Source organism: Capricornis sumatraensis, chromosome 1 (genome assembly GCF_032405125.1).
Source record: "Capricornis sumatraensis isolate serow.1 chromosome 1, serow.2, whole genome shotgun sequence".
In the NCBI taxonomy this organism is placed as follows: Eukaryota; Metazoa; Chordata; class Mammalia; order Artiodactyla; family Bovidae; genus Capricornis; species Capricornis sumatraensis.
Genome location: NC_091069.1, coordinates 154,312,893 through 154,384,981, shown reverse-complemented (window position 1 = coordinate 154,384,981; position 72,089 = coordinate 154,312,893).

Sequence of the window (72,089 nt, the reverse complement as noted above, 5' to 3'; positions counted from 1 at the left end):
AAAATATGTACCACTCTGGTGGGACATATTGATCGTGGTGGAAGAGGTGGGTATGTGGGGCTCTCTGTATTTTATGTGCATCTCACTGTGAACTTATAATTGCTCTAAAAATGTTTAGCTGAAAAGAAAAATGATACAAAATTAAATTTGAAGTGATGAAAGAAAATAATAAATATGAAGCAAAATTAATAAATCAGAAAACAAGTATTTAATAGAGAAAGGAAAGACAAAAATGTGTTCTTCAAAAAAAAAAAAAATTAACCCAAGGTATGACTCACTGGGAGATATTGGGGACAGGAGGAGAAGGGGACAACAGAAGATGATATGGCTGGATGGCATCACCAACTCAATGGACATGAGTTTGAGTGAACTCCAGGAGTTGGTGATGGACAGGGAGGCCTGGCGTGCTGCAATTCATGGGGTTGCAAGGAGTCAGACACGACTGAGCGACTGATCTGAACTGAACTGGTGACTCACTAAAATATAGCAAAAATACAAAATATCAGTTTAATGAATGCTACACTGTCAAAGAGCCAATGTACATATAAGAATGTTATGAGCCATTTAACATGGATAAACTGAAAAAATTAGCTGTAATGGATAATCTCTGAAGAAACAGTTTAGAAGATTTATATCATAATAAAGAGATAATTTAAAAATCCTATTCTTTGAAGGAAATATAGTCCATAATTAAAGCTTTTCTTCAAAGAAATTTCTAGCCCCTATACTTTTCTATCAAGATAATATTGCTCAAAATTTTCCAGAGAATGGAAAAGAAATAACTATATTCTATTTGTTTTGTGAAATTAATGTAACTATGATATAAAAACCTGATCAAAGGTATCGCAATAAAAGAAAAAAATCATGAGATAATCTTCTTGTACTCTTGAATATAGTTGTAAAATATTGTAAAACAAACTTAGGTCTAACTACATGTCCTATGGATGAGTCTTTTAGCCATGCAAAGAAATCCAGTCAGTCCTCTAACAGGTGAGCTTTCAGTTCAGCTCAGTCACTCAGTAGTGTTGAACTCTTCGGGACCCCATGGACTGGAGCATGTCAGGCTTCCCTGTCCATCACCAACTTCTGAGGCTACTCAAACTCACATCTATTGAGTCAGTGATGCCATCCAACCATCTCATCCTCTGTTATCCCCTTCTCCTCTGGCTTTCAATCGTTCCCAGCATCAGGGTCTTTTTCAAAGATTCAGTTCTTTGCATCAGGTAGTCAAAGTATAGGAGTTTTAGGTTCAGCATCAGTACTTTCAATAACATTCAGACTGATTTCCTGTAGGATGGACAGGTTGGATCTCCTTGCAGTCCAGGAACTCTAAAGAGTCTTCTCCAACATCACAGTTCAAAAGCATAATTCTTCACAGCTCAAGTTTCTTTATAGTCCAACTCTTATATCCATACACGACTACTGAAAAACCATAATTTGACTTGTTGACAAAGTAATGTCTCTGCTTTTGAATATGCTGTCTAGGTTGGTTATAACTTTTCATCCAAGGAAAAAGTAACTTTTAACTTCATGGCTGCAGTCACCAACTGCAGTGACTTTGGAGCACAAAAAAAATAAAGTCTCACTGTTTCCACTGTTTCCCCATCTATTTGCCATGAAGTGATGGGACTGGCTGCCCTGATCTTAGTTTCCTGAATGTTGAGTTTTAAGCCAAGTTTTTCACTCTCCTCTTTTCTTTCATCAAGAGGATATTGAATTTTTCTTTGCTTTCTAACATAAGGGTGGTGTCATCTGTTTATTTGAGGTTATTGATATTTCTCTCAGCAATCTTGATTCCAGCTTGTGCCTCATCCAGCCCAGAATTTCACATGATGTACTCTGCATATAGGTTAAATAAGCAGGGGGAAAATATACAGCCTTGACCTACTCATTTCCTGATTAGGAATCAGTCTGTTTTCTCCATATCCAGTTCTAAATCTGTCTTCTTGACCTGCATACAGATTTTTCATGAGCCAGGTCAGGTGGTCTGGTATTCCCATCTCTTTAAGAACTTTCCACAGTTAGTTGTGATCCACACAGTCAAAAAGACTTTGGCATAGACAATAAAGCGGAAATAGATATTTTTCTGGAACTCTCTCACTTTTTTGATTATCCAATGGATGGCAATTTGATCTCTGTTCCTCTGCCTTTTCTAAATGCAGCTTGAACATCTGGAAGTTCATGGCTCATGTACCATTGAAGACTGGCTTGGAGAATTTTGAGCATTACTTTGCCAGCGTGTGAGAGGAGTGCAGTTGTGTGATAGTTTCAGCATTCTTTGGCATTGCCTTTCTTTGGGATTGGAATGAAACACATTTTCCAATCCTGTCGCCATTGTTGAGTTTTCAAAATATGCTACCATATTGAGTGCAACACTTTCACAGCATCATCTTTTAGGATTTGAAATAGCTCAACGGTAATTCCATCACCTCCACTGGCATTGTTCATAATGATTCCTCCCAAGGCCCACTTGACTATGCATTCCAGTATGCCTGCCTCTAGGTGAGTGATCATACCATTGTGATTATCTGGGTAATGAAGATCTTTTTTGCATATTTCTTCTGTATATTCTTGCTACCTCTTCTTAATATCTTCTTCTGTTAGCTCCATACTTTCTCTGTCCTTTATTGTGCCCATCTTTGCATGAAATGTTCCCTTGGTAGCTCTAATTTTCTTTTTTTAATATAAATTTATTTAAAAGGAGGCTAATTATTTTACAATATTATATTCATATTGCCATTAATTGACATGAATCAGCCATGGGTGTACATGTGTTTCCATCCTGAACCCCCTTCCCACCTCCCTCCCCATCCCATCACTCTGGGTCATCCTGGTGAACCAGCCTCGAGCACCCTGTATCATGCATAGAACCTGGACTGGCGATTCGTTTCTAATTTTCTTGAAGAGATCTATGCTATTGTTTTCCTCTATTTCTTTGCACTGATCCCTGAGGAAGGCTTTCTTACCTCTCCTTGCAGTTCTTTGGAACCCTGCATTCAATGGATATATCTTTCCTTTTCTCCTTTGCATTTACCTTCTCTTCTTTTCTCACTATTTGTGAGGTCTCCTCAGACAAGCACTTTGCCTTTTTGCATTTCTTTTTCTTGGGTTGGTTTTGATCACGGCCTCCTGTACAATGACACGAATTTCCATCCATAGTACATCAAGCACTTTGTCTATCATATCTAATCCCTTGAATCTATTTGTCACTTCCACTGTATAATCTTAAGGGATTTGATTTAGGTCATATTTTAGTAGTCTAGTGGTTTTCCCTACTTTCAATATAAATCTGAATTTTGCAATAAGGAGTTCGTGACTGAGCCACAGTCAGCTTCTGGTCTAGATTTTGCTGATGGTATAGAGGTTTTCCAACTTTGGCTGCAAAGAATACAATCAATCTGATTTCAGTATTGACCATCTGGTGATGTCCATGTGTAGAGTCTTATTTTGTGTTGTTGGAAGAGGATGTTTGCTATTACCAGTGCATTCATTTGGCAAAACTCTGTTAGCCTTTGACCTGTTTCTTTTTGTACTCCAAGAACAATTTTGCCTGTTACTCCAGGTAGCTCTTGACTTCATACTTTTGCATTCCAGTCCCCTTTAATGAAGAGGACAGCTTCTAGGGATGTTAGTTCTAGAAGTTTTTGTAGGTCTTCATGGAACTGTTCAACTTCAGCTTCTTCAGTATTGCTGGTCAGGGCATAGACTTGGATTACTGTGATATTGAATGGTTTGCCTTGGACACAAAAAGAGATCATTCCGTCATTTTTCATATTGCATCCAAGTACTGCATTTGGGACTCTTTTATTGACTATGATGACTACTCCACTTCTTCTAAGAGATTCTTGCCTACAGTATTAGATATAGTGGTAATCTTACGTAAATTCAACCATTCCAGTACATTTTAGTTCACTGATTCCTAAAATTATGGATGTTAACTCTTACCATCTCCTATTTGACCATGTCCAACTTGTCAATTTGAAGCCAAAGGCAAAGGAGAAAAGGAAAGGTATTCCCATTTGAATGCAGAGTTCCAAAGAATAGAAAGGACAGATAAGAAAGCCTTCCTCAGAGATCAGTGCAAAGAAATAGAGGAAAACAATAGAATGGGAAAGACTAGAAATCTCTTCAATAAAATTAAAGATACCAAGGGAACATTTCATGCAAAGATGGGCACAATAAAGGACAGCAATGGTATGGACCTAGCAGAAAAATAAGACGTTAAGAAGAGGCGGCAAGAATACCTAGAACTGTACAAAAAAGATCTTCACAACCCAGATAATCCTGATGGTGTGATCACTCTCCTAGAGGCAGGCATACTGGAATGCATAGTCAAGAGGGCTTTGGGAGGAATCATTATGAACAAACCTAGTGGAGGTAATAGGATTCAAGTTGAGCTATTTGAAATCTGAAAAGATGAAGCTGTGAAAGTGCTGCACTCAATATGCCAGCAAATTTGGAAAACTCAACAGTGGCCAAAGGACTGGAAAATGTCAATTTTCATTCCAGTCCCAAAGAAAGGCAATGCCAAAGAATGCTGAAACTACCACACAACTGTACTCCTCTCACACACTAGCAAAGTAATTCTCAAAATTCTCCAAGCCAGTCTTCAACAGTACATGAACCATGAACTTCCAGATGTTTAAGCTGAATTTAGAAAAGGCAGAGGAACCAAAAATCAAATTGCCAACATCCACTGGAAAATCAAAAAAGTGAGAGAGTTCCGTAAAAGCATCTACTTCACAGACGGAGGTGCCTGGTGGGCTGCAGTCCATGGGGTCGCTAAGAGTCGGACACGACTGAGCAACTTCACTTTCACTTTTCATTTTCATGCATTGGAGAAGGCAATGGCACCCCAGTCCAGTACTCTTGCCTGGAGAATCCTGTGCACAGGGGAGCCTGGTGGGCTGCAGTCCATGGGGTCGCTAAGAGTCGGACACGACTGAGCGACTTCACTTTCACTTTCACTTTCTGCTCTATTGACTATGCCAAAGCTTTTGACGGTGTGGATAACAACTAACTGTGGAAAGTTCTTAAAGAGATGGGAATACCAGACCACCTGACCTGCCTCATGAGAAATCTGTATGCCGGTCAAGAAGCAAGAGTTAGAACTAAACATGGAAAAACAGACTGGTCCCAAATTGGGAAAGGAGTATGTCAAGGCTGCATATTGTTCCCCTGCTTATTTAACCTGTATGCTGAGTACATCATGCGAAATGCCAGGCCAGATGAAGCACAAGCTGGAATCAAGATTGCCAGGAGAAATATCAATAACCTCAGATATGCAGATGACAGCACATTTATGGTAGAGACCAAAGAAGAACTAAATATCCTCTTGATGTGAATGAAATAGGAGAGTGAAAAAGCTGGCTTAAAACTCAACATTCAGGGGGTGGTCCTAAGATGGCAGAGGAATAGGATTGGGAGACCACTTTCTCCCTCAAAAATTCATCAAAAGAACATTTCAACGCTGAGTAAATTCCACAAAACAACTTCTGAGTGCTGGCAGAGGACATCAGCCATCCAGAAAAGCAGATCATTTTTTTCAAAAACAGGTAGGAAAAAATATAAAAGATAAAAAAAGAGACAAAGGAGGTAGGGAGGGAGCTCCATCCTGGGAAGGGAGTCCTGTCCCAGGAAGGGAGTCTTAAAAAGAGAGAAGTTTCCAAACACCAAGAAACACTCTTGCTGCTGAGTCTGTGGCAAGCCTTGGAAGCATAGAGGGCAACATAACAGGGAATAAAAATAAATAAATAATTAAAACCAACAGATTATGAGCCCAATGCTAACTCCCCCAGTGGAGAAGCAGCGCAGATGCCTGCATCCGCCACTAGCAAGTGGGGGCTGGTCAGGGAGGTGTGGGCTGCAGTGCTTTTTAAGAATTGGGCCGGAATGCCCTGAGTGTAACCAGAGAAAACTAACTTGGGCTAGCATACCAGACTGTGGGATAGCTACCACGCGAGAAGCTCTAACATAAGACACCGCCAGGACCGCGCACAGAACAAAGGATGGAACAGAAATAGCCGGCTGCAGACCATCCCCTCCGGTGACAGGCAGCCAGAGCCGTAAGGGCTGGAAAGGGGCAATCACAGCCCCAGAGAGACATTACCTACCAAACTGCAAGCAGGCTTCTTTGCTTAGACTTCATGGGGTTCTGGACAGTCACCATCTGCCTGAGACAGGGAGCCAGTGGTACCCCCAGAAAACTGAGCAGCAGGAAAGGGAAAGGCGATAAGTCGCAGAGACCGCACTTGCCAAACACCTGAACTACTCGGACCTGGGAAGGGCACAAAACACAGGCCTAACCTAATCTATGCTTCTGAGGGCTACCTGAGAGCCGAACCTGAGCGGCTTAGACCAGGGAGGTGCATGCAGCCTAGGGCCAGCCTCAGAAGGTTCCCGGCAGAGCAACGTAGAGCCTGAATGGTGTGTGCCATGATCAGGGGCAGATCCAGCATGGCTGAGACACTGTGAGCACATGCTGGTGTTATTTGTTTGCAGCATCCCTCCCTTCCCACAGCGTGACTGAACAAGTGAGCCTGAAAAAGAAAAAAAAGTCCTCCACTGGCCCCCTTGTGTTAGGGCAGAAATCAGACATTGAAGAGACCAGCAAACAGAAGAGGCTAAACAGAGGGAACTGCCTTGGAAGTGACCCCACACTGCCCACAACACCAGAGAAAGTACCAGATGTATCTTTACTATTTTTCTGAGCATTCTTTTTGTTTGTTTGTTTTGTTTTGTTGACGTTGTTGTTTGATGGTTTTTTCTTCTTTTCTTTTTCTTCTTTTTTTTTAACTTTTTAGAATTTTTAAGTCCTCTATTTCTCCTTTAATTTTTATTTTTATCACCTACTATTACTTTTCAAAAAACAAAAAAACCTATTTTTAAAGCAAACACCATATATATATATTTTGTGGTTGTGGTTGTTGTTGTTTAATAATTCTTGTAACTTTTTTTTTTCTCTCTCTCTCTTCTTCTTTTCTGTAATATTGTATTTCTGAAAATCCAAACTCTACTCTAGATTTTCAATCTTTGCTTTTTGGTATTTGTTGTCAATTTTGTACATTTAAAAACCCAATCTTCAGTACCCAAATTTACCTGAGAGCGAGATTACTGGCTTGACCACTCTCTCCTCCATTGGATCCTCCATTTTCTCCACCAGGTTGTCTCTGCCTCCTCCAACTCCCTTCTCTTCTCTACCCAACTCTGTGAATCTCTGTGAGTTCCAAACGATGGAGAACACTTAGGGAACTGGTTACTGGCTGAAACTGTCTCTCTCCTTTTCTTTTCCCTCTTTTATCCTTCTGGCCACCTCTGTCTATTTCTCCCCTCTCCTCTTCCCTGTATAACTCCGTGAACATCTCTGAGCAGTCCAGACTGTGGAGCGCATATAAGGAAGTGATTACTGGCTAGCTTGTTCTCTCCTCTTTTGATCCCACCTCATCTTATTCCAGTCACCTCTAACTACCCCCTCCGTCTTTTGTTCTCCATGTAATTCAGTGAACCTCTCTGGGAGTCCCTAAATGTGAAGAAGCTTTTCATCTTTAACCTAGATGTTTTATCATCGGTGCTGTATAGATGGAGAAGTCTTGAGGCTACTGTAAAAATAAAATGGTAAACCAGAAGCAGGAGGCTTAAGTCCAAATCCTGAGAACATCAGAGAACTCCTGAATCCAGGGAACATTAATCAATAGGAGCTCATCAAATGCCTCCATACCTACACTGAAACCAAGCACCAGCCAAGGGCCAACAAGTTCCAGAGCAAGACATACCATGCAAATTCTCCAGCAACACAGGAACACAGCCCTGAGCTTCAATATACAGGCAGCTCAAAGTTACTCCAAAACCATTGACATCTCATAACTCATTACTGGACACTTCATTGCACTCCAGAGAGAAGAAATCCAGCTCTACCCACCAGAGCTCCGACACAAGCTTCCCTAACCAATAAACCTTGACAAGCCACTGATACAACCCCACCCACAGCAAGGAAACTCTATAATAAAGAGAACTCCACAAATTCCCAGATTACAGAAAGGCCACCCCAAATGCAGCAATATAACCAAGTTGAAGAGACAGAGGAATACCCAGCAGGTAAAGTAACAGGAGAAGTGCCCAACAAAACAAAAATAGAGGAAGAGATAGGGAATCTACCTGAGAAAGAATTCCAAATAATGATAGTGAAAATGATCCAAAATCTTGAAATGAAAATGGAATCACAGATAAATAGCCTGGAGACAGGATTGAGAAGATGCAAGAAAGGTTTAACAAGGACCTAGAAGAAATAAAAGAGTCAATATATAATGAATAATGCAATGAATGAGATCAGAAACTCTCTGGAGGCAACAAATAGTAGAATAATGGAGGCAGAAGATAGGATTAGTGAAATAGAAGATAGAATGGTAGAAATAAATGAATCAGAGAGGAAAAAGAAAAATGAATTAAAAGAAATGAGGACAATCTTAGAGACCTCCAGGACAATATGAAACGCTCCAACATTCAAATTATAGGAATCCCAGAAGAAGAAGACAAAAAGAAAGACCATGAGAAAATTCTTGAGGAGATAATAGTTGAAAACTTCCCTAAAATGGAGAAGGAAATAATCACTCAAGTCCAAGAAACCCAGAGAGTTCCAAACAGGATAAACCCAAGATGAAACACCCCAAGACACATATTAATCAAATTAACAAAGATCAAACACAAAGAACAAATATTAAAAGCATCAAGGGAAAAACAACAAACAACACACAAGGGGATTCCCATAAGGATAACTGCAGATCTTTCAATAGAAACTCTTCAGGCCACGAGTGAATGGCAAGACATACTTAAAGTGATGAAAGAAAATAACCTACAGCCCAGGTTATTGTACCCAGCAAGGATCTCATTCAATTATGAAGGATAAATCAAAAGCTTTACAGACAAGCAAAAGCTGAGAGAATTCAGCACCACCAAACCAGCTCTCCATCAAATGCTAAAGGATATTCTCTAGACAGGAAACACAAAAAGCATAAACTTGAACCCAAAACATTAAGTAAATGGCAACGGGATCATACTTATCAATAATTACCTTAAACGTAAATGAGTTGAATGCCCCAACCAAAAGGCAAAGACTGACTGAATGTTTACAAAAACAAGACCCCTATATATGCTGCCTACAAGAGATGCGCCTCAAAGCAAGGGATACATACAGACTGGAAGTGAAGGGCTGGGAAAAGATATTCCATGCAAACTGAGACCAAAAGAAAGCAGGAATAGCAATACTCATATCTGATAAAATAGACTTTAAAATAAAGACTGTGAAAAGAGACAAAGAAGGCCACTACATAATGATCAAACGATCAATCCAAGAAGAAGATATAACAATTATAAATATATATGCACCCAACATAGGAGCACCGCAATATGTAACACAAATGCTAACAAGTATGAAAGGGTAAATTAACAATAACACAATAATAGTGGGAGACTTTAATACCCCACTCACACCTATGGACAGATCAACTAAACACAAAATTAACAAAGAAACACAAACTTTAAATGTTACAATAGACCAGGTAGACCTAATTGATCTCAATAGGATATTTCACCCCAAAACAATGAATTTCACCTTTTTCTCAAGTGCTCACGGAAACTTCTCCAGGATAGATTGCATCCTGGGCCATAAATCTAACCTTGATAATTTCAAAAATATTGAAATCATTTCAAGTATATTTTCTGATCATAATACATTAAGATTAGATCTCAATTACAGGAGAAAAACTATTAAAAATTCCAACATATGGAGGCTGAACAAGACGCTGCTGAATAACCAACAAAACACAGAAGAAATCAAAAAAGAAATCAAAATATGCATAGAAACTAATGAAAATGAAAACACAACAACCCAGAACCAGTGGGACACTGTAAAAGCAGTGCTAAGAGGAAAGTTCATAGCAATACAGGCATACTTCAAGAAACAAGAAAAAAGTCAAATAAATAACCTAACTCTACACCTAAAGCAACTAGAAAGGGAAGAAATGGAGAACCCCAGAGTTAGTAGAAGGAAAGAAATCTTAAAAATTAGGGCAGAAATAAATGCAAAGAAACAAAGAGACCATAGCAAAAATCAACAAAACCAAAAGCTGGTTCTTTGAAAGGATAAATAAAATTGACATACCTTTAGCCAGACTCATCAAGAAAAAAGGGAGAAAAATCAAATCCATAAAATTAGAAAAGAAAATGGAGAGATCACAACAGACAACACAGAAATCCAAAGGATCATAACAGACTACTATCAGCAATTATATACCAGTAAAATTGACAACGTGGAAGAAATGGACAAATTCTTAGAAAAGTACAACTTTCCAGACTGAACCAGGAAGATATAGAAAATCTTAACAGACCCATCACAAGCACGGAAATTAAAACTTAATCAGAAATCTTCCAGCAAACAAAAGCTGAGGTCCAGATGGCCTCACAGCTGAATTCTACCAAAAATGTAGAGAAGAGCTAACACCTATCCTACTCAAACTTTTCCAGAAAATTGCAGAGGAAGGTAAACTTCAAAACTCATTCTATGAGGCCACCATCACCCTAATACCAAAACCTGACAAAGATGCCACAAAAAAAGAAAACTACACGCCAATAGCACTGATGAACATAGATGCAAAAATCCTTAAAAAAAATTCTAGCAATCAAAATCCAACAACACATTAAAAAGATCATACACCATGACCAAGTGGGCTTTATCCCAGGGATGCAAGGATTCTTTAGTATCCACAAATCAATCAATGTAATTCACCACATCAATAAATTGAAAAATAAAAGCCATGTGATTATCTCAATAGATGCAGAGAAGGCCTTTGACAAAATTCAACATCAATTATGATAAAAACTCTCCAGAAAGCAGGAATGGAAGGAACATACCTCAACATAATAAAAGCTATATATGACAAACCCACAGCAAACATCCTCAATAGTGAAAAATTGAAAGCATTTCCCCTAAAGTCAGGAACAAGGCAAGGGTGCCCACTTTTACTGCTATTATTCAACATAGTTCTGGAAGTCTTGGCCACAGCAATCAGAGCAGAAAAAGAAATAAAATAAATCCAAACTGGAAAAGAAGAAGCAAAATTCTCACTGTTTGCAGATGACATGATCTTCTACATAGAAAACCCTAAAGACTCCACTAGAAAATTACTACAGCTAATCAATGAATATAGTAAAGTTGCAGGATATAAAATCAACACACAGAAATCCCTTGCATTCCTATACACTAATAATGAGAAAGCATAAAAAGAAATTAAGGAAAAAATTCCATTCACCATTGCAACGAAAAGGATAAAATACTTAGGAATATAGCTACCTATTATAAGCAAGGTGAAAAGACAGCCTTCTGAATGGGAGAAAATAATAGCAAATGAAGCAACTGACAAACAGCTAATCTCAAAAATATACAAGCAACTCCTGCAGCTCAATTCCAGAAAAATAAACTACCCAATCAAAAAATGCGCCAAAGAACTAAATAGACATTTCTCCAAAGAAGACATACGGATGGCTAACAAACACATGAAAAGATGCTCAACATCACTCATTATCAGAGAAATGCAAATCAAAACCACAATAAGGTACCACTTCACACCAGTCAGAATGGCTGCGATTCAAAAATCTGCAAGCAATAAATGCTGGAGAGGGTGTGGAGAAAAGGGAACCCTCCTACACTGTTGGTGGGAATGCAAACTAGTACAGCCACTATGGAGAACAGTGTGGAGATTTCTTAAAAAATTGCAAATAGAACTACCTTACGACCCAGCAATCCCACTGCTGGGCATACACACCGAGGAAACCAGAATTGAAAGAGACACATGTACCCCAATGTTCATCGCAGCACTGTTTATAATAGCCAGGACATGGAAACAACCTAGATGTCCATCAGTAGATGAATGGATAAGAAAGCTTTGGTACATATACACAATGGAGTATTACTCAGCCATTAAAAAGAATTCATTTGAATCAGTTCTGATGAGATGGATGAAACTGGAGCCGATTATACAGAGTGAAGTAAGCCAGAAAGAAAAACACCAATACAGTATACTAACACATATATATGGAATTTAGAAAGATGGCAATGACGACCCTGTATGCAAGACAGGAAAAAAGACACAGCTGTGTATAACGGACTTTTGGACTCAGAGGGAGAGGGAGAGGGTGGGATGATTTGGGAGAATGGCATTCTATCATGTATACTATCATGTAAGAATTGAATCGCCAGTCTATGTCTGACGCAGGATACAGCATGCTTGGGGCTGGTGCATGGGGATGACCCACAGAGATGTTATGGGGAGGGAGGTGGGAGGGGGGTTCATGTTTGGGAACACATGTAAGAATTAAAGATTTTAAAAGTTAAAAAAATAAATTAAAAAAAAGGAAAAAAAAAAAAAAAAAACTAAAGACCTATATATCAAAAACTATAAAACACTGATGAAAGAAATCAAAGAGGACACTAATAGATAGATGGAGAAATATACCATGTTCATGGATCAGAAGAATCAATATAGTGAACATGAGTATACGACCCATAGCAATCTACAGATTCAATGCAATCCCTATCAAGCTACCAGCGGCATTCTTCACAGAGCTAGAACAAATAATTTCACAATTTGTATGGAAATACAAAAAAAAAAAAAAAAAAAAAAACCCTCGAATAGCCAAAGCAATCTTGAGAAAGAAGAATGGAACTGGAGGAATCAACCTGCCTGACTTCAGGCTCTACTACAAAGCCACAGTCATCAAGACAGTATGGTACTGGCACAAAGACAGAAATATAGATCAATGGAATAAAATAGAAAGCACAGAGATAAATCCACACACCTATGGACACCTTATCTTCGACAAAGGAGGCAAGAATATACAATGGAGTAAAGACAATCTCTTTAACAAGTGGTTCTGGGAAAACTGGTCAACCACTTGTAAAAAACTGAAACTAGAGCACTTTCTAACACCACACGCAAAAATAAACACAAAATGGATTAAAGATCTAAACATAAGACCAGAAAGTTTAAATCTTCTAGAGGAGAACATAGGCAAAACACTCTCTGACATAAATCACGGCAGGATTCTATATGCTCCACCTCCCAGAATACTGGAAATAAAAACAAAAATAAACAAATGGGATCTAATTAAAATTAAAAACTTCTGCACAACAAAGGAAACTATAAGCAAGGTGAAAAGACAGCCGTCTGAATGGGAGAAAATAACAGCAAATGAAGCAACTGACAAACAACTAATCTTAAAAATATACAAGCAACTTATGCAGCTCAATTCCAGAAACATAAGCGACCCAATCAAAAAATGGGCCAAAGAACTAAATAGACATTTCTCCAAAGAAGACATACAGATGGCTAACAAACACATGAAAAAATGATCAACATCACTCCTTATCAGAGAAATGCAAATCAAAACCACAATGAGGTACCATTTCACACCAGTCAGAATGGCTGTGATCCAAAAGTCTACAAGCAATAAATGCTTGGGAGGGTGTGGAGAAAAGGGAACCCTCTTACACTGTTGGTGGGAATGAAAACTAGTACAGCCACTATGGAGAACAGTGTGGAGATTCCTTAAAAAGCTGGAAATAGAACTGCCTTATGACCCAGCAATCCCACTGCTGGGCATATGCACCAAGGAAACCAGAATTGAAAGAGATGCGTGTACCCCAATGTTATTCACAGCACTGTCTATAATAGCCAGGACATTGAAGCAACCTAGATGTCCATCAGCAGATGAATGGATAAGAAAGTCGTGTTACATATACACAATGGAGTATTACTCAGCCATTAAAAAGAATACATTTGAATCAGTTCTAATGAGGTGGATGAAACTGGAGCCTATTATACAGAGTGAAGCCAGAAAGAAAAACACCAATACAATATACTAATACATATATATGGAATTTAGAAATATGGTAACGATAACCCTGTATGCAAGACAGCAAAAGAGACACAGATAAATAGAACAGACTTTGGGATTCTGTGGGAGAGGGAGAGGGTGAGATGATTTGGAAGAATGGCATTGAAACATGTAAACTACCATGTAAGAAACGAATTGCCAGTCTATGTTCGATACAGGATACAGGATGCTTGGGGCTGGTGCATGGGGAAGATCCAGAGAGATGATATGGGGTGGGAGGTGGGAGGGGGCTTCAGGAATGGGAACTCATGTACACCCGTGGCAGCTTCATGTCAATGTATGGCAAAACCAACACAGTATTGTAAAGCAAAATAAAATAAAAATTAAAATAAAAAATTTACAAAACTAAGATCATGGCATCCAGTCCCATCACTTTATGGCAAATAGATGGGGAAACTGTGGAAACAGTGAGAGACTGAAGCTATGAAATTAAAAGTCACTTGCCCCTTGGAAGAAAAGTTTGGACCAACATAAACAGCATATTAAAAAGCAGAGACATTACTTTGCCAACAATGGTCCATCTTGTCAAAGCTTTGGTTTCTCCAGTAGTCATTTATGGATGTAAGAGCTGGACTGTAAAGAAAGCTGAGCACTAAAAAATTGATGCTTTTGAACTATGGTGCTGGAGAAGACTCTTGAGAGTCCCATGGACTGCAAGGAGATCCAATCAGTCCATCCTAAAGGAGATCAGTCCTGGGAGATGGTTGGATTGTATCATCGACTCAGTGGACATGAATTTGAGTAAGCTCTGGGAGTTGGTAATGGACAGGGTGGCCTGGCATGCTGTGGTCCATGGGGTTGCAAAGAGTTGAAAATGACTGAGAGACTAAGCTAATCTGAATTTGCCTTGATTCACGGAACTAACATTCCAGGTTTCTATGTAGTATTGCTCTTTATGTCATTGGACTTTACTTCATTCACCCATCACATCCACAACAGGGTTTTTTTGTTTGTTTGTTTCCTTGGCTCCATTTCTTCATTCTTTCTCCACTGATCTCCAGTAGTATATTGGGCATCTACTGACTTGGGGAGTTCATCTTTGATGTCATACCTTTTTGCCTTTTCACACTGTTCATGGCATTCTCAAGGCAAGTATACAAAAGGTGTTCACCGTTCCCTTCACCAGTGAACCACTTTTTATCAGAACTCTCCACCATGACCCATCATGGCTGTACATGCTATGGCCCATAGTTTCATTGAGTTAGACAAGACTGTGGTCCATGTGATCAGATTGGTTACTTCTCTGTGTTTGTGGTTTTCATTCTGTCTACTCTCTAGCTGAGAAGGATAAGAGGCTTATGGAAGCTCTTTTCCTTATGGAAGAGACTGACTGAGGGGAAAACAGTCTGTTCTGATGGGTGGTGCCATGTTCAGCACCTACAGCAGGCCAGTGCTGACCTATATCTCCACCAGAGACTCCTGGACACTCATGGGTATGTCTGGGTCAAGTTCTTATGGGGGTCACTGCTCCTTTCTCCAAGGTCCTGGTGCACACAAGGTTTTGTCTGTGCCCTCCAAGAGCCTGTTTCCTCAGTCCTGTTTAAGTTCTGGTGGTTTTATGGTGGGGTTAATGGCCATCTCCTCCAAGAAGGCTTATGCCATACCAAGGTCTGCTGCAACCAGAGCCCCTGTGTCAGGCCACTGCTGACCCGTACCTCCAGAGGAGACTCTCAGACACAGTTATGGCTCAGTCTCTGTGGGTGGGGCATATGTTTTATGCTCTTCCCATGTCTGAGCAGCTCAGGTAACCAGGTGCTTGGCGAGCACACTGTGCCAGGTGGACCATGTGTCTTAATCACCTTCCTAGTCCTGAATGCTTGGTTTCCAGGGTGCACCATGGGAGTACCATCTCAGGTGTGCAGTATGTCTCCTCTAGTGAGCTGATTTCAGGCTGTGACCCTCTTGGCAGATGTCAGCTATCCAGGATCTCAGGAAGATATGGTTAGCAGCTGGGAGTCTGCTCACAGTTTGGTGGAAGATGGTGTTTTGGGGGCTGAGATTGTAGCAGCCCCTTGTCTTCCAGCTCTGGATATCCCAAGCCTGCTTCTCAGCCTCAAGGCGGGGAGGGGCTTGTATGCAGCAGGCAAGCTCTCCTTTGGTTTTTGCTCAATCCTTTGTTCTCTGAGAGGGCCAGGTTAAGTTGTTAGGTTAGAGCCTATGTAGTTTTGGTTGTTTGTTTTCTTTCCCTCCTGGTTTTGTTCCCTTCTCAGATCCCCAAACTCCCCACACACTCGCCTGCAAGAAGTTTTCCTACTGCATGGAAACTTCTCCTCCTTCAAGACTCCCTCCCCAGGATAGCTCTCCATCTCTAACTCTTTTGTCTCAGTTTTTGTCTTTTATATTTTGCCTTACCTCCTTTCTAAGAGAATGCTCTGCTTTTCTGGGCCCCAGGTGTTCTCCACAAGTGTTCAGAAGTTGTTTTGTGGAAGCTGCTTAGCATTAGCTGGGTAGCTGAAAGATAAAAAGGGAAATCAAAGGTGTTTCAAAGGTAGCAACTACAGGAAGCAGATATCACTCCTAGGAACAGGGAAAGCAAAGGTGAGCTTTAGAGGGTTTTAAGAAAAGAAGATGTTTGAGTCTGTATAAACTATAGGATAAAATAGTAAAAACATATTTCTTAATATGATTCCTCCACTCAGTATTTTGGACTTCCCTGGTGGTTCATGTGGTAAAGAATCTGCCTGCCAATGCAGGAGACCCAAGTTCAATCCTTGGTTCAGGAAGATCCCCTGCAGAAGGAAATGGCAACCCACTCCAGGATGCTTTCCTAGAGAACTACATGGACAGAGGAGCCTGGCAGACTACAATCTATAGTTTTGCAAAGAGTCGGACATGACTGAGGGACTGACACACACAAAGAAGCTATTGCTCATAAAAGAAAACACTTGAAATAGCAATATAAAGTAAGCCAGACTACTAGATTATGGGAATTTATTAAAGAAACATTCCATGTAGAATTTAGAAAATGGAGAATACTTGGTGAATGGGAGAAGAGGAAATGAACTTTACTGTACATAACCATCAGTTCAGTTCAGTTCAGTCACTCCATGGTGTTTATTTGTGATCCCATGAACCGCAGAACACCAGGCCTCCCTGTCCATCACCAACACCTGGAGTCCACCCAAATCAATTTCCATTGAGTTGACGATTACATCCAACCGTCTCATCCTCTGTCATCCCCTTCTCTTCCTGCCCTCAATCTTTCCCAGCATCAGGGTCTTTTCAAATGAGTCAGCTGTTCGCATCAGGTGGCCAAAATATTGGTGTTTCAGCTTCAACATCAGTCCTTCCAATGAACACCAAGGACTGATTCATTTTGGATGGACTGGTTGGATCTCCTTGAAGTCCAAGGGACTCTCAAGAGTCTTCTCCAACACCCCACTTCAAAAGCATCAGTTATTCAGTGCTCAGCTTTCTTTATAGTCCAACTCTCAAATCCATACATGACCACTGGGAAAACCAGAGCCTTGACTAGAAGGACCTTTGTGGGCAAAGTAATGTCTCTGCTTTTTATTATGCTGCCTAGGTTGGTCATAACTTTCCTTCCAAGGAGTAAGCATCTTTTAATTTCATGGCTGCAATCACCATCTTCAGTGATTTTGGAGCCCAGAAAAATAAAGCCAGCCACTGTTTCCACTGTTACCCCATCTATTTCCCATGAAGTGATGGGATCGGATGCTATGATCTTAGTTTTCTGGAGGATGAACTTTAAGCCAACTTGTTGATTCTCCCCTTTCAATTTCATCAAGAGCCTCCTTAGTTCTTCCTCACTTTCTGCCATAAGGGTGGTGTTATCTGCAAATCTGAGATTATTGATATTTCTCCCAGAAATCTTGATTCCAGCTTGTGCTTCTTCCAGCCCAGCATTTCTCATGATGTATTCTGCATATAAGTTAAATAAGCAGGGTGACAATATACAGCCTTGACATACTTCTTTTCCTATTTGGAACCAGTCTGTTGTTCCATGTCCAGTTCTACCTGTTGCTTCCTGACCTGCATACAGGTTTCTCAAGAGGAAGGTCAGATGGTCTGTTATGCCCATTCGTTTCAGAATTTGACACAATGTATCGTGATCCACACAGTCAAAGGCTTTGACATAGTCAATAAAGCAGAAATAGATGTTTTTCTGGAACTCTCTTGCTTTTTTGATGATCCAGCGAATGTTAGCAATTTGATCTCTGGTTTGTCTGCCTTTTCTAAAACCATCAAGAACATCTGGAAGTTTCAGGTTCATGTATTGCTGAAGCCTAGCTTGGAGAATTTAAGCATTACTTTACTAGTGTGTGAGATGAGTGCATTTGTGCAGTAGTTTGAGCATTTTGGGCATTGCCTTTCTTTGGGATTGGAATGAAAAGTGAACTTTTCCAGTCCTGTGGCCACTGCTGAGTTTTCCAAATTTCCTGACATATTGAATGCAGCACATTCTCAGCATCGTCTTTCAGGATTTAAAATAGCTCAACTGGAATTCCATCACCTCCACTAGCTTTGTTCGTTTTGATACTTCTGGATGGATGTGAGAGTTGGACTGTGAAATAAGCTGAGCACTGAAGAATTGATGCTTTTCAGCTGTGGTGTTGGAGAAGACTCTTGAGAGTCCCTTGGACTGCAAGGATATCCAACCAGTCCATTCTAAAGGAGGTCAGTCCTGGGTGTTCTTTGGAAGGACTGATGCAAAAGCTGAAATTCCAGTACCTTGTCCACCTCATGCGAAGAGTTGACTCATTGGAAAGGACTCTGATGCTGGGAGGGGTTGGGGACTGGAGGAGAAGGGGACGACAGAGGATGAGATGGCTGGATGGCATTACCAACTCGATGGACATGAGTTTGAGTGAGCTCTGGGAGTTGGTGATGGACAGGAAGGCCTGGCATGCTGCAATTCATGGGGGTCACAAAGAGTCAGACACAACTGAATGACTGAACTGAACTGAACTGAGCTGAAAGATATCCTCTTGTAGAAATTATTTTCATGGGAATTTGGTTTTCAGTTTAACCCGTGGTCCCAGAAAATGAAGTTTGTGTGGTTTCCAGGAGGCTGATCCTAGGACATTATTGCCTTCCATGGCATCCGGTCCCATCACTTCATGGCAAATAGATGGGGAAACAGTGGAAACGGTGGCTATTTTTCTGGGCTCCAAAATCACTGAAGAGGGTTATTGCAGCCATGAAATTAAAGGACTTTTACTCCTTGTAAGGAAAGTTATGACCAACCTAGACTGCATATTGAAAAGAAGAGACACTACTTTATCAACAAAGGTCTGTCTAGTCAAGGTCATGGTTTTTCCAGTAGTAATGTATGGATGTGAAAGTTCTATAAAGAAAGCTGAGCACTGAAGAATTGATGCTTTTGAACTGTAGTGTTGGAGAAGACTCTTGAGAGTCCCCTGTACTGTGAGGAGATCCAACCAGTCCATTCTAAAGGCGATCAGTCCTGGGTGTTTATTGGAAGGACTGACGCTAAAGCTGAAGCTCCAATACTTTGGTCACCTGATGTAAAGAACTCACTCGTTGGAAAAAACCCTGATGGGAGGAAAGATTGAGGGCAGGAGGAGAAGGGAATGACAGGGGATGAGATTGTTGGATGGCACCACAGAATCAATGGACATGGATTTCTGTGGACTCCAGGAGTAGGTAATGGACAGGGAGGCCTGGCGTGGTGCAGTTCATGGAGTCGCAAAGAGTCAGACACGACTGAGCAACTGAACTGTATTGAACTGAAGGCCCACTTGACTTCACATTGCAGGATGTCTGGCTCTACGTGAGTGATCACATCATCATGATTTTCTGGGTTGTGAAGATCTTTTTTGTACAGTTCTGTGTATTCTTGCTACCTCTTCTTAATATCTTCTGCTTCTGTTTGGTTCCGCAATGGTGCACGATTGCAACCGAGAGGAGCTACCCTGGGCTGCAGGTCAGGGGCAGTGGCAGAGAGGAGCTACCCCCATGTCCGAGGAAAGGAGCAGCAGCTGCACTTTGCTGAAGCAGCCATGAAGAGAGACCCAACGTCCAAGGTAAGTGAAACCCAAATAAGACGGTAGACACTAAGAGAGGGGATCAGAGCACAGACAGACTGAAATGACAATCACAGACAACTAGCCAATCTGATCACATGGACCACAGCCTTGCCTAACTCAATAAAACTAAGCCATGCCATATGGGGCCACCCAAGATAGACAGGTCATACTGGAGAGGTCTGACAGAATGTGGTCCACTGGAGAAGGGAATTGCAAACCACTTCAGTATTCTTGCCTTGAGAACACCATGAATGGTATGAAAAGGCAAAATGATAGGATACTGAAAGAGGAACTCCATAGGTTAGTAAGTGCCCAATATGCTACTGGAGATCAGTGGAGGGATAACTCCAAAAAGAATGAAGGGATGGAGCCAAAGCAAAAACAATACCCAGTTGTGGATGTGACTGGTGATAGAAGCAAGGTCCAATGCTGTAAAGAGCAATATTGCATAGGAACCTGGAATGTTAGGTCCATGAATCAAGGTAAATTGAAAATGGTCAAACAGGAGATGGCAAGAGTGAACATCGACATTCTAAAAATCAGTGAACTAAAATGGACTGGAATGGGTGAATTTAACTCAGATGACCATTATATCTACTCGTGTGGGCAGGAATCCCTCAGAAGAAACGGAGTAGCCATCATGGTCAACAAAAGAGTCCGAAATGCAGTACTTGGATGCAATCTCAAAAACGACAGAATGATCTCTGTTCATTTTCTGTTTTCTCTCTCTTTATTTTATTTCTTTATTTTTTACTTTACAATACTGTATTGGTTTTGCCATACACTGTTCATTTTCAAGGCAAACCATTCAATATCACAATAATGCAAGTCTATGCCCTGACAGTAAGGCTGAAGAAGCTGAAGTTGAAAAATTTTGTGAAGATCTACAAGACCTTCTAGAACTAATACCCAAAAAAGATCCCCTTTTCATTATAGGGGACTGGAATGCAAAAGCAGGAAGTCAAGAAACACCGGGAGTAACAGACAAATTTGGCCTTGGAGTATGGAATGAAGCAGGGCAAAGTCTAATAGAGTTTTGCCAAGAAAATGCACTGGTCATAGCAAACACCCTCTTCCAACAACACAAGAGAAGACTCTATACATGGACATCACCAGATGGTCAACACCAAAATCAGATTGATTATATTCTTTGCAGCCAAAAATGGAGAAGCTCTATACAGTCAGTAAAAACAAGACTGGGACCTGACTGTGGCTCAGATCATGAACTCCTTATTGCCAAATTCAGACTTAAACTGAAAAAAGTAGGGAAAACCACTAGACTATTCAGGTATGACTTAAATCAAATCCCTTATGATTATACAGTGGAAGTGAGAAATAGATTTAAGGGACTAGATCTGATAGACAGAGTGCCTAATGAACTATGGACGGAGGTTTGTGACATTGTACAGGAGACAGGGATCAAGACCAACCCCGTGGGAAAGAAATGCACAAAAGCAAAATGGCTGTCTGAGGAGGCATTCCAAATAGCTATGAAAAGAAGGGAACCTAAAAGCAAAGGAGAAAAGGAAAGATATACTCATCTGAATGCAGAATTCCAAAGAATAGCAAGGAGAGATAAGAAAGCCTTCCTCAGAGATCAATCCAAAGAAATAGAGGAAAACTATGGAATGGGAAAGACTAGAGATCTTTTCAAGAAAATTAGAAATACCAAGGGAATATTTTATGCAAAGATGGACTCAAAAAAGTACATAACCTTAGACAATATCAGGTTGGAAAGCAGCCTACCAGTCATAAGAAGGAGTCTTGAAACCCATTTCTGAGATGTGCTCATGCTCATTATTATTTCTTTTCTTCTACTCACTTTGGATTTCATGTGTTCTTTTTTCAATTTTCTAAGTTGGATACTTAGATCTTTCTTCTTTTCTAATATATGCTATACATTTTCCCCTATGCAGTTTTCACTGCCTCCCATGGATCTTTATAGTTGTTTTCATTTTTATTTTGTTGAAAATAAATTTTTCTTCTTCCTTGACCCATATCATAGAAATTCATTGTTTATATATATATATATATATATATATATATATATATATATATATATATATATATATGGATTTTCCAGTTACCTGTCCTCTACTGATTTCCAGTTTAATTATTTGTGGGCTGACAGCAGACATTGAATGATTTATATATGTTTAAGTTTGCTAAGGTACTATTTATGGTCCATAATGTGGCCTGTCCTGGTAAATATTCCATACGAACTTGACAGAAATGTGTATTATGCTGTTGTTGTAGGAAGTAGTCTATGCTGCTGCTGCTGCTGCTGCTAAGTTGCTTCAGCCGTGTCCGACTCTGTGCGACCCCAGAGATGGCAGCCCACCAGGCTCCCCCCTCCCTGGCATTCTCCAGGCAAGAATACCGGAGTGGGTTGCCATTTCCTTCTCCAATGCATGAAAGTGAAAAGTGACAGTGAAGTCTCTCAGTCGTGTCCAACTCTTCACGCCCCATGAACTGCAGCCTACCAGGCTCCTCCGTCCATGGGATTTTTCAGGCAAGAGTACTGGAGTGTATTGCCATTGCCTTCTCTGGAAGTAATCTGTAGATGTCCATAATGTCCAGTTGATTGTTAGGTTCAACTATATCCTTACTACTGTTTTGTCTGTTTAAACTCTCCTTTTCTGATACAGGGGTGTTGAAGACTTTGACTATAATAGTGGATTCATCTATGTTTTCTCTTTGCATTTCTATACGTTTTTACATCATATATTTTGATACTCTGTGGTTAGGTGCTGGAGAAGGCAGTGGCACCCCACTCCAGTACTCTTGCCTGGAAAATCCCATGGACAAAGCAGCCTGGTAGACTGCAGTCCATGGGGTCGCTAGGAGTCGGGCACGACTGAGCAACCTCACTTTTACTTTTCACTTTCGTGCATTGGAGAAGGAAATGGCAACCCACTCCAGTGTTCTTGCCTGGAGAATCCCAGGGACGGGGAGCCTGGTTTGCTGCCGTCTCTGGGGTCGCACAGAGTCAGACACGACTGAGGCGACTTAGCAGCAGCAGCAGCAGTGGTTAGGTGCTACACATGAAGGTTGTTATGCCTTCTTGAACAAGTGACCTGTTTATCATTTTGTATTGCCCTTCTTTAACACTAATAGATTTCCTTCCTTGGAAATGTGCTTTAACTGAAATTAACACAGATACTCTTATTTTTTTGGATTAATGTTAGCATAGCATGTATTACTTCACTCATTAATCTTGACTTTATATTAAAGTGACTTTCTTAGACAATGCATAGTTGATACTTATTTCTATATACTGTGACAATCTTTTAATGTGTGCATTTAAACTGTTGATATCCAAAATTATTATCAATATAGTTGCATTAATATTTACCATATTTGTTAGTATTTTCCTATTTCTCACCTTTGATCTTTATTCCTATTTTTATGTTCCACTCATTTTCAGGTTTTTTGTGCTTTTAATTGGTACTTAACATGATTTCATTTTGCAGGTTCATTTTACTTGTTTTTACCATTTTTAGAGTTTTCAATAACATTTACAGCTAATCCAAGTCCTCTTTTAAATAACACTATACTAATTTACAAGTAGTGAGTACTTCATAATAACAAAATAATCCTTATCCTTACTTCTGTCCCTTTTATCATTGCTGTCATTCATTTTGCTTATACATAAGCATATATATATATATATATATATATATATATATAAATATAAGCACACATATATATGAGGACATATGATTGAATATACTGTTACAGTTATTGTTTTGTACATACTCTTATCTAACAGATGATGAATAGGAAAAATAGAGCGTTTAATTTTATCTTTACTTACTCCTTCTCAGGTGCTCTTCCTTTCTTTATATGGATCTGAGTTTCTGCCCTTAATCATTTGCCCTGGCTCTGAAGAATTTATTTAACATTTTCTGCAAGGCATTCTACTATCATCATTGTTTCAGACATTCCTTCCATTCCTTTCTGTTTCTTCTTCTGGAATTCCTATTCAGTATGTGTTATACTTCTCTTTTCAGTTGTACCACAGTTTAGAATATTTAGTTTAGTCTGTTTTATTTTTGTCTTTAGTCCTTTTTCTCATTGCTTTTCGGTTTCAGTGGTTTCTATTAAGATATCCTCAAGCTCAGAAAATCTTTTCTCACCTATATCTTGTCTATCAATAATGCCATGAAGGGCATTTTCATTTCTCTTTAAGAATTTTTTTTTTTTTCTCACCTCTTTCTTTTTGAGTGAACTTGTACCTGTGAACTGTGAACTTCACACACACTTCTGGGTCTTTTTGCCCCTCTTCCTAGGGACACAGTGTCTACACTGGGCTGTATTTGGTATATGTTTTCTTTTATATGGAAAGCTAAAAGCACCTAGAATTGGGTTTTTGCCTTCTCCAGACCAATTAAGCTCTGATTAATTCTGGCAGACTGGACTCTAGCTAAATAATTTAACCTGAGGGGAGATATTTTAAAGAAAAACAGGGTGATCTGGCATATTTTAAAATAGCTCCTTTTCCTTTTCTCTTGCCAGAAGCACAAGGTGAGGTTTTCTCTACTCTTCACTGTGAGAGCCTCGTCTACCTGCTGGAGGTAAACCCAAATATGTGGGGATTCTGTGATGTTAAAAACCACAGATAGTCTGTTATTTCAGCCTTGCTTTTCCCCACTTTACAGATTACCTGAGATGCAGACAAGTTTTGTATCATATTTATTTTACCTGAAGGATGTCCTTTGATATGTGTCCTAATAAATGGTACTGAATTCTCTGTTTTTGTTTGTCTGTGAAAGTCATTATTTCCTTTTTGGAAAATATTTTCATGTTGCAAAGTTCTTGGACTGTTTTTCTTTCAGAACTTGAAGGATGCTAGTCATAGTTCTTTAGGCTTGCATAAAAATTGAGTGTGGGTTTTGTTGTAGCTGTAGTTACCCTTAATGCTTGTTTTGCTTTAGTTTTTTTTCAGCATAGGGTGCGAGTTGGATTGTCAGAGGATTTTTTTCAGTGCTCCTGTTCTCCTATTACCTTTAGACTTTCCCTATGTGTTTCCAGTAGTCATGTATGGATGTGCTGCTGCTGCTGCTAAGTTGCTTCAGTCACATCCAACTCTGTGCGACCCCAAAGACAGCAGCCCACCAGACTCCCCCATCCCTGGGATTCTCCAGGCAAGAATACTGGACTGGGTTGCCATTTCCTTCTCCAATGCATGAAAGTGAAAAGTGAAACTGAAGTCATTCAGTCGTGTCCGACTCTTCACGACCCCATGGACTGCAGCCTAGCAGGCTCCTCCATCCATGGGATTTTCCAGGCAAGAGTACTGGAGTGGGCCGCCAGTGCCTTCTCCAGTATGGATGTGAGAGTTGGACTATAAAGAAAACTGAGCGCTGAAGATTTGATGCTTTTGAACTTTAGTGTTGGAGGACACTCTTGAGTATCCCTTGAACTGCAAGGAGATCCAACCAGTCCATCCTAAAGGAAATCAGTCCTGAGTATTCATTGGAAGGACTGATGCTGAAGCTGAAACTCCAATACTTTGGCCTCCTGATTTGAAGAACTGATTCACTGGAAAGACCCTAATGATTAGAAAGATTGAAAGCAGGAGGAAAAGGGGATGACAGAGGATGAGATGGTTGGATGGCAACACTGACTTGATGGATATAAGTTTGAGTAAGCTCTGGGTGTTGGTGATGGACAGGGAAGCCTGGCATGCTGCAATCCAAGGGCTCACTATGAGTTGGACACGACTGAGAGACTGAACTGAACTTACTGTGTTCTTCCGCATGATAATAGATGCCTCTCCATATCTCTCACCCCAGGTACGGACAGCTGCATAGTCACCACAGAATAGCCTGGTGGGGACATGGGAGGGTATTCTCTTGTCCTGGTTCAGTCTCAGGTTTAGATAGGCTTGGTGTTCCTAGTTCTGGGAATGGGGATATCCCCATGATCTTACTCTAGTCCCTCTTGCTAGGCTATAGGTACCTCTAATAACCAGGTCTGGAGAGTCAACTTTCATCCCAAGGGTAGAGTTTTTTTGTTTGTATTGTTTTTTGCCCTAATTGCAACTGTTTACTCATCCCCTCCTCTTTCCCTAATTACAGCTCAAAAAATTTCTTCCCTGTAGGAGGGAAGTTTCCAGACAGAATATTGTGCTTTCCTGCAGTGGCAGATGCTTTTCTAACTCACAGTTGAAGCACAAAAAAGGCCTTTTTTAGTGTCTCAGTCTGCTCAAAATTGTTCTTGTTGCCTTGTGACATCCATGAAAACCTCTGAGATTGAATGTAAAATCCCTTGTGTCTTGGGCTCTTGAGAGTTCTATGTTCTGAGGATATCCTACACTTGGTCTTTAAGAATTTGTTAAAATATTTAGCTGAAATATTTTTACTGGCTTATATGCCAGCCCAAGTTTCCTACTATGTTCTGCCCCAGATACATCATCACTTGTATTTCCTTGAAGGTGCCTGTCTTTCCTCAGATTTCAGCCTACTTGTTTCCTCTGTGACTTCACTTACTGTATTAGGTAAGAACAAATTATAATTTTGTGGATTATTTGGCTTTTTCCTGCTTGAGTGGAAGCAATACTTTCTACATTTCTACATCTTAATTGGAAGCCACTGTTTCTGGAGAATTTTTTGTTCAGCTGGAAACCACTAAAACTGATCCCTGTTTCATATAATGAAAAAGTTACACACAATTGTTTTGAGCTGCTGAGGTCATTATTTTCGTTAACAATTGTATTGGCATCACCCCTGGAGAAGGCTATTCACTCCAGTATTCTGGCCCAGAGAACTCCATGGATTGTGTAGTCTATGATGTTGCATGACTGAGCAACTTTCACTTTCACTTTGAAAATTTAGGTTTTTAAAATGGCAGAACACAATTTTTCTAAGACCAAATTGTATATGTGATGTCATTTTATAAATGTGATGTCTTTGGCATACCATTTTTAACTGTAGGCTTTAAGTTGAATTTTATTTTTTATTAGTAGCGTGACATATAAAATGGATGTTCTTATGTATAAAAAACCCAGAAATTATAAAAATAGCTATTTTAACACAGTCTCTCAATTGGAAAGCTGATTTTATTACTTGTTTATTTAAATTTTGGAAATCATCTTCAGAATATTTTGTAATGTGAGCATAGTACTTCCTTGGACAATTAATTTTAGCACACCAGAATTCCTAATTCTACTGTAATACATTATTTCTACTATCATTTCATCACTCTTGCCATTATCACATTTAACTTGATCAGTGTCAAAACTACTTGGAAGTTCAGTTTATATAAAAGATACTAATGCACTCTTGACTTCTGATAAAGTAATAGTCTAGTGCACTTAGGAAACTGTTGCTGTTGTTGCTGTTTTCAAAGCTGTTATGGGTAATAGACAGAAGTGTTCTGTATTCACTCAGCTAAGTCAAAAAGCTAGAAGCAGAGTGACACTGTAAAAATGTGATGGCCATATATAATGAATGTGTTATGTCTAACATTCATTATTTTTTTATGTTATTTTCAGGAATTGGATGAATAAGAATATAGAAAAATCAGTTTAACCATGTGACCTTTATTTGTGAGCTAGATGTTCATTAATTCAATATTGAGTAACTTATTGAGTGACTCTTGACAGATGCTGTTCAAGGAATTGTGGGGTCAGCAGTGACTGAGAAAAAAAGCTCTGCTTTGGATAAAGATCTTCATTTTTTTTTCAACGAAATTTAAAAGTACTTACTGCACTTTTATATTAACTCTGGTGATGAGATATCAAGTTGGATGGCTTTGTCATTTATAACTTTTAGCAGTTGACTGCTCTATCATTTCTCTAGAATATATAACTATATTTTTGTATTTGAACAGTTTATAGGAATATATATATATATATATATATATATTCTTCTCTAAAGTTTTCAATAAAATTAAAGAACAGAACATAAAATAATTGATTTAAACTTAAGAAAATGTTTATACAAAGTTTCATTTATTGATTTTCCTCTTTTGGTTTATAGTATTTGCATGGTTTTTTTCAGCACTCTTGTGCACATTAAATGATACTTAGTTTTTGGTAGTCTCAGAAATATGAAGAATAGGTTTCTTTGTCATGTCTAGATTCAAAGTTACATTATACCATGTTGGGTTTTGGTTTTCCTCTGTTGTACTGAAGACAGATCTTATTTCCTTTGTGAGAACTAATTTTTAAATTTTCTAGAGATTTTAAACCTGAATGTCTAACAGTTGGTGGCTTAAAATCTGAAGGGGCTCTTGGATGTACAGGTTTCAGCATTGTGGCATGTGGGCTTAGCTGCCCAGAGTCATGTGGAATCTTCCTATACCAGGGATCAAATCTGTGTTGATCATTGGCAGGTGGAGTGGCATAGATTTTGCACTCAATCTCAGAGTTTGTTACTGTGGATACATTTTATTATTGTGCTTTGCAGGTGTTTGTTAATAGTGATTACGTCCACAACACCATCCCCACATTAAAAGTCCCTAGAATGATTCATGGGACATAAAATATAGTTTTACTCCTAAAGATTTATCACACAGATGTAGTTAGGGTAAACAACTTAAGGGAAAGAGATTAAGTAGAGTGTGGAGGAATCTGTCTGCAAACTTCTTATGCCCTCCCTCTCATTAGGTGTCACATGGAGCATACTCTTCCCTAACAGTGAAAATGCAGTGGCATGTGTGCTGTCTTTTTGCTAAGGGAAGCTGACTAGAGACTTTGTCCTAGGTTTTCATTGGGCACTCCCTGCATCACACGTACCAATCTTCCAGATTTCAAGAAAAGCAGACTAGTTTAAAGCACATTGCTTGCACAAACACTGCAGACATGATACGTGACCTTTGTCATTTGGAGATGGTAGGAATACCCTGAGGGAAGGCAATGGCAGCCCACTCCAGTACTCTGGCCTGGAAAATCCTATGGACGGAGGAGCCTGGTAGGCTGCAGTCCATGGGGTCACTAGGAGTCGGACACGACTGAGTGATTTCACTTTCCCTTTTCACTTTCATGCATTGGAGAAAGAAATGGCAACCCACTCCAGTGTTCTTGCCTGGAGAATCCCAGGGACGGGGGAGCCTGGTGGGCTGCCGTCTGTGGGGTCACACAGAGTCAGACACGACTGAAGCAACTTAGCAGTAGTAGTAATACCCTTGATATCCAAGTTCCCAGACACCAAGGGCAAAGGGTTAACCTTGAAAGTAAGCCTTCTAGGGATAGCAGTCTTGCACAGTCATGTTAACCCTTTTCTGCACATTTAACTTTGTTTCTAGAAGCCTAGTTGAAAAAATCCTAAATGCTAACAATAATGACCAAGTTTCTAACTATCTGTACCTTAATTAGAATAATCAGGTTAGAATTATTAATCAGTCCTTATGAAACAGGTTGTCTTTCTAATTTCTACTCCAGTTCTAATGACTAGTTCACCCTGCTCCTTCTCTGTGCTTGTCCCATTGTTTACTTTATGCATTTACCCCTTTAATAAATATCCACTGCTATATATGCCATCAACATAATTCAAAATATACAGCAGATAATCCTACAAAATACCTTCCATAAAGGAACTTACACTTTTGTGTGGTTAGGATATGCATACTGGAATATAGAGATTTTCTACTTGTGCTCAGTGCTGTGAAACAAAATCTAAGGGGAAGACAGAGTGACAAAAGTTGGATTTGAGTTAATTTATATATTATTTTCAAGGATGGCTTCTCTAGATATTTGAACATAGAAGTGAAAGAAGTACAAGAGTAAACTATACAGATATCTAGAGGAAATTCCCTCCAGTCCATGTTCCAGAGACAAAAACTGATGGGAGAAAGGCAAGAAGTTCAACATCCTGATATAGAATAACCAAGGTAGTGAGTTATCTAACAGGTGACATTAGAGACATAAGAGAAAAATGGAAACGCTTTTGTAGGGATCTGTAGGACCTGTTAACATCTTTAAATTTTCCTCAATGATAAGAATCTTGGAGATTTTTTGGAAAAAAATTAATATGTTTTGCACATTTTAAAAAAGTAAATAACATTTAAAGATGAGGATGAAATATTAGGAGATAATATAAAAGAGTATTCAGAATACATTTCAATAATGCATAGAAAAAGATGGTGTTGATGGTGTCATGGATCATAATGGTAGCAGTAAGTGGAAGTGGTAAGAATATTTGACCTGGGTTTATTTCGACTTCAGAGTCAATAGGAAAAGAATAGAACAAAGAATATTTTTGGATACACTTTCAAGATCCTTTAAGGTTTTTGGTTGAAGTAACTGGAAGAAAGTTGCTGATATTGATGGATATGAGGAAATGAAAAGCATGCTTGGGGGCGATCAAGAATTTATATTTGGATGTGTTACATTTGGGATACATATTTGATAACCAAGTGGAGATGCTGCATAAACAGTGGGGTATAGGAGTTCTGAAGATGGGCAGAGGTGAGAACTCGAAGATTCCCAAGATTTGCGAGTCATCAAATTAAAAGTGACTTTTAAAATTTTTTTTATTTATGTATTATTTATTTACTTATTTTTGGCTGTTGAGGGTCTTCATTGCTGCATATAGGCTTTTTCTATTTGCCATGAGCAGGGGCTACTCTCTAGTTGCAGTTTGCAGGATTCTACCTGTGGTGGCTTCTTTTGTTGCCGAGTACAGTAGTAGTTGTGGTGTGCAGGCCCTAGAGGGTGTGGGCTTCAGTAGTTGTGCCATGTGGCCTAGTTGCCTGGAGGCATGTGGAATCTTCCTGGACCAGGGATGGAACCTGTATCCTCTGCATTGGCAGGCACATTTTTACTCACAGGACTAACAGGGAAGTCCTAAAGATGACTTTTAGAGCTATAGTAATGGAAGACATCACAACATGTAGTTATAAGAAGTTACAGGGACAAAGCGATAGGGCATTTTAATTGGTACAAGAGTAGAAGATGAGAAATGCCTTTAGTGGAGGCTGAAAGAAGCAGTAAGTGAGGTAAAAGAACTAAGAAAACAATGATGTCTAGAATCAGTGTGAAGAGTTTTTCAAGAAGTGATCAGCATTATCAAATGTTGCTGATTGTTTGTATGAGGTGAAATGTGAGAATTAACTGAAAGATTTAAGGTAGATGATCCTGATATTTGCAAGAACAAATAATACACTGAGTTGTCCAAAAGAGAAAATAATATACTGGATTTTCCGTAAGATCGTATGAGAAAATGTGAATGAATTTTTTGGCCAACCCAATACATAATACTAATGATAAATTAGTGTGGATTCAAGAAAATAGGTGGACTATAAAGATGGACTATAAATATAGACGGTAGCTTCAGAAGATTTGGAGGGTCAGGGGGATTTTTAATAGGTACTAATACAGCATGTTTGATTATGACAAACTGTTCGAGAGAGATAAAAATATTATAAATCAGAAAGTAAAGCAAACAGTATCACAAATAAGTGAAATAGACTGGAATCCAATGCACAGTTGGAGGGATTCATCTTGGGCAGGAATAAATACACAGCAGCAGGAAGAGAGAAAATAGACTACATGAGAATCACAGTAGGTAAGATGCTGGATGTGGTATTGGGTGTTTCTAAATACTTCTATTTTGTCAGTGAAATATTTACTAGTGAATATCTGAAAATAAGGAATTCCCCAGGAGCAGGGCGGTACAAGAGGTTTTGTTACTTTGAGGAGAAAGGAAGATAGGGTATCTGAATTGACTAGGGAAACACAAAAGGATTAAAATTAAGGACAGATTCTGAGAGATATGGCCAGGAATTTAGAGTTAGTGAATCAGTTTGGGTCCTTCACGAGGCAGATGCCAAGTTGAAATTAACATGCATGGTATTTATTGGGGAAAATGTCTGCAGAGAATACAGGGATGAGTTAAGCATAGGTGAGGGTAGTCTTCAGTCTGTGATGCAAGTCTGACACCTATAAAGTGACTGGAAAGACAGGAACACTGGGTAAGAGAGCTTCTGACTGCAGCGCAGATGTGAGAATGTCTCGATCAGGCCAATGTGATGTCCCCCAGCAGAGGCTGACGATGGGAGAGTCCACATTGGGCAGAAATAGCCCAGAAATAGTAGTCCTGCCATACACAATGATTGGCTCAAAGAAGCTTCAGAGAAGCCCAGATTTGGTGTGAACCCAGGAGAGAAGCTGCAGGTCTTGCAGGCCAAGGCTCTGGGTCAGCGTGTTCACTGCAGCAGGTTCTCCTGAAGGCGGAGCAGTGCTGAGCTGAGCGAGCCCGTCCACAGCTGACACATTGGATGTGGTGATATGTTTTCCTCCATCTGTGTTTAGTGGCTCTCATGTATTTGAGGAAGGAAGTAGAATGTTAAATTTAAGTAGATTTGAGAATATCCAGGATAGTGATATCAAAGGAAAGAGGGAAATTCAAATTAAACTAGGCATTTTAAAACAGGAAACATTTTAAGCTGGTTATAGACATGAGTGCCTGAGGCACTACTGTTCCAACCATGCAAATAAGAAACTGGAGTGTCTTTAGTAAGATTCATATCCTTAAATCCTTAATTTTCTTTGCAATTTTCAGAGTATGAAAGGATGAAAGACTTATAATCACATATACCTACATATATATATATATATATATATATAGAGAGAGAGAGAGAGAGAACTCAAAAGTTATCAATTTAAATATATGCATAAGGCTTAGATATAATAGAGGAGCAAGAAGAATTTTTTCTTCCTAAGTTTCAATTCCCATGTGTCTCTTATTCTCTTAACCACTCTGAGTTGGATTTTAATTTTCTGTATCTATTGTAATATGGTCCTCAAATTCCAATGAATTGCTTCATCATATGGTCAAACGAAGAAAAAACAAATTCACTGAACTTGTTATATTGAGAGGTTGATAGATGATACGTAGTTCTATAAAACAGTGCTCTGCTATGAGGATATGAAACACAATACTTCAGGAAATTTAAAGTTTTCCCATAACTTTAGGTTTAAACCCCAGTGTAAGATCAGCCTTGAAACTACTGCCAAACTTGGATCCCCAGTTAGTTTACCTCTCCTTGTCTATTTGGATCCTCGACTCTCAGTGAGTGTTGTGGAGTTAGTAAGTCCTCACTTACCTGCAACTTTGCCCACAACAGGTCAAGTTCTAACTGCAAGATTGGAATTTATTCCAATTTGTCCTGAGTCCATCACCTCAGTTCTTTTCCTACTTCAATGAGCAGATCTAGTTTCACATCTGAACTTTCTTCAGTATATCTTTTGCTGCCCCAATTGAAAAAGCCATGCCTGGCTGTGTCAGACATATCCTTAAATAAATAATAATAGTTATTACAGAATTAGTACCACTGTCACCAGCAAGTGCCAGGAAGTAAGTCCTGTTCTAGGAAGCTTAGAAATATTAATATTCAATCCTCATAATAAACTATATTTTATCCCTATTGACAGATGAAAAAAATGAAGCCCAGGTAATATTACTTTCCTTAATTCATGCAATAAATTGTGGAGCCATAGAGAAACCAAGCTGGATACAAATTTTTCTTTTAATTACCAACTTATACCCTTAATGCTTGACACTAAATATATCAATCTATAAATGTCTCATGGCCTGTATTTTCAGTGCATCCACAGATTTATCTCCTCTAGAAGTTCTCCATTTTAATACATAAACAGCATTGTCTACTTACAGAAAAAAAATAACAATCACATGTCTGTGCAAGGCTATCATTAGTTACTTGTTGATTTCTTTCAAACCCTGAACACATGGCTTAGTGCTTACATTTATTGCTGCTCCCGGGTAGCTAGTTTTGGTTATGGCAATAATCATAACCCTCCAACAGAAGTGTATGTAATTTTTTTTTTCCTTCTAGTTTCATTAGAATTATTGCTGTAGGGATTGAGGCTTTTCAAATCATGAAAGCTGGTCTCCTAAATCAGAAACAGGGTTCTTCCACAGGGTGATATATGCTTCCAGATGTGTATGTCAAAATAAAGCAAACTTCTTCTTAAAGGATCATTTTGACCTATTTCTCTTTCTTGGTCTGAGTTATATTTTTTCAAAACCATATTGAAAATTAATTTTTAAAATTTCAATGGATGAAAAGCTAATTGAAACTTTAGTGAAATCAGTGACAGTTTTCTGCCGCTGAAGTAAGTCAATTACCTGTCAGACACATTGTCCTGTTTCTTTAACTCTTTTCTAGCCATCAGTTGTGGGATCTGTGTCTGAATGTTTTGAAAGAATAGATTATAGTATTTAAGTATAGAGTTGTATTTTATAAAATTAGACAGTCTTTTTCTTGCTTTGTCTCAAGCTTTGTAGCAGCCGAGTTTGTTTTTTCCTGTACCGAATTTTTCCCTATTGGATTGAATGTTGCATACGAGTATTGATTTCACTGGCAAATTATTACAGAATTAAAGGTATCACATGAATCTTTTTATTACATAGGAAATTAATAAAACAATTTGAACAAATCATGTTTGGACTAACTTAGAAATTAATTTTTCAGGAAAAGCATAATAAAACCCTTAAACTTGGTAAATATTTTCTATTTTTAACATTTCTGGTTTTGATATAAATAGTCTGGGTATGGAAAAATAAGTTAAAAGGAAAAAATAATGCTTTCATATCTGTATTCCGTGTTCCTTACTTAAGATGCACCTAATTTTGAATTGAAAGATCAAGTAAAAAGGGTATAATTACTCATGTAATATAGCAGAGCTCAGAATTAACTATAGTATTAGGAATATATTTTTACTTCCTATGTGCAATTATTTACCTAACATGTTTCTTATAGTTTCTCATGTGTGTTTCTTCCTTTACATTTTTAAATATCATTTTAGTCAGAATTTGATAGCTTTGCATTTCTATAACTACAATAAACTTCTAGTGATATTTGCTGCCACAAAACCCTTGCTATTTTCAAACTGCTTCCAGGTGGATATTTTCAAAACCTCACTTTTACTTAGGTTGTCCCTCTTTAATATTCCTTATCCTTCAGTTCATACTCAGTCTCACTTAGCGGTGCTCTACCAGCACCCTTCAGTGAGGCTAGTATCTCTGTGGATAACCATGAATGTTCGAATATTGTTGTTATTGTTTATGCTGCTCCTCAGATAAGCCAGATGCTGCCTTTCCTTTATGTCCAGTTCCTTCAAGTCTCATCCAGTTGATTTGTATGTTTGATGTTCTCTTCTCTAAGTACTAAATCTCAAGCTGGACTCTGGATGATATTGTTTTCTAGCTGCTTCATATACCATATTATTTCTCCAAGTAGGTTATTCATCTTACAGTATTACTATGTTCTCTATTAAGACTTGGTGAACACTGAGAAACAGATACTTAAGTAATTATAAAACATTCTAATATATGGTCTACCACAGTAATAAGATTTCTTAGAGTACAGTAGCAGGCAGTGTAAGACAATAAATGGTTAAATGTTCAACAAGGTACTGACTTTTTAAAATTGAAGTACAGTTGACATACAATATTAGCTTGAGTTGTACAGTGTAATGGTTCAAAGTTTTTACAGATTATATGCCATTAAAATTTATTACAAAATAATGGCTGTAATTCCTTGTGCTATACAATATATTCTTGTTATTTTATATACAGTACCTTGTATTTCTTAATCTTATATCCCAGTCACTATTCCTTTCCTTCTCCCCTCTGGTAGTTACTAGATTTCTTTACCTGTGAGTCTGTTTCTGTTTTGCATATATATTCACTTACATTTTTTGTTAGGTACCGCATATAAGTTTCTTTCTTTGGTTCATTTCACTAAGCATATTATTCTCTAGGTCCATCCATGTTGGTGCAAATGATATAACTTCATTATTTTTATGGCTGAGTAATATTGCATTATATGTATGTATAGGTATTATATATATAATACATATATATTTATATGTATGTGTGTATATATATATAATACATAACCACATCTTTCATCTGTTGATGAGCACTTGGACTACTCCCATATCTTGATAAAGTGCTGATATGAATATGTGGGTACATGTATCTTTTTTAATTAGTGACTTGATTTTTTCCAGTTATATACCCAGGACTGGAATTGCTGGATCATATGATAGCTCTATTTTTAGTTTTTAAAGAAACTTCCATAATGGTTTTCCAAAGTGATGGCACCAATTTACATTCCCACTAGCAATTTACAAAGTACTATGCACTTTTCTCCACATTCCTTCCAATATTTGTTATTTGTAGACATTTTTAGGATAGCCATCTGACAAGTGTGAGGTGACATCTCATGGTGGTTTTGATTTGCATTTTAAAATTGTATTTATTTGTAATCAAAGGACAATTACTTTGCAGTATTGTGTTAGTTTTTGCCAAACATCAACATGAATCAGTCATAGGTATACATAGGTCCCCTCCCTCTCGAACCTCCCTCTCACCTCCCTCCCCATCCCAGCCCTCTAGGTTGTTACAGTGCCCTGGTTTGAGTTCCCTGAGTCACATGGCAAATTTCTATTGGCTATCTATTTTACATATGGCAATGTATGTTTCCACGTTACTCTCTCCATACATTCCACCCTCATTTTCCTCCCCCCACTGCCATGTTCATAAGCCTTTTCTCTATGTCTATCATAGACATAATTTCATCAGTAACATCTTTCTAGATTTCATATATATGCATTAGTATACAATATATGTTTTTCTCTTTCTGACTTACTTCACTCTGTATAATAGGCCCTAGATTCATCCACCTCCTTAGAACTGACTCAAATCTGCTCCTTTATATGGCTGAGTACTATTCCATTATATATATCCATTTATCTGCCAATGGACATCTTGGTTGCTTCCATGTTCTAGCTATTGTAAATAGTGCTTCAGTGAACATTGGGGTACATGTATTTTTTCAGTTTTGGTTTCCTCAGCGTATATGCCTAGGAGTGGGATTTCTGGGTCATACAGTGGTTTTATTCCTAGTTTTTTGAGGACTCTCCATTCTGCCTTCCATAGTGGCTGTATCAGTGTACATTCCCACCAACAGTGCAAGAGTGTTCCCTTTTCTCCACACCCTCTCCAGCATTTATTGTTTGTTGACTTTTTGATGATGGCCATTCTGATTGGTGTGAGGTGATATTTCATTGTAGTTTTGATTTGCATTTCTCTAATAATGAATGATGTTGAGCATCTTTTCACATGTTTGTTAGAGAAATGTCTGTTTATGTCTTTTTCCCACTTTCTGATTGGGTTGTTTGTCTAGTATTGAGTTGTATGAGTTGCTTGTAAATTTTGGAAATTAATCCTTTGTCAGTTTCATTTGTTATTGTTTTCTCCCATTCTAAGGGTTGTCTTTTTGCCTTATTTATATTGTCTTTTTCTATGCAAAAACTTTTAAGTTTAATTAGGCCCCACTTGTTTATTTTTGTTTTTATTTCCATTACTCTAGGAGGGAGATATAGAGTATCTTGCTGTGATTTCTGTCACAGAGTGGTCTATGTTTTCCCCTAAGAGTTTTATAGTTTCTGGTTTTAGATTTAGATCTTTAATTCACTTTGAGTTTATCTTTGTGTATAGTGCTAGGAAGTATTCTAATTTCATTCTTTTACATGTAGCTGTCCAGTTTTCCCAGCACCACTTATTGAAGAGGCTGTCTTGGGTCCATTGTATGTTCTTGCCTCCTTTATCAAAAATAAGATACCCATAGGTGTATGGGTTTATCTTTGGGTTTTCTATATTGTTGCATTGGTATATATTTCTGCTTTTGTGCCAGTACCATACTGTCTTGATGACTGTAGCTCTGTAGTATAATCTGAAGTCAGGAAGGTTGATTCCTCCATCTCCATTCTTCTTTCTTAAGATTGCTTTGGAAATTTGGGTTTTTTTTTGCACATATGAATTGTGCAATTTTTTGTTCTTGTTCTATGAAAAATGCCATTGGTAATTTGCATATTTTGATTAGTGGTGTTGAGCATTTTTTCATGTCCCCAATTGTCATCTGTATGTCTTCTATGCAAATACATCTATTCAGGTCTTCTGCCCATTTTATGAGTGTGATGTTTCCTTTTTGATATTTAGTTTTATGAGCCTTTTATATATTTTGGATATTAACACCTTTTCAATCATATCATTTGCAAATATTTTCCAGTGTTCTGTAGGTCGTCTTTGTCAATGGTTTTATAGGGTTTCCCTGGTGGCTCAGATGGTAAAGAATCTGCTTGCAATGCAGGAGACCCAGGTTCAATCCCTGGGTGGGAAAGATTCCCTGGAGAAGGGAATGGCAACTCACTTCAGCATTCTTGCCTGGAGAATCCCATGGACAGAGAAGCCTGGTGAGCTACATACAGTCCATGGGGTCACAAAGAGTCTTACATGATTGAGTGACTAATAACTTTCTCTTGCCTTTGCTATGCAAAGTTTTACATTTAGGTCCCACTTATTTTTGCATTTATTATTTTTGCATTTATTTCTTTTGCCTTGGAGAGAAATCCAAGAAAACATTGCTACAATTTGTGTCAGAGTGTTCTGCTTATGTTTTCTTCTAGGAGTTTATGATCTCAGTTCTTCCATTTAGGTCTTTAATTCATTTTCTGTTTATTTATGTATATGGTATGAGGATATGTTCTAACATTGTTTTGCATTTAGCTGTCCTGTTATCCCAACACTACTCATTGAAATGGCTGTCTTTTCTCCATTACATATTCTTGGCCCCTTTGTTTCACAATTTTTTGAAAAACATATTATTATATATTAATATAGTTGAAGTTCAGTTCAGTTCAGTCACTCAGTAGTATCTGACTCTTTGCAACACCATGAATCGCAGCATGCCAAGCCTCCCTTTCCATCACCAACTCCCAGAGTTCACTTAAACTCACATCCATCGAGTTGGTGATGCCATCCAGTCATCTCATCATCTGTCATCCCCTTCTCCTCCTGCCCTCAATCCCTCCCAGAATCAGAGTCTTTTCCAATGAGTCGACTCTTTGCATGAGGTGGCCAAAGTATTGAAGTTTCAACTTTAGCATCATTCCTTCTAAAGAAATCCCAGGACTGATCTCCTTTAGAATGGAGATGACTGGATTTCCTTGCAGTCCAAGGGACTCTCAAGAGCCTTCTCCAACACCACAGTTCAAAAGCATCAGTTCTTCGGCACTCAGCTTTCATCACAGTCCAACTCTCACATCCATACATGACCACTTGAAGTTAGCTGCATCTTATTCTGTTATTTTCTTCCAATTAAAAAGTAGCAAGCTAGTATCCTAAATTAAACCTGCAAAAATAATGACCAATTTCCAACATTATATGTCCAAAATTTCATAGGCTGAATAAAATATTTTTCAACAATTTTTTTAAATTTATTGTGTTAATCAAATAAGAAAAAAAGTCAGCTTTTGCTTTTAAATTTTTTATATACAATTTTAAGAACTGATAAATTATAGACCTGTCTAATATTTCACCCTTTCCACATATAATGAACATAAAATACACAATATTTTCATGCTATTTGCTTTAGTTTGTATTGGAAATAGATTTCCTTTGCAAAAAATATAAGTGAAAGTAGCTCAGTCATGTTCAGCTCTTTGTGACCCCATGGACTATACAGTCCATGGATTCTCCAGGCCAGAATACTGGAGTGGGTTGTCATTTCCTTCTCCAGAGAACCCAACCCAGGGATCAAATCCAGGTCTCCTGCATTGCAGGTGGATTCATTATCAGCTGAGCTACAACTACAAGGGAAGCAAAAAATATAAGGTCAAATTAAAAAAAGAATATCACCATACTCCAAATATGAAATGAAAACAATGGCTTCCTTAAAAAATAAAAAGGGCCTAAATGCAAATTGGACAAGTAAAACCGAAAAGAGGAAAGTTAATTCTGCTTACAAGTATACTTAAATGAGTAAGTTGCTGGTATTTGGCTTGAATAATAAATTTATATTTTGGATTTGACTTTGACATAGCAAAGGTTATGTCATCTTTAGTCTGCAATTGAGGTTTTTAACTTGTCCTTTCCGTGATAATAAAAGCTGGTAATCTGATTCACATAAGTTCATAGAAGCACCTCAAATCAAAATTCCTATAGCGCTTATTGCCAAGCTAAGGTTAACTCTTGTCAGGGAATTCTTATTTTCTGCCAAAGGTGAGTTAGATTTGTGTTAGATTGTTTACTTTTTTCTTTTGCAAATTAATGAAGTAAAATTGTGTGTGTGTAATTTTTTCAGTGTGACATTCATCATACTATTTTACCAAAAATAATTGAATCTACACTTTAATTTTAAAGTGTTATGGGAATTAAATTTCAAAAGGGTCTTGCAGTATTTTCTGGTATTTTCAGACTTCTTCTATTAAGAAATCTACAAGTTATTTTTGATTACTGATATTAATCTAGAGAAAAAAGACTTCTTCCATATCTAGAGGCTAGAGAGGTCAAATTAAAACAAACAAACAAACAAACAAACACAAAACAGTGATGTTTTGACAATTTAGAATGCATGTAAGAAAATATGTTGCTTGCAAATAATCAATCTGTTTTAGTTTGGACAAAGAAATTTTATATACTTTATAAATCTGAAAAGACCAGCAGTTGAATTATTTCATTTTTCCTAAAGAAGTGAATGAGTTTATAAATATTTAAAATTCTATATGACAAGGTAATTTCCTCACTGCTCTTCAAAAGTAAATATAAATATTTGTAGTTTGGATAGTAGGAGAACATTCTTCAAAAAATGGAAAGAGCATGTAGAGGCAATATTATTTTTAATAATAGCACCTGCTTGTCTTTCAGAGAGATTCCTATCTTATCTGTCAGGGTTTGGAGGTATTTCATTAGTAGGAAGATTCTTGCCTATGAAAATTTTCAAGAAATTAAAAAATAAGAAACAGGACAGATAAAAACAACCATCTTTGTTAATGATTAGTGATTAGGTGGATATTGGAAATCTCTGGTCTAGTGGGCTTATTGATGCTAACAGACTAGGTCACCAGTGGCCATGGACCACTGTAGGTATGCCCACGAGGGAGGAACATTGCTTGACTAAAAACAATCGACAGTATATGCTCCATGAAGGGCAGATTTGTTTCCCAGAGAAAAAGCCATAGCAGTTTGTTCAGTTCCTCATCCCAGGGAAATCAATAAATCAGGTAAACACTTCCTTCCAAAATAGAAATAATTAGTGGAGCTGAGTATGGCCAGGACGTTTATACTGTTAAACTTCTACTCATATAGGAAAAAAAAAAAAAAAAAAAAAGTCACAAGTCGGGAAAAACCATTTACCAAATCATCCTATATTAATGTCTCATGGTTTGTTGTTGTTTAGTCACTTTGGAGAAGGCGATGGCACCCCACTCCAGTACTCTTGCCTGGAAAATCCCATGGACAGAGGAGCCTGGTAGGCTGCGGTCCATGGGGTCACGAAGAGTCGGACAGGACTGAGCAACTTCCCTTTCACTTTTCACTTTCATGCATTGGAGAAGGAAATGGCAACCCACTCCAGTGTTCTTGCCTGGAGAATCCCAGGGACAGGGGAGCCTGGTGTGCTGCCGTCTATGGGGACACACAGTCGGACAGGACTGAAGTGACTTAGCAGCAGCAGCAGCAGTCACTTTGGTCATCTCCGACTCGTTGCAACCTTGTAGACAGTAGCCATCCAGGTTCCTCTGTCTATGGGACTTTCCAGGCAAGAATACTGAAGTGGGTTGTCATTTCCTCATCCAGGGGATCTTCCCAACCTCATGATATAACCTGTGTCTCTTTCATTGTCAGGCAGATTCTTTACCATTGAGCCATACATGGTGGTTGCTTAGTTGCCGAATCATGTTCAACTCTTTTGCAATCACATGCACTGTGTTCTTCCAGTCCTCTCTGTCCATAGGATTATGGTGATATAATAATAATTTCATATTAATTTTATGGTACAAATTATTTAGTGCCCAGGCACATCTCTGTGAAGAATATGGAAAATTCACCTTAAAAATACGATTGGTAAAAATACGATTGGTAAAAATAAGATTTCTTTTAAGAAATCCATATAGGGTTCTTTGGAGACTGAAAGGGTGGCTAGGGCCATTAACTCTATTCTTGAAGGCAATGGTACCAACAGAGTTTTCCGGCTATTGAGTATTTGAGATATGGCCAACATAACTGAAGGACTGAAGCTCTAATTTTATACTGTTTTCATTAATTTTTAAACTGAAAAAAGAAAACATGTAGCTAGTAGCTACTGCATAAAATGATGGATTACAAAATAGCTCTGAGAATAAAAGGAATTCTTAAACAAAATACCATGACATAAATCTTAGGCTAATTACAGAGGCTGATAAAGAGGAGGGTTCTGGTAGCCTTTCTTGACCTTAATGCAGTGTTGACCAGGTTGACAGTCTGGCTAGTGAGGCTCAGTTGATAGGCTCAAAGAAGCTTCCTGAATATGCCATTAGAAATAGGTTAAGATAGTTTTAGAGGAGGAACCAAACACAGTAAATCCATGATAGGTGGCCATATACAAGATTAGTGTTAGAGAGAAAAAATGTGGATATTTTAAAGGAGGTAGGGGGTGAAGGGGAATGAAAACAGGCCTCAGTCAGATAAAGGGTTAATTCTGAGGACAAGTAGAGAGAATATGGGATCTCATTTATTGATCAAAGTGCTCTTGAGTACCTGTGGACTCTCTGAGGCTTCCTATTTGATCCACTCCAAGGTGATGCTTTTGGAGATGACTGACTTAAAATCATGTTCTTCTTATAACCTGTACCTACCCAACAAGGAGTAGACTAGATAACATAGAAAGTTGGTAATCAAGAGAAAGAGTAAGCCTCAGCAAACTCTGCTTCCCTCAGGTAGGACATTTGTAAGCCCTGCCTTGGTTCTGTGAGGAACATATTTTTATATGTATATATCTTCCTAACAGATTTATCTTATTTAAGCTGTCCTTATGAGTTTCTGTTGCTAGAAGAAAAAATATATAATTAATGAAATAAATTATTCTATTAATTCATATTTATAATAGTCTTCCTATAATTCTTCAGATGCTTCAGAATTCTATTTATAAGGACCACTATAGCATATTACTCCTTGTGAAGACATCTCTAAGTCACAAGACTTCTCTCCTCCCCACTCACATATGAATCACTACCTTATCTAACTTATAACAGCTCTTGGCATTTTATCTTCATAGAACTTCTTTAATATTTTCTCAGTCCACAGATTTACTGATCATCTACTCTGAGCCTGATATTGCATTAAGTATTGAAGTGTTGAAGAAAGTCACTCAGCATTGTCCGACTCTTTGCTACCCCAAGGATTATACAATCCATGGAATTCTCCAGGCCAGAATACTGGAGTGGGTAATATTTTCCTTCTTCAGGGGATCTTCCAAACCCAGGGATTGAGCCCAGGTCTCCCACATTGCTGGTGGATTCTTTCCCAGCTGAGCCACAAGAGAAGCCCAAGAATACTGGAGTAGGTAGCCTATCGCTTCTCCAGTGGATCTTCCCGAACCAGGAATCAACTCAGGGTCTCCTGCAGGCAGATTCTTTACCAACTGAGCTATGAGGGAAGCCCTACAAATGTGTATATAATGTGAAACAAATTAGTAGAGATTCACACTTGGTCGTGTGTAACCTCAGAAGAAGGACTATAAGCAATTCTGTCTAGGGAAATCAAAAGGTCCCTGGCAAAATGTTATGGATGAGCTAACAAAAAAAGAATAGGAGTTATCTAAGCAAACAACATCAGAGAAGGCAATTGCAACCTACTCCAGTACTCTTGCCTGGAAAATCTCATGGACAGGGGAGCCTGGTAGGCTGCAGACCATGGGGTCGCACAGATTCGGACACAGCTGAAGTGACTTAGCAGCAGCAGCAAACAAACAAGATAATATAGATAGAGACTGACCAGTCAGAGGAAATAGCAATTGAAAAGAAATGAAAGACTGAAAAAACTCCTTAGACCACTGAGGAATTTGTAATGTAGGTCTGTGTGCAATGTGAAGATGAGAGGAATAAAGGGGACAAAGGTCAGTCACATCAGTTAGATAAGCATGTTGAGGTCAATTATGAAAATCCTTAAATTCTTCAGTCATACTCTCATTTGTAATTACATATACTATCTCCTCAACCAGATTCTTGTTTTGTTTTTTAAATTTTCTAACTTCCTCATGTTTTAAAGGTTATAGTTGAGATCTTTCTAAAGGGAAAGGCAAGAAAACAATAGATAGCCAGCTTGGCAAGGAATATATGAAGAATTTTGTGTAGTTTGTATTTAACTATTGCATTTGAGGATAACCCTTCTTAAACTGTTCATTTAGAGTTTAAAAAGAGTTGACTATTACTTTGAGTCAAACACTGATCATTTTTTTATTCAAACTTAAAATTTTCAAATATCTATAAAGTTAGATTAGAAATATAACAAGATGGAAAAATACAAAGACCTAGCTATGCACCACAATCACTTGGGAGCTTTCTGCAAACACTGCAAGCACATTTTTTTTAATTCATAATTTCATAATTTCAAAGTTCTGAGAGATACTGATTTTCAAACTAGAACTGTATATCCAGGCAAAATGTTAAATAATTGTGAGCAAGGAATAAAGACATTTCAAAATAAAAAATATATAAATTAATTCATTTTTTTTAGATTGGATGATGAGAACATTAGTCACCAAGAGAAAGGGTAGTAGGAGGAAGCATTAAAAGATAAATAAAAGGTATTCAGCCAAGAGATAATTTTGATGTACATCAGTTCAGTTCAGTTCAGTCGCTCAGTCATGTCCGACTCTTTGCGACCCCATGCGTCGCAGCACGCCAGGCCTCCCTGTCCATCTCCTGGAGTTCACTCAGACTCATGTCCATCGAGTCAGTGATGCCATCCAGCCATCTCATCCTCTGTCGTCCCCTTCTCCTCCTGCCCCCAATCCCTCCCAGCTTCAGAGTCTTTTCCAATGAGTCAACTCTTCACACGAGGTGGCCAAAGTACTGGAGTTTCAGCTTTAGCATCATTCCTTCCAAAGAAATCCCAGGGCTGATCTCCTTCAGAATGGACTGGTTGGATCTCCTTGCAGTCCAAGGGACTCTCAAGAGTCTTCTCCAACACCACAGTTCAAAAGCATCAATTCTTCAGTGCTCAGCCTTCTTCACAGTCCAACTCTTACATCCATACATGACCACAGGAAAAACCATACCCTTGACTAGATGGACATTTGTTGGCAAAGTAATGTCTCTGCTTTTGAATATGCTATCTAGGTTGGTCATAATTTTCCTCCAAGGACTAAGCGTCTTTTAATTCCATGGCTGCACTCACCACCTGTAGTGATTTTGGAACCCCCAAATTAAAGTCTGACACTGTTTCCACTGTTTCCCCATCTATTTCCCATGAAGTGATGGGACCAGATACCATGATCTTAGTTTTCAGAATGTTGAGCTTTAAGTCAACTTTTTCACTCTCCTCTTTCACTTTCATCAAGAGGCTTTTTAGTTCCTCTTCATTTCTGCCATAAAGGTGGTGTCATCTGCGTATCTGAGGTTATTGATATTTCTCCCAGCAATCTTGAGTCCAGCTTGTGTTTCTTCCAGTCCAGCGTTTCTCATGATGTACTCTGCATAGAAGTTAAATAAGCAGGGTGACAATATACAGCCTTGACATACTCCTCTTCCTATTTGGAACCAGTCTGCTTTTCCATGTCCAGTTCTAACTGTTGCTTCCTGACCTGCATACAGGTTTCTCAAGAGGCAGGTCAGGTGGTCTGGTATTCCCATCTCTCTCAGAATTTTCCACAGTTTATTGTGATCCACACAGTCAAAGGCTTTGGTATAGTCAATAAAGCAGAAATAGATGTTTTTCTAGAACTCTCTTGCTTTCTCGATGATCAATTTTCTCTAAAAGCTTGGATAAAGGAACATAAGCTACTGGGAATGAGTGAAGCTAAATTCAGAGGGGCATTAATATTTCCTGAATTTTTAACAATAATTTCCTAGGGAATTGAAAAGAAGCTTAGAGATAAGGATATGAAAATGAGAAGTTAGTTTATTAAGGAAAAAAAAAAAAGGTAGTAATGCAAAGGATCCCAAAGTTTGACAGTAATAATATTTAAATAAAAGTTACCTATTATAGGATTTCAGGTTATTTTTGTTATCTTCTAACATAGAGCATTACTTAAATCAGTATATAGAAAAAGATATGCATATATATAGATAAACATGGGTAATATATACATGGTGGTGGTGGTTTGGTCATTAAGTCTTGTCTGACTCTTATGAGTCCATGGTCTGTAGCCTGCCGGGTTCCTCTGTCAATGGACTTCTCCAGGCAAGAATACTGGAGTGGGTTGCCATTTCCATCTCCAGAGGATCTTCCTGACCCTAGATCAAACCCAGGTCTCCTGCATTGCAGGCAGATTCTTTACTAATGGAGTTACGAGGGAAGCCTCAATATATACACATATGTACACATTGATGGGCTTATACATACATGTTGTGGCTTCCGTGATAGCTCAGTTGGTAATAAGAGCCCAGTTCAATTCCTGTGTCAGCAAGATCTGCTGAAGAAGAGATAGGTTACTCGCTCCAGTATTCTTGGGCTTCCCTTGTGGCTCAGTTGGGAAAGAATCCACCAGAAATGCGGGAGACTTAGGTTCAGTCCCTGGGTTGGGAAGACCCCCTGAAGAAGGGGGATTCTGGCCTGGAGAATCCATGGGCTGAACAGTCGACGGGGTAGCAAAGAGTTGAACATGACTGAGTGATTTTAACTTTCACATATACATGTAATGTATGTATGTGTATATTATGTGCATATGTGTGAGTGTTTATGTTAAAACAGTCCAAAGAGAGTCTCTTTGCTTATACCTCTACATTTTGTTCTATCAGAATCAACAGTATTAAAAAGCATGCTGTGGGAAACCTGTTTGCCTATTTCGATATTCATTTCTCCCCTTACCCCACCCTAACACAACACCAATTATTCTTAGTATCCCCTTCAGTTCAGTTCAGTTCAGTTGCTCACTCATGTCTGAACTGCAGCATGTCAGGCCTCCCTGTCCATTCCCAATTCCTAGAATTTACCCAAACTCATGTCCATTGAGTCAGTGATGCCATTTAATCATCTCATTCTCTCTCATGCCCTTCTCTTCTTGCCTTCAACTTTCCCAACATCAGGGTCTTTTTAAATGAGTCAGCTCTTTGCATCAGGTGGCCAAAATATTGGAGTTTCAGCTTCAACGTCAGTCCTTCAAATGAACACCCAGGACTGACCTCCTTTAGGATGGACTGCTTGGATCTCCATGGAGACTAAGGGACTCTCAAGAGTTTTCTCTAACACCACAATTCAAAAGAATCAGTTCTTTGGTGTTCAGCTTTCTTTATAGTCCAACTCTCACATCCATATATAACTACTGGAAAAACCATAGCTTTGACTAAACGGACCTTTGTTGACAAAGTAATGTCACTGCTTTTTAATACGCTGTCTATGTTGGTCATAACTTTCCTTCCAAGGAGTAAGAGTCTTTTAATTTCATGTCTGCAATCACCATCTGCTGTGATTTTGGAGCCCCCCAAAATAAGGTCAGCCACTGTTTTTCCTGTTTCCCCATCTATTTGCCATGAAGTGATGAGACCAAATGCCATGATCTTAGTTTTCAGAATGCTGAGCTTTAAGCCAACTTTTGCAATCTCCTATTTCATTTTCATCAGAGGCTCTTCAGTTTTTCTTCACTTTCTGCCATAAGGGTGGTGTCATCTGCATACCTGAGGTTATTGATATTTCTCCCGGCAATCTTGATTCCAGCTTGAGCTTCATCCAGTTCAGCGTTTCTCATATGTACTCCACACATAAGTTAAATAAGTAAGGTGAAAATATACAGCCTTGACATATTCCTTTTCCTACTTGGAACCAGTCTGTTGTTTCATATCTACTTCTAATTGTTGCTTCCTGACCTGCATACAGGTTTCTCAAGAGGCAGGTCAAGTGGCCTGGTATTCCCATCTCTTTCAGATTTTTCCACAGTTTATTGTGATCCACACAGTCAAAGGCTTTGGCATAGTCAATAAAGCAGAAATAGATGTTTTTCTGGAACTCTCTTGCTTTTTTGATGATCCAACACATGTTGGCAATTTGATCTCTGGTTCCTTTGCCTTTTCTAAAACCAGCTTGAACATCTGGAAGTTCACAGTTGACAGATTGCTGAAACCTGACTTGGAGAATTTTGAGCACTTCTTTACTAGCATGTGAGATGAGTGCAATTGTGCGGTAGTTTGTGCATGCTTTGGCATTGTCTTTCTTTGGGATTGGATTGAAAACTGACATTTTCCAGTTCTGTGGCCACTGCTGAGTTTTCCAAATTTGCTGACATATTGAGTGCTGCACTTTCACAGCATCATCTTTCAGGATTTGAACTAGCTCAACTGGAATTCCATCACCTCCGCTAGCTTTGTTCCTAGTGATACTTCCTAAGGTCCACTTAACTTCACATTCCAGGATGTCTGACTCTGGGTGAGTGATCACATCATCATGATTATCTAGATAGTGAAGATCTTTTTGTACAGTTCTTCTGTGTATTCTTGCCACCTCTTCTTAATATCTTCTGCTTCTGTTAGGTCCATAACATTTCTGTCCTTTATCAAGCCCATCTGCATGAAATGTTCCCTTGGTATCTCTAATTTTCTTGAAGAGATCTCTAGTCTTTCCTATTCTATTATTTTCCTCTATTTCTTTCCATTGATCACTGAGGAAGATTTTCTTATTTCTCCTTGCTATTCTTTGAAACTCTGAATTCAAATGGGTATATCTTTCCTTTTCTCCTCTGCTTTTCACTTCTCTTCTTTTCACAGGTATTTTTAAAGCCTCCTCAGACAGCCATTTTGCTATTTTGCATTTCTTTTCCATGGGGATGGTCTTGATCCCTGTCTGCTGTATAATATCATGAACCTCCATCCATAGTTCATCAAGGACTCTATCAGATCTAGGCCCTTAAATCTATTTCTCACTTCCACTGTATAATCATAAAGGATTTGTTTTAGGTCATACCTGAATTGTCTTGTGGTTTTCCCCACTTTTTTCTATTTAAGTCTGAATTTGGCAACAAGGAGTTCATTCATTTAAAATTAGAGCCAATCATGATATCCCATTTCTCTTGGCTGGAATTGTTTTTAGGTAGGAAACTTAAAACACTCTGAGGATGGGTTCTAGGCTGTTGAGAGACACTAGAATTGAAAATATCTTTCTTTTTGGTATTGCTGAATTTAGATATTGTACAAGAAAGGGTTAATTCAGCAGGCCTACATTGGTCAAATCCTATACATTTCCATAAGCCCTATTTTCAGGGCTATTTGCCAGCTTCTTGTTGCTGAGGAACAAGAAATTTTGAAACTTTGAAATTTCTGCCTGATAAGACTCTTTGCAATCCTGAGGCTTGGGGCTGCGCTAGACCACTTTGACCAGATAGTTTATGATAGCAACATGATTTATGATGAACATCCAGTTCTGCTGTGGGGGTCTGGAGTCCAGTTAGCCTACCTGACTGACCCCCAACAAAATCTAGACACAAAGCCTTAGGTGAGCATCTTGTATTGGCAGTGCTTAGTGCATATTGTCATTCCTTCTTATTGGAAAAATTAAGCAGGCTTGTGCAATCAAACTGGGAAGGCACCCCTGGGAGCTTGCACTTGGTTTCTACCAGATGCCATACCATATACCTTTTCCCTTTGTAATTTTAACCTGTATCCTTTAATTGCATTAAACTGTAATCACGGGATAACAGCTTTTGAGTCCTCAGAGTCCTTCTTGTGACTCAAAGAAGGACTCAAAATATAATGAATGCTTACATCTGCCTATTCATGCATAATGAGCTTTAACAGAGTCCCAGGCTATCCTCCTGGCAAACGTTCAACTGTCAGTAGTGCCCAGATAAATATCAACATAGCAAAGTGTCTTTATCAATTGTTATGTCACTGTTTTAATCAATTTTATGTTTTTACTTACCTAATTAGATCCAGCACTAATTACAGTTGTAATGCTAAGAAACATGCTCAAATTACCCAGCTAAAGGATGAGAATCTAAGCCTATCTCAGAACAAGCCCATACCATTTGTTTTATTTTTATTTTTTTTACAATAGGTCCTTATTGGCTTTCTATTTCAAATATAGCAAAGTGTATTATTTATTTTATATCATAGAATGTGTCTTATCACTGCATTTCCATTTAAGTATTTCTATTTCCCTCCTTCACGTTCAATTATTTTGTCATTGTGCATCCATTAATATAATGTATATTTTGGATCCCTATCAGGACTCAGATACTAAGCTGAGGGTCTGGAGAAGAGTGGAAAAAAGGCATATTTTCTGCTTTAATAAAATGTCAAATTATTATTCTATATAAATGTCAAATTTTATTGTTAATGAGAAGAAATGATATTATAATATTATATATCAAAATAGATAACCTAGATTATCACAGAAGACATTTTTGAGAAATAGTGCAGAAGATGAGATGACAAAAGTAACTATGAATCCACTAGGTAAAAGCTTAGGACTATGCTATGTAATACAGTAGCTACTAATCTTAGTATGTATAGAACAGTCTTTTGGACTCTGTGGGAGAGGGAGAGGGTGGGATGATTTGGGCGAATGGCATTGAAACATGTATAATACCATATAAGAAACAAATCACCAGTCTAGGTTCGATGCAGGATACAGGATGCTTGGGGCTGGTGCACCAAGGGGGGATGGTATGGGGAGGGAGGTGGGAGTGGGGTTCAGGATTGGGAACACGTGTACACCCATGGTGGATTCATGTTGATGTATGGCAAAACCAATACAATATTGTAAAGTAATTAGCCTCCAATTAAAATAAATAAATTAAAAAAAAAAGAAGAATGTACATTATGTAGCAGAAAGGTCAAGTAAGATAACCCCTCTAAGCAGATAACATGTAACAACACCCATTGGTTCCTCCATGGAAAGAGAACTGTTTGAAAATATTTTCCTAAAAACCGTGAGTATAGATTTTATGGTTGCTTTTTGAAAAAGAGATGTGATTAAGATCCATAAACAAGAAAGTTGTTTGTAATATAGTGGAGCTATGTATGTAAACTGATGGAGATTTAAACCATAATGAAACAGTCTGAATAGTGAACAAAAGCTCATACAGGTAGAAAATATAAACAATTATTTTAAGCAGTTTGACTGTGAGGATAAAAAGAGATACTTGAGATTTCAGAGTGAGGGAGTCAAAGGTGTTTTTGTTTGTTTTTTAAGATATAGAAAGCTTAATTATGTTTAAAGGAAAACTAAGAGAAATCCCAGGGACTGGGGAGCCTGATGGGCTGCTGTCTATGAGGTCGCACAGAGTCGGACACGACTGAAGTGACTTAGCAAGAGAAATTAAATATGAATATAGAGAATTAAAAGAGGAATACTGGGAGTGCAAGTTTTCAGAGAAGTGAAATTTTCTGATTTTTCCAAGTAGAGTGGAGAGATTAGACTTCCTGCAAGTGACTTAGTATTCTAGATCTATCTCCATTTAATCATATCCTATTGTATCATTAAGAAATTTATTGCCTTAATGCTAGCTAACTCATGCCTGAAAAATATCATCCTCTTGGAATAATATAGTTAGAACTATGTTAGACCCCCTAAGATAGTCAAATAAGCACATCTCTAATGTAGAGGACAAATACAGCACTTGAAGACATTGAGGTGACATCCCTCAAATCTTAATTTCATCCATTTCCTTCTGTACATTTCAGCATATTAATGATTCGAGATTTAGCAATATGAAGATAAATACAATTGATTTTTTAAGTTATTTCTTTTAATATACTTGCTTTCTCCCATTTTTCTATGAGTTCCTATTGGCTGAGAGCCAACCACAGGCAGACTGTCAGAACATTTCACATTAGAATATTTTGTAAGTAGCAGTGATTCATCTTACTCACTATATTCTATAATTATTATTTAATCATTAATTCAGTGCTATAAAAAACACCTCCTCAAACCCCAGAGAACTTTTTTTTACATAATTAATACCTGGAAGGATTAATTTCCCATTATTAATATTCAGGTTGATTGTGAAAATTTTTACAAGCACTTCCAAAACATTATATAATAGTTAAAAAAAATTTAGAAGGTAGTTTACCTGTTTAATACAAAAATAAAATAAAAAGAAAAAACCTTTGCATCTAAAGTAATGTTTGACTATAATACCTAAACTTAGTTATCTCTTTTAGGGGAATGGGCTATGTAATCTTTATCATTGGTTGGATTCTGTACTTGAACATTTAAACTGAAAGTGGGTTCTTTTCAGAGGTCAGTAAATCAATTGATTTTGTTCAAAACCATGTGTGGATTTCCTTTGCAACCATTCTCAAGTGCAAACTTGCAAGGATCTATGCAAGAAGGTACTTGTTTTACATTTTGGGACCTCACTTTTTTCAATGACACTGAGGATATTAGTTCAACAAACTAATTAATTTTTGCTTTTAAATATTCTCGCCATTTATTTCCACTGTCAACTGGAGAACTTTGATTCCAAAAAACACACATGAGAAAGACTAATAAATTAGGCGTTCTTCGCAAGATCAAAGCTGTGCATGATAAGCCAGCCCTGGAGGTATGATGCACTCTACATTCTCAGAAATAGCCTGAACTCTCTTTAGACCAAGAGAGAATTTCATAGCTCATTAGTAAATGAAAGGATTTCATAGCACCTATTTCCAAGTACTATTTCCTATCAAAAACAAGGACCCCAAACTGGCAGCTCACAAGCTAACCTAAAACAAATGTAATTTTGTATAAAAATTTGAATTATCTCAAATATTGGAAAACTGTTAACATGCCACATTCTCATAATTGAATTTGGGTGACAGATGGTCTTCGTTAGAGAAAGTGTGCACTTTCCATATCTCCACTATTCTTTATTATCACTCTGACACTGAATTCTATGTGAACTTCCTTTTCTGCTGACCCATTTCAATGAGTCATCTGAGTCTCTGAGTCTTGCAAGTATCTTAATTAGTATTCCCTAATCAATATATCTACACACTTTGCATGGAAACAGTAGTTTGATCGTTTGAATTATGTTTTGACCTCACTAGAGTGAGAGTGAGATGAGTATTATAGTAGAGGACTTGCACAGGATGTTCAGATGTGACTAGAGGTTTTGTCATTGTCCTTTACTTCAGATTGGTTCTGAAACCCTGTTATGCAGGCCACTCGTAATCTACCCAGTGAAAGAAATAAATAACTGACATCATATGGATAAATAAATATCATTAAATGTATCTGTTAACAAATTACTGTTCATATCATGTGCAAACACTCAGGCATTGTCTACTAAGAGAGAAGGCTTGTACCATGTGCTTTTGAGGAAGTTATAAAAAGAACATTGTTGTCTCAAGTCATTCATCTGGCTACTGAAACAGAAGCAGTCAGTGTAACTGTGACTCTGCTGTGACATTTGCTGGATACAAATGTTTTGGGGCTCAGGTCTTTTCTTATCCATTGCACACTGGGCTGGTATTAAAATGGACATCTCTAATGATTCATCCTGCTCTTGCCACATTGTTTCAATTAAAAAAGAAGGATGACAATTTTCTTCTGGAAAAATTGGATGCATATTTCATTTCGATTTTCATTATTTTTCTAAAATTAATAAGAAAAGTAGACACACATGCTAACTTATATAAGCATTAGCAGTTCTCAACTAGAAACCTAGGACTATTAAGATATTCAGAGTAATAGCAAGATATACAGAAGTAGCAGTCTTACAGCAATTAGAAATGTTACTGAGTTCACAATCAAATAACTCAGAAGAACTGAGAATATAATCACAAAATGATTATCAGCAGAATAATGGCCCCATGTGCAAGATAATTCTATGAAACACTGAAAGACCAAAACAATAGGAAGAAAAAGATATGAAGGAAAATTGGAGAATAAGTTTTCAGCATTTTGAAATAAGCCCACAACTTAATAAACTAACCAACGGTATGCCTGCTGCACCAAAATTTTCCAAAGCATGAGCACTTTAGGAGACAGGTCTCCAGAGAGGCAGTTCTCCTCCTACCTTTCTTCAATGTTATGAACAGAGGCACTGATAGCTCTGGGTTTGGACTATCTTTTCAAGGATGCTTTTATTACAAATAGCTTTGGAAGACATAGTGCCTTTCTTGAGTGAGCAAAGGTTGAACAAGATTGCTTGCAGCCCAATTAAAAAAAAAAAAAAATGGAGTTAAGTAAACTCAGGATTAGTTAACCATGATGCAAATCCACTAGGTGAGCAGCATCCACCTGAGCTATCCTGGGTTGCCCCTGTGAGTCTTGGGGAATGAGAAAAACTGATATGAATGTTAAACTCAGGCTGTGCCATGACAAAACTCTCTTCTCTGTCCCAGGATTCTCATGTCTTCTGCCAACATCCGTAAAACTATAGCAGACTAAATTAAGTGTCCCCAAATGGTAAAATCTCATATCCTTCACAGTTCTTAAGGCAGGAGTCTCTTAGTTTACGTTTTATGTAAATAATTGGACCCAGTTTTCCAATCTTTAAGGTTTCTAGGTTGTGAATAGATATTGATTTTTACTGTCATCAGAGCATTCAGTTCTGGATTTTTTTTTTTTTTCAGTTATTCAGTATTGGTTTCCTGATAATAAGTTCATATCATGGCCAAGTTCATTTCTGCTGAACTTACAAATATTAATTCTATAATATTTCCCATCCCATGACAAATCTCTTTTTCCCTTTGCTTCTGACCCTTAAGTAAGTGTATCAAATTAGTTACATGAATAAGCATTACCTAAAATAAGTATTCTGGGTGTGGAATCCTAAGCCAACCAACTTTGGACACTTATCATCACCAAGAGTGCAGCGGTGATACTGAAACTTTTGTAATGCACATAATAGCTTTAGAGCTGACTTAAGCTTCCAAGTATTTGAAAGCATATGTCTGAAGTGGCCTTGCTCTGTGTTTGCTCAGCTCTCATACTTGATGTTCTGAAATACCTCTAAAACCATGCTATTAGAGCTGAAGCTCTTTCTATGACCACACTGATGAAATTATAATTTTCAATATCAAATCCAAAGATTCCATGGTTTCATTTCTGCTCTTGGCTTTTGATTTTTTTTAATATTTCTGCTATAGTCTCTATAATTCTGTTAAAATAGTATTGTAAGGTAATACCCATGTGGTACAAGATTCTGAAAATGAATGACAGATAAAGAGAACCACACAATTGTTTCAAATTTTTTCACATAAATACCTTTTTTTAAAACTCTCTTAACATATTCCCCTGGAAAGCTCTGTTGATAGTGAGAAAGATCCCAGGTCAATATGTTTCTTATCAGTCAAGCACAGTGCAAAGGCTGGCCAGTTGATGTTATATTTATCTTTTCTTGTTAGACTAAAGGGAAAGTAAGTTATCTGGCTTCCCTGGTGGCTTAGAGGTTAAAGCGCCTGCCTCCAATGTGAGAGACCCAGGTTTAATCCCTGGGTCGGGAAGATCCCCTGGAGAAGGAAATGGTAACCCACTCCAGTATTCTTGCCTGGAAAATCCCATGGATGGAGAAGCCTGGTAGGCTACAGTCCATGGGGTCGCAAAGAGTCGGACACGACTGAGCGACTTCACTTTCACTTTCAAGTTATCTGGCACAAAGACGCAAAGCTTATTAATGAGATTTCCCTCCTAATGGTACTAGCAGAAGGGTTATCAGCCTCCCAGGAAGACCTCTGAAAGGTAGCTCAGGAAATATAAGATTTCAGAGAAAACCAAATCTCTGGCATTACCTAGATGAAAATTTAAACATGAAAATGTGAATTTGCCCTTGGTTGAAAAGTTTATCAAAAGGAAGACTGGAATTTGTACTAAAAGATCTTGATACATAGTACCTGGTTCAATGCTCCTCTTATCTACTGCATTCATGGGAGTCTCTCACATTACTTTTAAGTTTATTGCTGATTTTAAACACTAAACAGAGCTATAGCTTTTCCAACTGACTGATAAGAAGAAGTGAGTCTGCCTGTTGAGAGTTAACTAAACTATAGTATTGTTCCTTTCACCTCCATTTTCTTGGGCCAAGTGGTCTGTGCAAGTTTTAAACACTAGCCTCCTCATGCAAACCCATGACCTAGATAAGAGTCCATCAGTCACAAGCAAAAAGTAGATTCGGACATGCCTTCCCCAGTAGTATGTGTAATCAGTAGTCTCCCCTGCCTCCCTGGGGTCTTCTCTCCCTTGCACATTCCTTAGATATAGAGTTTTCTAAAACCCTGTTCATATGACTTGGAATTCACCAATCCAACCTTAGGGGAACTCCAAAGCACTGCATCCATGGATGCTAACAAAGGCATGTACCTTGGTCCAATTGCTCTCTCTACTTCTCCCCTGCTTTAACCTGCCTGTGTGGGTTCTCATGCATGCTGTGTACTTCTTGAAGGATTTGAAAGTGCTATTTCTCTTGAACCCTGACCCACTGTTCTATACCCTGTGACCCACTTAACAAATGTTAATTTAACAAAGTCAACCCATAACACTGGCAAGAAAGCAATTCTTATATGATCAGCTCAAGCATCATCTTTCCTCAAGACATTTCTTTAACAATATTTCACTTCTAATGCCGCCCCATCTCTCACCAACCTAACCTCGGTGTCCTTACATGTTCCTCATTGTTCTCTGGGTTTCCTCCCTCAAATCTGGGATAGACCTAGACATGGTAAAACTTACTATTGTAGACAGAACTACTTCACTCAACTCCTATTGAGTGATTATATCTTTGCATACCTGCTGCTGCTACTGCTGCTGCTGCTGCTAAGTTGCTTCAGTCATGTCTGACTCTATGTGACCCCATAGACGGCAGCCCACCAGGCTCCCCTGTCCCTGGGATTCTCCAGGCAAGAATACTGGAGTGGGTTGCCATTTCCTTCTCCAATGCATGAAAGTGAAAAGTGAAAGTGAAGCCCCTCAGTCGTGTCTGACTCTTAGTGACCCCATGGACTGCAGCCCACCAGGCCCCTCCGTCCATAGAGTTTCCAGGCAAGAGTACTGGAGTGAGGTGCCATTGCCTTCTCTGTTGCATCCCTAATATATAATAATCTATGCCACATTATTATTAATGCCACATAAGAGGCATTAATATATGTTAATAGATGAACAAAAATGTTCAGCATTGTCAGCACAGTAATAGGTCTGTTTTGAAACTCTGTGGGAAGATGGAGGATGGACTTGAACCCCAGAAACTTGGATAAATCAATGTGAATCATAGTTATCAGGTAATCAAGGGGAGTTTTTAGAATAGAAAAGGAGAAAAAAGAACTCAATGGTTAGAATTGAGACTTGAGGGCAAAGTCAAATTGTCATAAAATAGCTAATAAGTCAGGGAGAGGAGGAAAATGGGGTATCAATCAGAATCTGGCACAATCCACATTCTCCTTTTTACATGTATTTTTTGTTAACTTCTTAGACTCATATTTATGCAGTTTTTCTTTTACTCATTCTTCCATGGTTTAATTGGCCCCAAATTTTGACATATGAAGTGTCACATTACACTTGGAAGGTTGGTTGTGTTATATCTCATATCTAAGCCATAGTGAACAATAAGCTATCACAGGTGACAGCTAGTTGTAATATATGCCACATGTGGCTAAATGTTGATATTTGAATGAAGGAAATATTGATGCTAAATTAAGGAAATTGAGTGTACATAAAGAAAAAAAAATATCTGATCCATGCTGTTTCACATTTTAAATAATGCATTGGCACTCTGCATATATATTATATGAATCAGGATAATTTCTTAATGCCTTTGGACTTACTAACATCTTTGGCATACTAAGTTAAAATTATATGCCTTATATTATCTTAATATTTTCCATATTAAAATGAAAGCTAACCCAATCAACCCATTAATCTAATAATGTGACCACAGACAATATTGATAAAAGTGATCTAGTCTGAATCATCCAACTCAAGGCTAGTTTTATGTGTAGGTAGAGGGCACAACTATTGTTTGAGATGATTATAGTACCAGGAAAAGATTCAAGCCAAAATTTATTATCTCACCCTCTCTTCTCACCTGTGCCTGAAATTTCTTTAACAAAGAAAATTCTCTTCTCAATTTAATATAAAATGTAAATATCCCACAGAAAGAAATGAAAAGCAATGACACCCTTAAATCCGCATAGTAGTGTGAATGGTTAGCATTGTGTGTTTTTCAGACTTTAAGTTGTGCAACAAAAGGGTAGAAGATCCATAATTGAAAAGCCAAGCTGAATAAAGATAAAGTTAACCAAACTCACAGCTTTCACTAAGACTAGTCCTGAACATTTTGCAGGAAGGATATCTTAATGGTCCAATCTTTAGAGGCAATGACAAAGCTCTATTCTTTCACATTTTGTCTTCTACAGTATAGGCAACAATACCTTCACGTGCTTCCTCTCATCAGCAAAACTCGTTTAGCTTTGTTCTAGTTGGTAGGGTTTTGTTTGTTTTTTTTAAACTTTTTCCACAAGTGATTCAGAAAGCACTATCTGGGCAAAATCTTGGCACTCAAATTACCACCCTTGTGGTAAGTCTGATTTTGTGTTCTCAGAAATGTTACTGACTGGCCGATGCTTGGAATTGTTTTTAAGGTTTAGGGACTTCTCTGAAATCCTCCTAAATTATTTTAGAGATGTAAGCCTCTACTACATTACAGTTTATCACATTTCTACCAAGAAATGTTGAATGAATTAGTAAATTAAAAAAAAAAAAATGCTGGGTTGAAGCATACAACTGGAAATATGTAGCAGTTCATATCAGGACCAGATAGTCATATTTTGTCATTGTCATGATAAGACCAGAAATAAAGATAATTGTTTAACAATCAATTTAACTAATTCCTCCCTCCATCACCTTTTAATACTCAAGCAATAAGCCTAATGGGCTTCCCTTGTAGCTGAGTCGGTAAAGAATCTGCTTGCAAGGCAGGAGACCTGGATTTGATTCCTGGGTTGGGAAGATACCCTGGAGAAGGAAATGGCAACCTACTCAAGTATTCTTGCCTGGAGAATCCCATGGACAGGGGAGCCTGGCGGGCTACATTCTATGGGGTTTCAAGAGTAGGACACTACTTGGTGACTAAACCACCACCACAATTAAGGATGAGCAGGCATTTCTAGGTGAACAGAAAAAATATGCAATAAGTGTCATATGCACTTATGCTGGGAAACACAATGTAAAATTGGGGGAAATATGGATAGTCCTATTTCCTCACTCTTCTCCATTTCAAATTATTCTACTTTTTCTTTGATTGTTTTTTAATCTAGCTGTACTAAGTGTGCTTTACTGACTGCTTGTTAGTCTGTGCTACAAATCTCCAATCCACCCCTCCTCAAATGTTTTAGTGAATATGATTCTGTGTGTGTGTGTGTGTGTGTGTGTGTGTGTGTGTGTGCGCGCGTGCATGTGTGTGCATGCTCAGTCACAGTCGTGTTGGACTCTTTGTCTGCCAGACTCCTCTGTTCATGGATTTCTCAGGCAAGAATACTGGAGTGGGATGTCGTTTCCTCCTCCAGAGGATGTTTCCAACCCAGGGATTGAACTGTATCTCCTGCACTGGCAGGCAGATTCTTACCACTGCAGCCACCTGGGAAGATTCTGTGTGGTAGTAACGGAAATTAAGTATTCAGAAACCTGACAACAGGCTAAAATTTCTTTGGCATATGCCCCTCTATCAGGGACACAGGACAATATATGAAAATAGGTTACACAAAATACCTGGAGTATTCCATAGTTGTACAAGGAAGATAGGCAAAGTAAATTCTGAGAGTGATCCCTGGCTAATTACATAAAACATGTAATCTATTTATATTTTGTCAGTGTATTCAACCACCTCAACCTTGAATTAAAAAGTTTACCTAGAAAGAAATGAACATTTAAATTACCAAATATCTTACTGTTCAATTCAATCCAGTAAATAAATGTCAAAAATGTGTAGGAACACTTTAAGTATATTTATTTTTTATTTAAAAACTTTGAATACACTAGAAAGAATACAAAAGTAAAAGTTGAAGTAAAAAATCATTGATAATCACATAACTCCAAGGCAACAATTATTAACATCTTGGCATATCTCCTTGACTTATTTTTCAGTGAAAATATTGAAAAATGTGTCTACAATTGTCTATATTGTTCCCTTTAAACACTCATAAGTCATGCATATTTTAATATCAATTTGTAAAAATATAGCAAAGCATTTTTGAAATAGATTGTAGGGCCAGACTCCCTGCTTTTAAGGCCAGCACTGCAACTTACAAAGCTGAATGACATTAGGAGGTAAGTTATTTTGATTTTTTACATTTAAACTTTACCCAAAATAAAGCAGATATAATAATGGCATGTGCCTCATAAGGTCCTTGTGAGGATTCTCTATTTGAACACATATAAAATACTTAATTTTTGGCCTATAATAGGTACTACACAAGTTATCTAAAATTATTTAGCATTTAGTTATTTATGCATATAACCAATTTATTTGATCAGTTCCTAAAGTTAATTACTTTTCCAGTATTTTATAAATAAATGTTTTGAAGAACATCTTTCTATAAAACATATAGCTGCTTTAAAAATGTTCTTTGAGGATATTTATACATGTTAATTGATTCATCCAAATACATTATTTGGAGACACTTGGTAGACAGTAATATGTTTCATCCCTTCTCAGCTGCAACCTAGGAAGACATCACAGACATATAGAGTCACCAGGACTTAATGAAAGTGATTTATCATCATTTAATAATATAAATACTTATTTTTTTTTAAATATCATATTGTTATTCTTCAAACTAGAGTTGAAGTTTTTGTGTGAACCAGAGATCAAATTGCCAACATCTGTTGGATAATCAAAAAAGCAAAAGAGTTCCAGAAAAATATCTACTTCTGCTTTATTGACTATGCCAAAGCTTTTGACTGTGTGGATCACAACAAACTGTGGAAAATTCTTAAAGAGATGAGAATACCAAACTGCCTGACCTGCCTCCTGAGAAATCTGTATGCAGGTCAAGAAGCAACAGTTAGAACTGGACGTAAAACAACAGACTGTTGCCAAATCAGGAAAGGAGTATGCCAAGGCTGCATGTTGTCACCCTGATTATTTAACTTCTATGCAGAGTACATCATGCAAAATGCTGGGCTGGATGAAGCACAATCTGGAATCAAGATTTCTGGGAGAAATATCTATAATCTGAAATATGCAGATGATACCACCTTTATGCAGAAAACAAAGAAGAACTAAAAAGCCTCTTGATGAAAGTGAAAGGGAGAGTGAAAAAGTTAGCTTAAAACTCAACGTTCAGAAAACTAAAATCATGGCATCTGGTCCCATCACTTCATGATAAACTTAAGTTTTTGGAGCTCCAAAATCACTGCTGATGGTGCCTGTAGCCATGAAATTAAAAGACACTTGACCCTTGGATGAAAAGTTATGACCAACCTAGACAGCATATTAAAAAGCAGAGACATTACTTTGCCAACAAAGGTCTATTTAGTCAAAGCTATGTTTTGTTTTTTTTTTTTTTTTTTTTTTTTCCAGTAGTCATGTTTGGATGTGAGAGTAGGACTATTAAGAAAGCTGAATGCCAAAGAATTTATGCATTTGAACTGTGTGGTGTTGGAGAAGACTCTTGAGAGTCCCTCGGACTTCAAGGAGATCCAACCAGTCCATCCTAAAGGAAAACAATCCTGAATATTCATTTGAAGGACTGATTTTGAAGCTGAAACTCCAATATTTTGGCCACCTGATGCAAAGAACTGAGTCTTTGGAAAAGACCCCGATGCTGGGAAAGATTGAAGGCAGGAGAAGGGGATGACAGAGGACGAGATGGTTGTATGGCAACACTGACTCAACGGACATGACTTTGAGTAAACTCTGGGAGTTGGTGATGGACAGGGAAGCCTGGCATGCTGCAGTCCATGGAGTCACGAGAAGTTGGACACAACTGTGTGACTGAACTGAACTGAATTGTGTGTATTTATGCGCTTTAAACTTATTGTGGGTTGAATTGTGTTTCCCCACAGTTTATATGTCGAAATTCTAACCTCCCACACCCTCTTTTGTTATCTTCTTGGAAATGGTCATAGTTAAGCACTTAAATCAGGATGAGACCCTACCAGAGTAGTTTAGATTAGGATCACTAATCTAGTATAACTATTGTCCTTATAAAAAAGAGAGATTTAGATACAGGCTGGCACACAGGGAGAACTCAAGGTGCAGATGAAGGCAAAGATCAAAATGGTGAAGCAGAAGCCAAGGAACACCAAAGCTTGCCATCAAATTTCTAAAAGCCAGGAGAGAGGCAGACTTCTGGAGGACTGCTGGCCTCTAGAATTGAGAGACACTGTTTCTCTATTGTTCTGAAACCACCCATTTTGTGGTGCTTTGTTATGACACCATTTTTGTTTGTTTGTTTGTTTGTTTTTTACATTTTACCATAGTATAAAGATGTTGTATTTGTTTCAGGTATATGGTAAAGTGAGTCACTTTTATATGTACAAATATCTATTTTTTTTCAAATTATTTCCCTGTTTAGATTATTATACAATATTGAACAGAGTTCCCTTTGCTATACAGTAGTACTTGGATGATCACCTATTTTAAATATTGTTGCATTGTTCAGTCACTAAGTCATGTCCAACTCTGCAACCCTGTGGACTGCAGCACACCAGGTTTCCCTGTCCTCCATTATCTCTCAGGGTTTGCTCAAACTCATGTCCATTGCATCAATGATGCCACCCAACCATCTCATCCTCTGCCGCCCTCTTCCTTTGCCTTCAATCTTTCCCTGCATCAGGGTCTTTTGCAATGAGTCAGCTCTTTGCGTCACGTGGCCGAAGTATTGGAACTTCAGCAAAAGTGTTTCCAATGAATATTCAGGGTTGATTGACTGAATTGTTTTCCAGGATCGAATGGTTTGATATCCTTGCAGTCTAAGGGATTCTCAAGAGTCTTCTCCAGCACTGCAGTTCAAAAACACTGGTTCTTTGGCTTTGTTAACTTTTTTGATGGCCCACCTCTCACATCAATACATGACTATTGGAAAAACCATGTCTTCGAATATATGGACCATTCTCGGCAAAATATGCCTCTGCTTCTTAATACACTGTCTAGGTTTGTCTCATGTTTCCTTCCAAGAAGCAAGCTATCTTCTAATTCCTTGGCTGCAATCACCATCCATAGTGATTTTGGAGCCCAAGAAAAGCAAACCTATCACTGTTTCTATTTTTCCCCCTTCTATTTGCCATGAAATGATAGAATAGGATATTGTGATCTTAATTTTTTAATGTTGAGTTTTAAGGCAGCTTTTTCACTCTCCTTTTTCACCCTCATCAAGAGGCTATTTTGTTCCTCTTCACTTTCTTTTAAATATTCTCTATATTTTAAATATAGCAGTGTGTAAATGTCAATCCCAAACTCCAATTTACCCCTTCACCCACTCTTCCCCCGTGATAACCATAAGTTCATTCTCTAACTCTGTGGTCTTTCTGCTTTGTAAATATGTTCATTTTAGATTCTGCATATAACTGTTATCATATCATATTTGTCTTTCTGTGTCTGACTTACTTCATGATCATCTCCAGGTCCATCGATGCTGCTATAAATGGCATTATTTCATTCTTTTTCATGGCTGCTTGATATTCCATTGTACATATGTAACACATCTTCTTTTTTAAAAATAAATTTCTTTATTTTAATTAGAGGATAATTACTTAACAATATTGTGATAGTTTTTGCCATATATCTTTCATTATTAGTGTGTAGAAATAAAACATTTCTGTACATTGACTTTGCGTCCTGCAAATTTACCCTATTCATTGATAAGCTCTAGTAGTTTTCTGATAGCATTTTAGGATTTACTCTTATAGTATCATGCCATCTCCAACCAGTGTCACTGCAAACAGTGACAGTTTTACTTCTGCCTTTTCAAAACGGGTTCCTTTTACTTATTTTTCCTCTCTGACTACTGTGTCTAGGACTTCCAAAACTATGTTGAATAGAAGTGGTGAGAGTGGACAATCTTGTCTTGTTCCTCATATTTGAGGAAATGCTTTTAACTCTTCCCCATTGAATATGATAGCTATGGGTCTGTCATATATGGTCTTTATTATGTTGTGATAGATTCTCTCTATGCCTGTTTTCTGGGGAGTTTTTATTATAATTAACTGTCATTCTCGAAAGCTTTTTCTACATCTATTGAGATGATAATATGGTTTTTATCCTTTAACTTGTTGATTACTGTATCACACTGACTGATTTGTGGATACTGAAAAATCTTTGCATCCATGGGATAAATCCCACGTGAATATGGTGCGTGATCCTTTAATGTATTGCTAGATTTTGTTTGCTAATATTTTGTTGAGGATTTTTTTGTGTCTCTGCTTATCAGGAACATTGGCTTGTAATTTTATTTTTGTGAGCTATCTTTGCCTGGTTTGGTATCAAGACGGTGGTGGCTTCAAAGAATGAGTTTGGGAGTGTTCCTTCCTCTGCAATTTTTTTGCAGTATAGGTGTTTCAAAAGGATAGGTGTTCACCCTTCTCTAAATGTTTTATACAATTCACCTGTAAAGCTATCTGGTCATGGACATTGGTTGTTGGGAGTTTTTAAGTCATAGTTTCAATTTAAGTATTTGTGATTGATCAGTTCATATTTTCTATTTCTTCCTGACTCAGTCCTGGGAGATTGTATTCTCCTAAGATTTTGTCCATATCTTCCATGTTGTCCATTTTATTGGTGTACAATTGCTTGTATTGTTATTATTTTTTGTATTTCTGTGTTGTCAGTTGTAGCCTCTTTTCTAAAAATTGTATTGATTTGAGCCCCCTCCCTTTTTGCTTCATTAATCTGGCTTAAGTTTTAACAATAATAATTTGTTTGTTGTTTCAAAGAATCAGCTTTAGTTTCAGTCATCTTTTCCATTGCTTTCATTGTTTCTATTTCATTTATTTCTTTTCTAATCATTATGATTTCTTTACTTCTACTAACTGTGGATTTTGTTTTTCTTTCTCTAATAGCTTTATACGTTTAGTTTTTTGTTTGTTTGTTTGTTTGTTTGCTTGTTTTTAGATTTTGTTTCCTGAGATAAGTTACATTGCTATAAAATTCCCTCTTTTAATTAGTGATGTCATGTCCCATAGGTTTTAGATCATTGTGATCTCATTTTCATTTGTCTCTAGGTATTCTTTGATTTCCTGTTTGATTTCTTTAGTGATCCATTGGTTCTTTAGTAGCATATTTTTTAACTTCCAGGTGTTTGTGCTTTATTTCTGTCTCTTGTAGTTGATTTCTAATCTTATAGTGTTGCAGTTAAAAAAGTTGCTCGACATAATTCCAATTTTCTCAAATTTACCAAGGTTTATTTTGTGGCCCAGCATGTGATTAATCCTGGAGAATGCTCTATGTGCATGTGCACATTTGAGAAAAAAATCTTTGTTCTTCAGCTTTTGAATGAAAAGCCCTAAATCCATCTTTTCTAATGTTATTATTTAAGGCCTGTGTTTTTCTTATTGATTTTCTGTCTGCGTGATCTGTCTTTAGATGACAGTGGGACGTTAAAGTTACTCTCTACTACTGTGTTCAGTTCAGTTCAGTTCAGTCGCTCAGTCGTGTCTGACTCTTTGCGACCCCATGAATCGCAGCACGCCAGGCCTCCCTGTCCATCACCATCTACTGCGTTACTGTCAATTTCTCCATTTATGGCTCTTTGTATTTGTCATATATATCAAGGTGCTACTGTGTTTGGTCCATAATATATTAACAGTTGTTATATCTTCTATTTGGATTGAGCCCTTCATCATTCTGTAGTGTCTTACTTTGTCTCTTGTAACAGTCTTCATTTTAATGTCTATTTTGTCTGATATGAATATTGCTACCCCAGTTTTCTTTTGATTTCCATTTGCATGAAATCACTTTTCCCATGCCCTCACTTTCAGTCTGCATTTGTCCCTAGATTTTAAGTGAGTCACTTGTAGACAACATACATATGGGTCTAATTTTTGTATATATTCTGTTAGTCTATGTGTTTTGGTTTGAGCACTTAATCTGTTAATATTAAGGTAATTTTCTTATGTATGTTATTGCCATTTTATAATTGTTTTGGATTTGTTTTGCAGCTCTTTTTTCTTCTACTTTTTTATTCTCTTGTCATTTGATTACTAACTTTAGTGTTGTGTTTGAATTATTTTTTTTCTGTGTGTATGTGTATCTATTGTAGATATTTTGGTGTTGGTTATCATAAGACTTTGATATGGTAGCTTTTAGATAAATAAAGTTATTTTAAATTGTTAGTCTTTTAATTTCAGATGCATTTCCAATATCCTGCATTTGTACTCACCTCATAATTTCTGGTTTTGAAATCATATCTGTGTGCATATGATTTCCTACCTTTACTACATTTTCTTTTACCTGTAGGCTTCATCATTCACACTTTTCCTGTTTCTAGTAGTGGTCTTTTCTTTTCTGCTTAGAGAACTTCCTCTAAAACTCATTGCAAAACTGGCCTGGTGGTACTGAATTCTCTTAACTTTTGCTTATCTGTAAAGCTTTTTATTTTTCCATCAAATCTGAGTCAGAGTCTTGCTAGGTAGAGTATTATTTCCTTTCCCATATTAGACAAGTTTTCAGCTATTATCACTTTCAATATTTTCTCAGGCCCTTTCTCTCCCTCTTCTCTTTTGGGGACCCCCATTATGTGAATGTTGGCTCATCTAATGTTTTCCCACATGTCTCTTAAACTGTTCTCATTTATTTTCATTCTTTTTTTTTTTTTTTTTTTGTGAGAGTATTGATTTCCACCATTCTAACTTGTAGCTCACTTGTCTGTTTTCCACCTCACTTATTCTATTGGTTCCTTTTAGTATATATTTCATTTCAGTTATTGTACTGTTCATCTACTTGTTCTTTAATTCTTCTAGGTCTTTGTTAAATATTTCTTGTATATTCTGGATCTATGTCTCCATTCTTTTCCTGAGACCTTGATCATCCTTACTATCATGATTCTGAATTATTTTTGGGGTGAGTTGTCTATCTCACTTCACGTAGTTGTTCTTCTAGGCTTTTATTTTGTTCCTTCATATGGGACATATATGTCTGCCATCTCATTTGCCTAAATATCTGTGATTGCAGTTTCTCTTCCACAGACTACAGAATTGTAGTTCTTCTTCCTTCTGCTGTCTGCCATCTTATGGATGATGCTAATAGGCTTGTGCAGACTTCCTAGTAGGAGGGACTGGTACCTGCCAACTGGCAGGTGGAGCTGGGTGCCTACTGGAGCTACCTGTCTACTGGTAGGTGGATCTGGGTCTTATCCAGCTTGGAATTCCTGGTTCAAACCTTGATTTGTCTTCAAAACCAGATTCCCTAGGGACTCCTACTTCTACTGCCAGACTCCCAGGCTGGGGAGACTGATGTTGTGCTTGGAAATTTCACTAAAGTGGGAGAAGTTCTGTGGTATAATTATTTATTTTCCATTTTGTGGATGACCCTTCCAGCAGGAATGCAATTTGATTTTTATTGTTATTGTGTCCCTCCCACCATTTCCTTGTGTCTTCTTCTTTGTCTTTGAATGCAGGGTACCTCTTTTGGTAGGTTCCAGCATTTCTCTGTCAATGGTTGTTCAGCAATTAGTTGTCATCTTAATGTTTCAATAAGCAATTTTAAGCTCATATCCTTCTACTCTGCCATCTTATCTCTGTCCCTCCTGTTGTAGTGTGTTTAATAAACCATATCCTATGTATTGGTATTTCCTCTTTAGTAAAACAGTGTGAATTCTTTACCCATTTGCACTATTTTATTTGATGTGCTCTTTGGTGCGAAAGTGAAAGTGTTTGTCACTCGGTCATGTTTGACTCTTTGAGACCCTATGGACCATAGCCCACTGGCTCCTCTGCCCATGGCATTCTCTATGCAAGAATAATGGAGTGTGTTGCCATTTCCATCTCCTGGGGATCTTCCTCACCCAGGGATTGAATTTGGGCCTCCCTCATTATGGACAGATTCTTTTTGCTATCTGAGTCACCAGGAAAGCCCTGGCATAGCAGTGTTTAGTGTTTCTTTCTCTAATTATTTGGATGGTTTTTCCAGTACAAAGCCCAGGAACTCCACAGGCCTAGGTGAAACAGAAAATCCACTCTTTTGGGTGCATACAAAGTATCATGTGCACCAGAACTCTGGGGGGAAAATAGAGTGGCCTGATAAGAGACTGGATCAGACCTACTTGTTAGTATTTGAGGGAATCTGGCAGAAGTGGAGATTAGCTGTGGTCATTACAGGGACAAAGACACTGACAATGGGAGTTCTGGGAAGAACTCATTAGCAGAACTACAAAAAAAAAGTAGCTTTTTTTTGTCGTTCACTTAGTTTTTTGAATTTTGAGTTTTAAGCTAGGTTTTTCACTTTCCTCTTTTTCACTCTCCTCTTTCACACTTATCAAGAGGCTCTTTAGTTCCTTTTCAGTTTCAACCATTAGGATGGTGTCATCTGCATATCTGAAGTTACTAATATTTCTCCCACCTACCTTGATTCCAGCTTGCACTTCATCCAGTCAGGCATTTATCATGATGTATTCTGCATGTAAGTTAAATAAACAGGGTGACAATATACAGTCTTGACATAACTCCTTTCCCAATTTTGAATCAGTCCAAGTTCCATGTCCAGTTGTAACTGTTGCTTCTTGACCTGCATACAGGTTTTCTCAGAAGGCAGGTATAGTCGTCTGGTACCCCCATCTCTTTAAGAATTTTCCACAGTTTGTGGGATCCACACAGTTAAAAGCTTGATGATAGTCAATGAAGCAGAAATAGATGCTTTCTGGAATTCCCATGCTTTGTCTATGATCCAATGCATGTTGGTAAGCGGACATCTGGTTCATCTCTCCCTTTTCTAAATCCAGCTTGTAAATTTGGAAGTTCTCAGTTCATGTAACGTTGAAGCCTAGCTTGAAGGATTTTAAGCATGAATTTACTAGCATGTGAAATGAGTGCAATTTTGCAGTAGTTGGAACCTTCTTTGGCATTGCCCTTCTTTGGGATTGGAATGAAAACTGACTTTTTCCAGTCCTGTGGCCACTGCTGCATTTTCCAGATTTGCTGTCCTATTGAGTGAACCACTTTCACAGCATCATCCCTTAGGATTTGAAATAGTTCACCTGGAATTTCATCATCTCCAAAAGCTTTGCTTGTAGTGATGCTTCCTAAGGACCACTTGACTTAACACTCCAGGATGTCTGGCTCTATGTGAGTGACCACACCACCATAGTTATCTGGGTCATTAATAACTTTTTTTGTATAATTCTTCTGTGTATTCTTGTCATCCCTTCTTAATTTCTTCTGCTTCTGTTAGTTTCTTGCCATTCCTGTCCTCTATAATGCCCATCTTTGCATGAAATTGTCCCTTGGTATCTCTAATTTTCTTGAAGAGATCTCTATCCTTACCCATTCTATTGTTTTCCTCTATTTCTTTGCATTGTTCACTTAAGAAGGCTTTTTTATCTCTCCTTTCTATTTTTTGGAACTCTGCATTCACATGATTATATCTTTCCCTTTCTCCTTTGCTTTTTGCTTCTCTTTTTTTTTTTCTCAGCAATTTCTAAAACCTCCTCAGAAAAGTGCTTTTCCTTCTTGCCTTTCTTTTTCTTGAATTTTGGCCACCATCTCCTATACAATGTCACACACCTCTGTTCATAGTTCTTCAGGCATTCTGTCTACCAGATCTAATCCCTTGAATCTATTCATCACCCCCAGTGTATAATCAAAGTATTTGATTCAAGTCATACCTGAATGGCCTAGTGGTTTTCCCTACTGTCTTCAAGTTAAGCCTGAATTTTACAATAAGGAGCTGAAGTCTGAGCCACAGTCAGTTCCAGATCTTGTTTTTTGCTGACTGTATACAGCTTTTCCATTTTCAGCTACAAATAATATAATCAATCTGATTTCAGTATTGATCATCTGGTGATGTCCATGTGTAGAGTTGTCTCATGCTGTTGGAAAAGAGTTTTTGCTATGACTTGTGAATTCTCTTGGCAAAACTCTGTTAGCCTTTGCCATGCTTCATTTTGTATTCCAAGGCAAAACTTGCCTGTTAGTCCAGGTATCTCTTGGCTTCCTACTTTTGCATTCCAGTCTCCTATGATGAAAAGGAATTTTTTTTTTTTTTTGGTTTTATTTCTAGAAAGTTTTGTAAGTCTTCATAAAATCATTCAACTTCAGCTTCTTCGGCATTAGTGGTTGGAACAGACTTGAATTACTGTGATGTTGAATGGCTTGCATTGAAAATGAACCAAAATCATTCTGTTGTTTTTAAGATTGCACACAAGTACTGCATTTCATCCTCTTTCGTTCACTATGAGGGCTACTCTCTTTCTTCCACTCCAATCCCTTCTAAGGGATTTTTGCCCGCAGTAGTAGATATAAGTCATCTGAATTAAATTTGCCTATTCCCATCCATTTTAGTTCACTAATTCCTAAAATTTCGATGTTCACTCTTGCTATCTCTTGTTTAACCACACTCAATTTACCTTGATTCATGGACCTAACATTCCAGGTTCCAATGCAATATTGTTCTTTTCAGCATCAGACTTTACTTTCACTGCCAGATACATCCAAAACTGGGCATACTTCTGCTTTGGCTCAGCCACTTCATTCTTTCTGGAGTTATTTCTCCACTCTTCTCCAGTTAGCATATTGGACACCTACTGACCTGGGAGGCTCATTTTTCAATGTCTTTTTTTTTTTTTTTTTGCCTTTTCATACTGTTCATGGGGTTCTCAAGGAAAGAATACTGGACTGGTTTGCCATTCCTTTCTCCAGTGGACCACATCTCGTCAGCCCCTGACTAGCTGTTCTACATAGCTCAAGGACATGCTCAGAGCCCTGATTGTCCCACTGCTGATTTTCTTGAATGCATAAATCTTCAATGGCCACTGGGTATTGGTCAGCTTGCACCTGGAGGCCTGGACCAAGGCCCTGCTGCAGTTGTTGCTGGAGCAGAGGGTTCCCAAGGCACACTGTTGCCTCTGGCCGCCCTGGATGTGTTAGAAAATGCATGTGTCCTTTATTATCTCAAGTGACTAATTACATCAGATGGGAAATTTGAGGTAATTCTTGTTTCAAAATATATTTAATAATGAGTTTGGATTTTCGAGGAGTTTTTTCTTCCTTAAAATTTCAAATTCTGAAGTAAATTTACTAAAGAGCAAACATTCCAACACTTGATACACACCATGTATTGTATTTTCTGCAATATTTAAAGTCTAAAATCAATCAATTTATAGCTGACAAAAGTGATTTTAGAAAATTTCATATAGAGATATTTATTAAATATGTGCTCTGATAAAAACTCTGCAATTCAACATTTCAAGTGTGTGTTTTTTTTTTTTTTTGGTCTGGCAGGGAGACTCATTTTTTTTTTTTCTGTAGTTCACAATTTTTCAGCTTGATATGATCTAATGAAGCCCAGCTTTCTCTCTCTAATAAAAACTATATCCATTCCATATATAGTGATATATTATGTTCAAAGTAAGTTCTGAAAGGACAAAATGTACACCATCAAAAAGTCAATGAACCAAATTGGTTTATGTAACTGCTCCAAACCAATTTTATTGGAAAACTTCAGACCATATTGTATGGCATTTTTTTTTTTTTCTGGTTTGTGATTTGTATCCTTTGGTTTTATTACATTTTCCATTTTGACTTCTCTTTTTACATCCTTACAAAGATATTTAGATGGACTTTCATGACTTTAATAATAAGTATAAAGAAGAGAGTTTGAATCTATATTTTCCTTGGTTTTTAAAGAACTTTTTGTTTCTCCATCCATTGTACTATCATAACTGGTTACATGTCCTAAGGCTCTTCATTATTTTCACTGAACCATAAATAAAATACTCATATTACACCAATCATTAACTTACTGGCTTTATGTAGTAATAATCCTAATGATCCTAAGCATAGAAATGTCCAATATTAAAGTATCCTGGGGCCTTCTCTTTAATTTCAATTCTTAGTAACCAAGGAGAACACTGCTGTTGTTAATGATGGTTTAGGGAATACATTTGTTATAGGATCATTCTGGTATTGAAAAATACTATTATAACTTTGGAGTTGGTAAGACTCTGGAGCACAGAATTAAGGAGTCTTCCTTTGTCCTGACTGCAGCTAACAGGCAGAGTAGTAGGCTGCTTTTATATTCAAAATAAGTGCCTTCTCTGGGACTGAATTAGATATT